General features: G+C 41.9%; 1 protein-coding gene across 1 annotated transcript; it reads left to right on the top strand.

Annotated features, from left to right (window-relative positions):
- The first annotated feature begins 6,225 nt into the window (after positions 1 to 6,225).
- On the top strand, positions 6,226 to 57,277 carry PIK3CB (phosphatidylinositol-4,5-bisphosphate 3-kinase catalytic subunit beta). Its single transcript, XM_058031060.1, has 23 exons — positions 6,226 to 6,316; positions 19,772 to 19,957; positions 20,978 to 21,203; positions 23,910 to 24,133; positions 26,822 to 27,004; positions 27,246 to 27,413; positions 27,885 to 27,962; positions 30,519 to 30,770; positions 31,083 to 31,179; positions 31,673 to 31,803; positions 34,729 to 34,782; positions 35,500 to 35,688; positions 40,272 to 40,393; positions 41,274 to 41,417; positions 42,667 to 42,766; positions 45,009 to 45,187; positions 45,831 to 45,940; positions 46,239 to 46,317; positions 51,741 to 51,908; positions 52,337 to 52,460; positions 53,499 to 53,644; positions 55,091 to 55,223; positions 55,702 to 57,277. The coding sequence occupies exons 2-23, from the start codon at positions 19,805 to 19,807 to the stop codon at positions 55,837 to 55,839; spliced, it is 3,198 nt and encodes a 1,065-aa protein (XP_057887043.1). The 5' UTR covers positions 6,226 to 6,316; positions 19,772 to 19,804; the 3' UTR covers positions 55,840 to 57,277.
- The last annotated feature ends 12,530 nt before the right edge of the window (positions 57,278 to 69,807 follow it).

Here is a 69,807-nt window from a genome sequence, read left to right on the forward strand (position 1 = left end):
TAAGCACTTGTTTGTGAGTCATCTGAAATAACAAACACGCTGCTGTTTTCACAGAACCGTCACAGCAGCCTTGAACTTTGTGCTTTTTGAACCGTGCAGTGGCAGACAGAGCACATCCTCCAGGCCAGAGCCTCTCCTGGGAGCTTTTCTTCCCCTGCACTTGTCATTAGAAGTGATCAGCACTGGCAGCCAGCCCTGAGTGCTGAGGGCATCGCAGGGTCTCCCTCAGCACAGACCTTGCCCATCTCCATCTCAGCACTCTGCCCTCAGGTCAGGGGATGTCTGCCTGTCTGGCGCAGTCTGAGAGGAAAATTTGCTGTCTAGGAGCCTCTTTTTGCTAAGCTTCCCTAACAGTGATGTGTTCTCCTTCTGCTTTGCCCAGAGGCATTTCTTTTGAAGGTGACAGAGCAGGAAAAAGACAAGTGAAACGTTCTGGGAAAATAAAAACCAATTATTTTTGTTTAGGTTTCTGTTTGTTGATCCTTAATAGTGCAGGTGACTGCTTCCTGTCTGGAACTATCTGTTCTTGCTGCTTTAATGGAAAGTCCTTCATTTTTCCAGTGCCAGTAAACACCGAGTCTTTTGTTCTTAAGTTTGACTTTATTGTAAGGAAAAAAGATAATTTCCTCACAACTCCAATGGAATTGAGTTCTAAGATAGAATTAGCAGGAGGGTTACTGAACCTTGAGCACCATCAGGCAGGATACATCACTGGGAGGGAGGGACACACCCTCCCACCCTCCCAGATAAATTCAAATGTCTGTAACAGACACCCTGTTTAAGAATCACTGTGATCAAAAGAAAAGCTATGTTCAAAATAAAGGTGGAAACTTGCAAGATCGTTTGGATGTTGTTTTGCAGATCTGAACTGGAAGGGAGCTCAGCAGCCTGTGTAACCGAGTAAAAACATGATTCATTGTGAGGTGTATCAGTCTGTGCTTGTGTGAGTATCAATGAGTTTTCCCCGGGCCTGTTGGGCTCTGAAGGGGATTTCAGAGGTGAGCCAGGGCTCAGTGAGGCACAGCTCTGGGAAGGGTGAATGAGGCTCCCTCAGACTGTGAGTCACTGTGGGCTCCTGCACCAATCACCCACTGGATAAATGTAATTATGGGATCGACTTCTTGGAGAAGGCATAACTGAATCTAGCCTCAAATCATGTTTTTATCTGTTTAACCTAAAGAATAATACTGGAAAATGCTAAGTGGTCTGTGCTTTGCCCAGAGTGCATGTTGTTGACAATTGGGGCATGTGGCCACAATCGCTTTGGCCCAGCTTCAGGAATAAGAAAGGACATAAACTGACTTGCAATCTGACATAGATATCTCTTTTGAACTCATTTGGTGCTCTGTAATTTCTGTCTCTGCCTTTTTTTTTTTTCTTTTTCTGTGGCTGTTCTTGTGCAATGAGAACTTGTTGCTCTATGCCTGTTCAGTTTTGGTTAAAAGATTTTGTACAAGATACGTGGGTTTCACATTTCAGAGAAGTCTGAGGCTTTTCAAAGGATATCACTGGTTTCTGACCAAGCACCAACACCTGGGAAAGTAGAGCACAAAGAAGAATGCTGTCCTGTGTGTAACAGTGTGCTGTCCATGGGCAGTTTTGTCTCTTGATGCCACTGCAGAAATAGGTGGCACCTTTTAGAGGTCAGAGCTGGTCTGTGCTGCTGAAGGGACTCTGGGCCCTGCATTGCTGGGGCAGTGCTTGTGTCCAGCTCTGCTCTGGGTCAGCTGGCACACACCACTGTGTAACAGACATGAAATACTCCATTCAATGCTGACTGAACCTGCATTTTCAGCCTGTGCAGTGTGCAGAAGATGGAAGTTGCTGTCATTTAGGCAGATGTGCACTGCTGTGAGCTTCTCTTCTGCTCACTGTTTTAGTTCCTGCGCTTGAGTTGTGATGGCTTAGTTATTGGCAGTGAATGCTCTTGAAGTGTCTGTTATTGTTGGAACTTCAGACTGAGTTGCTTTATATGTTTCAGTATTTTTTAAAGTTGAAGATACTTGGTGTATTTACTGATCCTTCATACTTTTTTGTGTTTGACTTGGTGAAATGGTGAGTGTGACCATGTTCACAGGATGAGGGAAGAGATGTGGATTTGACTCCATGTTTCAGAAGGCTTGATTTATTATTTTATGGTATATATTACATTAAAACTATACTAAAAGAATAGAAGAAAAGGTTTCATCAGAAGGCTAGCTAAGAATAGAAAGGAATGAATGATAACAAAACTTCAATCTCGGACAGAGAGTCTGAGCCAGCTGACTGTGATTGGCCATTAATTAGAAACAACCACATGAGACCAATCCCAGATGCACCTGTTGCACTCCACAGCAGCAGATAACCATTGTTTACATTTTGTTCCTGAGGCCTCCCAGCTTCTCAGGAGGAAAAATCCTAAGGAAAGGATTTTCCATAAAAGATATCTGTGACAGGTGAGTTTCTCCATTGTTACAGCTGCTAATTCACTTTGATACTCACCTGTCCAGTCTTCAGCACTACTGAGAGCATGAAATGCTCAAGGCAGCTTTGAGGTAACCAAAGTTGTGAACCAAAAGCTCTAAAATGCCCCAGCTGTGTATCACTGTCCTAAACTTCTGCCAGTCTCTCCTGATGTCTGCTTCAGTGCTTTCTTCCAGAGTAAGAGATTTAATTACAGAGAAGATACCCAAGAAACTGCTGCGTTATGTCATTCAGCCCACTCAGAGTTCCTTACCCTGAAGTAAACCTGCAGCATCCTCTCTGATAAATGGATTTTTTGTGTACTCTGGAAGAATTGACAGAGCAGCAGCCTGTCTGATGGGCCTAGAAATTGTTATAGAGCAGAAGACAACAGGGCCACAATTAGCCCAGTGATTTCTATGTGACACCTTACATTGCTTACGAATTATTTTTTTCTCTCTTCTCTTTTTCCTTTTCTCTGTCTTTGTGAGTGGCCTATTCCCTTGACTTATAATTGTTTGTCTTGAACATTATGCCACACAGGAGTTTTAGGCAAAAGTTTCTTGTAGCTCTTCCCCCTTTCTTTCCTTGTGATATATTTTTTTTTGGTAATATACAATATACATATATATGTATATTATGTATGGTAATATATAATATACATATATATGTATCTTATATATATATACATATATATAAATATAAAATACATTCAGAAGTGTTTCTTTGGACATAGAGAGTGTAGGTGAAGAGCTCTGAAAAGTTGTACTGTATTGTCACAGGCATTTTTATTGCCACCACTCAGTGATATGATTGCTGAATTGCCTCATAGGATTGTTAATATTTTAGAAAAAACAAATTATGATTTACATAAAATCAGTATCTGTGTAATGAGGGTGTGATTAAAGGATTCACGAAAATTATTATTTTGCCAAATGCAATTTCTCATGCAGAAGTTGCAAGCTGGAATGGAAAAGGATTTCTGTTGGGTCCCTGGTGGGTGCTGTCAGAAGAAGTTTAATGGGTGTGGGCCCATGGTGGTTTGGTGGTGTGTTCTGGCTGAGGTCACACCCAGCAGACCCACAAGAGAGGCTGTCTGTAGTGTCCAGCTGCCAGTTCTGTTTTTCCCATGTTCCCCAGAGAGGTGCAGTGAGGAAAAGAGATGTCCTCAGAGAGTGCAGTTTGTGAGGCAGTGCCTCCAAGTCCTCCTGTCCTTATGCAGTTCCCCAAGATGGTGCTGGCAGGTTTGTGACGTGCTTGGAGTCCTCAGCAGCTGTTCACAGGCAGTAAAAGGCCAGCAGGGTTTGTACCCTGTCTGCTGGATGTAACCAGCAAATTCTCCCCTGGTGGTGTGAAGGTGGGAGGTGTCCTGGCTGCCCATGTGTGATCTGCAGCCCTTGGGTGCCACCTCTCTTACCCCTGCTCTGCAGAATGGGGAGGGTTGGATGGTGAGAAAAACAAGGCTGCACCCTCTCATCCTCTAGTGAAGGGTTTGTTTCTCATGCTTGGCTGTAGCAATGGCTGCTTTGTTTGTGTACTGTAGGTCTCAAGGGCTGGCTGATCCCCCACAGTTGGTTGTAGAGGACCAGCCTGTTGTCAGTGTGATGTCTGAGCTGCAGAGATCCAAAATGCTGGGAGAAAAGAGGTGAAACAGGACAGGGAGCTGTGACAGGAGCTGTTCACAATGCAGTGGTTTGTTTAAGCTGTACCATTTATAGACCCTGGGTAATTTTTGGGCACCCACCATCCGATTGGTCATCATGTGTCTAGTTAGCCACTGACCTCTAGAAGTTTGGAATATCCAGCTTTTAGTCAGTGTCCTGCTCCTGCCATGGGGTATGGTTCAGTCACACACTGTGCCCCTTGTGTGAGGGGCCACAGGTCCTGCAGGATTTCTTCCCTGGGTGGAAGTTCTCTTGTCATGCCTGTGAGCTCTGGCAGGATGCATTTCACAGCCCCTCCTAAGATCCTGCCTGCTGGCCAGTAGCCTTTGATTAGGATTTTTCTGATTCCACAAGCACAAATATTGACATGGCTGTAAAACATGAATTCCAGGCTGGTAGTTCAGCCTTGCTTCTGTGAGATTCACACTGATGCTTTGTCCTTGCAATTTCCAAATCACATAATACTCATTTTTCTCTAGTCTTTTTTTTCTCTTGTGTGTGTTCGGATTAACTCATGCCTCTGTAAATAAATCAACTCAGTGTGTATGGAGTGGCTTGTTGGACACCAGGTTGTGACCGTGTTCACAGGGGTTTTCAGGATGAGGGAAGAGACGTACATCTGACTCCATATTTCAGAAGGCTTGATTTATTATTTTATGATATATATTACATTATAACTATACTAAAAGAGTAGAAGGGAAAGTTTCATCTCAGAAGGCTAAGTTAAGAATAGAAAGGAATGAATAATAAAGGTTTGTGTCTCGAACAGAGAATCCAAGCTAAATGAGCTGTGGTTGGCCATTAATTATAAACATCCAAGATGGGCCAATCACAGGTGCACCTGTTGCATTCCACAGCAGCAGATAATCATTGTTTACATTTTGATGCTGAAGCTTCTCAGCTTCTTAGCAGGAAAAATCCTAATGAAAAGATTTTCATGACAAGAAGTCTGCGACACCAGGTGAAAACCCGTTTTGTGACAACACCTTTATGCACCAAAAGGTTGTGCACGGAGCAGTAACTGAACTTTTTTTAGACCTGGTTGTGCATGGAGCAGTAAGTTAACTTTTTTTAGACCTAAGTATGAGGCAGTAAGGATTTATCCCTCAAAGCCACTGAAGAGTTGGAGTTGCTTCAGAGGGCTCCAGGTACCAATTCCCAGAGGAATTCTGCTCTGTGTGGGACAAGGCAGTGACAGCCCTCCCTCCCTCCCTCCTGGTCACTGTGCTGAGTTCTCACAAGCACAGGGGATGTGCCTGGTGTGGTTTCGAAAAAGAATTGTTTGTGGGAAGTGCAGGGTAGTTACATGTCTTGTGTTTTGTGGCTTGGCCTACAAACCTGGAGATAGCACTGCTTGCTGCTCGGGGGGATTGAATGGTTTTTGTTCACTTCTCTTTCCTGAGAGCTTCATTTGCAGCGTACAGCTGAGGAGGATGAGCCTTGCCTCTGTGGAGATGTTCTGCTCTGTGCATCTGCAGGGTGTTGGTTGGTCAGAGACCTTCTGAGCCTGTCACAGGTTGAGCTGTGAATAGGAATAGGGAATCACTTGTGTCATCGGCTCAGCTTCTCCATAGCAGAACTACAGATGATATTACACTCTTAAAAAAACTCAAAATCCCCCCAAACAAACAAAAAACCTCCACCAAAATCTCCTTATAGCCCATAGGAAAAAGAGAAAATGTGCTTAAGATAAGAAGGCAACTCTGTCTCCTTTTTTTTGGCTTTAAGTGTAATGGAGATCTGCTAGTCTGGTTCAAATTGAGTGTACAAAAATTTGAAAATATTTATAGCAGCTAAAAATGCTTTTGACTAATTCATGATCATAAGACTTATTAGAATAAATTGCATATTCAAATTATTACTTCCTTTTTTCCTTTCTCCTAGCAGGGTGTTTGTGGATTTGACATTAATTTAATTGTTAGATTAATCACATTGTGCAGTGGGAATGTGGTGCTGTAGTATTTGAAGGCAGTAAAAAATACTGTGTTTATTAGGTATTTCTGCACAGAAAGGTGGTGCAGCTTTTACACCAAATACAAATTGCTGATTTTCTCATTTGGTCAATTACATTATATTGTGTTTTACTTTTTTTAGATCACATTGAGGTCATCTCGTGGAATCTTCTGAAAAAACAAGAGTAATAGGAAGAAAATGTTTAATAAAAGTATCTTCTCTACACAGTCAGACTGAAGCAGGGAAGGTTCATTGGAGTAAGTATTACAGGGCTGGGGTTTTCTGGGGTTTTCTATTGTCTTTTGCTGTAAATTCAGCATGATTATTAGGCTTTTATTGTATTTAACTTTGTTGTAGTTACGTTAAAAATATAAATGGGTGACTCTACTCATTTCAGTTGATTAGCTGGTAATGGACTCATGGATTCTCACTGAACTATCTTCCCTCTTGGAATTAGTTGTATCTTGTGAAATTGGGATGGGTTTCAGGTTTTTCTCTTGGCTGCTGTGTATGCTGCCTGTGGTTTTGAGCAGGGGGTTGTCTGGTATAGATGTGATTACATATCCTGTTTGCTGGAAAAAGTTAAGGCACTGCTTGTATTTTCCAGGGAATTTGAAAATACGCTTGGTTTTTTTTGGTCTGTAACTCTCCAGTCATGGCCCTTATGACTGACTTTATTTTTGTTGTGTGTATTATCTGTCCTGTATTGCAGTTCCATCATTCATCAAACTTGCTTAGGTTTTCAGTTTATGAATATCAGAGACATCATTCCTTCACTGTTTGTAGCTCACTTCCAGCTTTTGTGAATTCTGGGCTGACACATGTGTCTCTCATTTCTGATAAAAGGAGCTTCTCTACCTAATGCAGGGACTGTGGATGTTGGCTACCAGATAAATAAACATTTCTATCCTGATATAGTGTAATTCCTAATTTCTGTATCTTTCATGTACTTGAGATGGGAAATGTTATCATTTATCTGCCACTTTGCATCGGATTGTCAGATGTTTAAACATATTCTCCTTAGAAACTGGGAAAAAGCTGCATCTGTCTGATGCATTTTAAATGCATCTGTCTGATGTAAAATATAATATGTAAAATGCATATATGTCTGATGCATTTTACTCCTGCTATGTGGTTGTGTGAATGTAACTCTGCAGGAGTAAATAACTCACTGGAAATAGTCCTGAATGCCTGGTTGAGAGTGAAAAAGATCTGGCCATTAGAGCTGAGAAGTCATTTTACTTTACAAGAAGTATATTTCAGCATATTAGTCTATTACCAAGAGGAAATGACTCCTCTTAGCTTCTTCTTTGAACACAGATGTGTAGAGGGTGTCATAATTTGGGTAGAACAATGTCTGTGGAACCTAATCAGACAAGAAAAGCTTTTCATACTTGGTGTTTTTAACCAAGTGTATTTAACTGACAGAATAACATGTTTGGATTGATCTATTTCCTGCCTTAAAGAAAAAAATTCTATAAAACTTTCAATTCAGCGTGGATTTAAATAAGTTGATGTGCTTTAGTTCCCTTTCTCTAGGTACTTGAAAGAAATGCTACAATTTTTAGTCAGCACATTTAAATTTTCATCAGTTCCCGATCTAGGCCAAATGTCAAGTGACTGGTAAATACTCATGTGCCACATTCTTGTGGCACCTGATTGTGAATTCTGACCCCTGAAGTGTTCAGGGTCTGTGTTATGTGGAGTTATTTGTCTTTTACTGCCTTATTAGATTACACAATGGAAATACAGCACCTGCTCACAAGGTCCCAGCACAACCAACCCAACCAACCTATTTGCTGCCTGCACACTTAGTTTGACAAGTTAATTCTTGACTCTGGTAATCAAGTTACTAAAACAGATAAACAAAGTTGCAGCTGAGCTCCCCAAACAAATAAAGTGAAGAATGTCCACTGGAGACAGCTTTAGTCATTTTAAATCATTGTTCTTAGGCTTATGCCAGACACAAAACCTGCTCAGGTGTTCAGTAGTCAGTAAAGTTGTGTTTCTTCCCTCCCTCCCCCCACTTTTTTCCTTTTAAAAATTTTTTTAAGAGACTCAGAGAATTCCATTGTTACAACTTAAAATTAATTCATATTTTCCTTTTTGGAGAAACGTTTTGCAACCTGTTTGTTTGTTTGTTTTTAGTTGGAGTTTGTGTGCTTGTGTGTGTTTGGATCATCACAAGGTATTTTGCAATTGGAATTTTTAAATTGCAATTAGCATTAAAAGAAAGTCCTCTCAGCATCTCTATTCACAGTTAAAAGGCCAGATGGATTTCTTGTGAAGTCTTAGAAGCAGATGCTGACTCTCACAGCAGGGGAAAAGTAACCCCAGGAGCAGCCAGGCCCTGCTGAAGGGATGCTGGAGGCTCCAGGGGCTGCTGCATTTCTGGGACACTGAGCCTCCATCCATGGAGACTTGCAAAATTATGTGTGCAGACTCCTAAGCAAGGTGCTGGAGCTGAGTTTGGAACCAGCTGACTCCCAGGGATACCTTTCAGGCTAAATAGTCTGTAATTCCTACTTAATCTGAAATATTTTTGGTCCTTGTGATGAATGGCCAGGGCTACTTTTGGCTTTATTACCTTTATCTTCATGACAAAACGGGTTTCTAGGATTGTTTTTTTCTACCAAATGGAATTGTATTTTAACTTGTCTTTATAAATATGTTTGATGAAAAATAGATATAAAATATATCTAAATATTTGCATTAGAGTTGAGTTGTTGGATTTCCTTCAGTGTTTGCTCAGTCCTTGACCAGTCCTGTCCATGTAACAAATGGCTGTGAGCAGCCACCTCTGAATCTGTGATGGGGGTGTTGAAACTGGTGTTGGAAGAAAAATAACTGCAAAAATCCAGATTGTATAAGAAACAGACCCCATCAGGAAGGATGCCTGGCCAGATGAAGCATGTAAAATCTATATTTTTTTCCATTGAAGGTCATCTTTCTACTTTGTAGAATGCATGGTATCTCTGTATGAGATACAGAGCACAAGCTGCTTGTGTGTTTAGGGCTGTGTGCCCTCCTTATATGTGAAAATTTCACTCCTTGATCCTCAACTGCTTTTTATTTCACTGGTTCACCTCCCTCTGTAGATACATGCTGTCTGTCTGCTGGAGAATAATCCCCTTTCCTAGAGGTTTTGATCAAAATACCAGAAATAACTAAAAGGTGAATCTTTTAGTCCCTGTGTGAAGAGATATCCATCCACTTAGAGGAAAACCTCAGTTTCTGTTTTTAACTTTTTTTACAGTAGAATGTTGTCTAGATGTAACATCTGAATTGCCAGCTCCTGGTGAGATTTGCTGGTCTAGGTTCATTTGTACAATTCCAAAGGAGAGGAAATATAAACTATTTATATATTTAAATGTCTTATAAGTGGAATGTTTCCTTTGTGTTTACAGTGGAATAAAAAATTATTTTGAGTGGTGGAACAGGCAAGGAAATCCCAGAGAGCAGACCTAATCCTGGCTGATTATTTCCTAGTTTTGTTGTGGGTCTGTTAAGAAGTCAGGTACAATTCTTGTTGAGCAATGGGAGGACAGGGCCTCTACAGTTAACTTAACAATAAAATTTTATTTACAGTTTACTTAGTACAATAAGGTAATAAAACTCAGATTATTAATGCATCTTTTCAGATTCATGACAGGCACTGCATAGTAGTTTAATAATAGCTCGGGCTGTTGGAAAGCCAGGCCCTTAGGCTGTGGTTTTGCCTACAATTTGCAATGATCTTAAGAGCTGTCAAGTAGCCAGGCAGCCCTGAGGCTGCGAGGAGCTGTCGCTGTGCCACTCCTCCTGCTCCCCTGGCTTCAAATCACATCTTTATTCTGCTTCAGCTCCTCCTTCTCCTCCTTTTCCATTCAGTCTGACTGTCCAGTCCTCCTCCTGCTCTTGTGCCCCCTCCATTCACCTGTTTTGTTAAGCCTGGGTTTGTTTGTTTGTTTAAAATATCCGAGTGAGTGTGTCATCATTTCAATGTTGAGTCTACTCTTGGAACTCAACATATCCTAACATTTCATGCTGGCCTTCTGATGCTGTTTGGTTTTTGCCTTTTTTTTTTAACATTATTTTTTAAGATGTTCTCTCCATAACTGCCCCTGAAGGCCTTCCACTAAAGATCTACTCTTATGTTATCTCCTTACTAAAATTATTTCAAGTTTCATTTCCAGGCTGGGAAAAAGGCAACACTCCCTCTAGTTCATGAAGGATCTACAGTGCAGGGTCAAAAGGGCTGAGAACTCACCAACTGTGATCTGTTCCCAAATCTTCAGTCTCACCTTTGTGCACAGGAACAGATCTACAGATGCATTGTCCACTCTGCCTGCTGCTGTTGAAGTTTGCCAAAACATCTAAGAGAGCTGGTTAGAAATGCCTCTAAAGGTGATTCTACCAGATGTTTTCTCCCAGCCTAGTTGATATAGAATCCTGAATAACTGGCCTGGGCTTTTTCCTTTGAGCTTTCTCCTTTTTCTCTCCCTGACTCTGTTGGTGAAGGTGTCAAATGAACTGTTACTCATATGACAGCGCTTTTCTGAGCTGCTGCTTTCTCCCATTCCTTTTTACTCTTTCCTTCTCAACCATGCAAAACTGCATTCCAGCCAGCTGAAAGGGAATGTTTTCCCATAGTGTCCTCAGCTTGTGTGTGATCCAGTGATTGGATGCTTCTAAAGACAATTTCAATATGGAAATAAGACACAGCAATATGGAAATGTGAAAGGAGTTTTTCTTCTTCCTGTAACTCGGTTTACTTGCACAACTCAAAAGGATGGCCTGAACCTGTTTCTGTATTAATGTGACTATGCAGTGGTTTCAGGGTAGAGCAGAGGATGGCTGTGAGAAGCTGCTGTGTTCCTGTTTGCTGTTCCAGAATTATCTGCTGCCTGGCCATTGGCAGAAATCTAGCCAAAGCCTGGGATTTAACTGTTATTCACTTGTTCAGTTCCTCATAGATATTCTTCAGAGGGAGCAGCAGATGTGCGTGCTTGCCTGAGTAAAGTATATATATATATAGTGTGTATATATATGTAAAAATACATAAATTTATATATATAAAGTAACAGGAAGTAAGATTTTCCTTCTTGTGCAAGCCAAGTCCATAAGTTCCTCTGAGGCTGGAATACCATTTTAGTAGTGTTGTTCTCTCTATGTAGACTTGTTTTCCAGGAAAAAAAAATTCTGAAGACCGTTTTTTTCACAGTTAGTTTTTAAGCTATACTGTCATTGAATTGTAGAATAACTTTTGTAAAAAGGGATGACTAGAGGTAATCTAATCTAACCATCTGTTCAAATGAAGTTACTTAAATTAAATATTAATTTGTAACCAGTTAACATGTTTGCATATTTTTCATATCTCTGAGTCCTGTGTAAGTAATTTGCAAATTTAGGTGGTCAGCATTTCTTGAAAACTGGGCCACTTTTATTTAGAGGCATTAATATTTGAGTAGAAACTGCATTCATTGTGGGTTTAAAATCCTGAGTTCAGTTTTTAAAACTTGGTGCATAGTGTTATGGGTACACCAGAGGAATAAGGCTACAGGCGATGAGCAGGCAAAATAATCAGGGAGCTGGGATAAAAAAAAACTCAAATGAAATTATCTTTGTTTGTGGAAAATTAGCTGTATTCGTGAGGAAAATGAGACAATCTAGACTTGATGGCTGAGAGACGACTCTTGGTACCAGTGTGAGCACTGTGAGGGAAGGAGGCCTTTGAAAAAGGTCTTTTATGTTTTCTGTACATAGATATTTTTAGAAAACTAAATGGTGATATTTTTATTCTGATTTTGGGAGAAACCGTGACTAAATGGACATTTAATTTTCCATTCCATAAGGCCAGCTCATGTGGCAGTTTAACTAAACTGCTGGGAAATATTTATAGTACCACATGATCTTTAAAAATAACTTTCCAGTCTACTTTGTAGATGTCTTGAATTCTTAAAATCTTTGCTATTGTAGGTAGATACCCTTGACATTTGTGGAGTGGAAATACCTCTGCTTTGCTGATTTAGGCATTTGTATTTATCATCAAGTTGATTGTATTTTATTTTTAGATTTGGAAGCAGTTTGGCTGAAAATTCACCTGTGCAGCTGTAGAAGGGCAGAACCTTGAGTGGGTTCACTCTAGGGCTAAATGGGAATTCCCACAGAGGGTCTGCAGGGTTTCCATGCTCTGCAGTGGCACACGTGACTGTTCACAGAGGTCCGAGGATGACTCCGTGTTTCAGAAGGCTGATTTATTATTTTACGATAATGTTATATTAAAACTATACTAAAAGAATAGAAGAAAGGATTTCATCAGAAGACTAGCTCAGAATAGAAAAAGAAGGAATGAATAACAAAGACTTGTGTCTCAGACAGAGTCCAAGCCAGCTGACTGTGATTGGCCATTAATTAGAAACAACCACGTGAGACCAATCCCAGATGCACCTGTTTCATTCCACAGCAGCAGATAATCAATGTTTACATTTTGTTCCTGAGGCCTCCCAGCTTCTCAGGAGGAAAATTCCTAAGGAAAGGATTTTTCAGAAAATATCATGGCTACACTCACTCATGGTCGAATAGGCAGTGCTGCACCTGTCACATTAAACCTTTAAACTCAGCTGCAGCTCCTGAAAGGAGGCTGTCCCCAGATGGGCTCAGGTTCTTTCTCCAGGTGACAAATGACATAGCCAGAGTTCACAGCCTCAAGCTGTGCCAAGGGAAATACAGGTTGGATATTAGGGAAAAGTTTTTTACAGAAAGGGTGATAGAGTCCTGGAATGGTGTGCCCAGGGAGGTGGCAGAGTCACCATCCCTGGATGTGTTTAACAAAGCCTGGATATGGCACTGGGTGCCAGGGGTGTTGGGGCTGCGTTGGATTTGATGATTGAAGTTGAGGTGTTGGGGCTGGGTTGGATGTGATGATCTGAAGGTCTCTTCCAGCCTGTTTATTCTGTGATTCCCATTACCACTGGTGTCACCCTGTGTCTGTTCCGTGGGTGAGGGCCGTGCTGTCACCGCGCCCCGCTGCAGGCACAGGCCGAGGCCACTCGGGCCGTGCCAAATGGGGGTGCCTGTGCCCGGTGTTTGCCATTGTGTGCCCGGTGTTAACATTGTGTGCCCGTGGCGGGTGGGAGGAGATGGCAGGAACGAGGAACAGTGCTGCAGGCTGCCCTCAGGGAGAGCTGCCCTCAAGGTGGGGGAATGCAATGGGAGCCGTGAGGGGAGTGAATGGGAGCCATGAGGGGAGCAAATGGGACTGAAGCGATGAGGGGATGGAACAGGAGCCATGAGGGGATGGGACGGGAGCCATGAGCAGAGCGAACGGAACTGGAGCGTTGAGGGAAGGGAACGGGACTGGAGCAATGAGGGGATGGAATGGGGAGCCATGAGGGGAGCAAACAGGACTGGAGCGATGAGGGGATGGAACAGAACTGATGAGATGAAATGGGAACGATGGGGGAGAGGGAACGGGAGCCATGAGGGAATGGAACTCTTGAGGGGATGGGACAGGGGTGATGAGGAGAGGGAATGGGAGTGACGAGGGGAGTGAAACAGGAGCATGGAACGAGGACATGAAACAGGAGTCATGGGGGCAGGGGATAGGAGCAATGAGATGGAACAGGACTGATGAGGGGATAGAGCAGGAGTGGTGAGGCCATGGAGCAGGAGTGGTGAGGCCATGGAGCAGGAGTGGTGAGGCCATGGAGCAGGAGTGGTGAGGCCATGGAGCAGGAGTGGTGAGGCCATGGAGCAGGAGTGGTGAGGCCATGGAGCAGGAGTGGTGAGGCCATGGAGCAGGAGTGGTGAGGCCATGGAGCAGGAGTGATGAGGCCATGGAGCAGGGGTGATGAGGGGGTAAAACAGGAGTGATGAGGCCATGGAGCAGGGGTGATGAGGGGGTAGAACAGGAGTGATGAGGCCATGGAGCAGGAGTGGTGAGGCCATGGAGCAGGAGTGATGAGGCCATGGAGCAGGAGTGATGAGGCCATGGAGCAGGAGTGGTGAGGCCATGGAGCAGGAGTGATGAGGCCATGGAGCAGGAGTGGTGAGGCCATGGAGCAGGAGTGGTGAGGCCATGGAGCAGGAGTGCTGAGGCCATGGAGCAGGAGTGGTGAGGCCATGGAGCAGGAGTGATGAGCGGAGAGGGTCGAGCTGGTGCCCAAAGTGCCCCTGTCACAGCCTGTGGCGGTCGCGGGCAGCTCTCAGGCACTGCCCTGGGCTGCAGAACAGCTCCCAGGAATTTGGTGCTGATTGAGGAACAGAAGAGAACGTAGTTATACAGAGCTGTGAACTGCCCCTCATCTAATGCATATATTTGTCTTTAGTGTCCTCAGAAGAAATCAGACTTTTAAAATCTTTTTTAAAACCTTTTTTCTAAAGGCCTTCTAAGTTTCATAGGACATAAGTCTTCCTGCATAGTCAGACTCCTTTTCCATCGTTCTAATAGGTTCTTTTCCCTTGTTTCTTCTCAAATATTTCAGTTATAGCTTGCTCATCCTTTTATAGTACTAGATGTTTACATGGTTAGAAAAACGATTACAATGGTTGTGTTGTGTAAGTGCTTAGTGTTTCTCCTACTTAGACTACGTGATGTGCTGCTGTTTCCTAGAAAAAGACTGTGGTCAGATTGTCATCTCGTCTGTTCTGGACAGTGAGATACTGTTCAAACACTGTTCTTGTGTGTCTGCGTGGGGTGGCCCTTTTCACTACTGCAAGACTTCTGGTTTTTTTTAGCCCCTTGACTGCCACATGACAGAGCAAGCAGTAGATAAAGAGCTACATTGATCACAGTGATGATTGTCTTGGATGTGGTGCTCAACAGTTGTAACAACTTATTACATAAAGCAAAAATCTGGATAAGCAGAGTGCCCTTAGTTTTTGCATATACAAAACAAGTTTGCTTCTGATACTCGTCCTTTATATCAATATTCATAGGTTTAGTGAAAAAGAAGAATAAATCCAGGTTTATATTTAACTTAAAGAGCTGTAGGTATTTATGTGCCCTTAAAATGCACCTGAGTTTCAAAGAGGTGGTGTAAAAGAAACTTACAGAAAGTTACTTTTCAATATATAAATGATTCTCCCCTCCAACTTTTTGCCATCTGTTTGGGATGATAGCATACTGATTTCATCCTGAGAGAACTGACCACATTTCAGGGACTGGGTGACATCATTTCAGATGGAAGATAGGTCTTCTAAAGACTTTTCCTTGGTGCTCAGGAGAATAAATACTAGGAGAGATAACAGGGCATCAAAATTTTCCTCTGGCAATGCATTATATGTGTGTTTATAATTACCACCTTCTTTGCAGCTACTTTTACTTGTGTTTGATTAGTATTCTTCTGGATTCTAGTTCAAGATAAAACATTGAACATTGCGTTGGATTTTATGTTGGTGTTCTTTTAACAACAGAAAAACAGATCTCAGAGGATGAGTGATAGGGGATTTGTGGTGAGTTTGGAAGTAAAGGATTTAATGACACAGTGTGAGTTTTCATTATTGCTGCATTCTTCAAAAAGTTGGTTTTAGAAGAACTTATCTGACTCAGATAAATGTTGAGTGTTGATGACAATTAAAGTGGATTTGGTACTTTTTAATGTCTGAGTCTTTTGCTGATATGATAAATTATTTTCAAAGGAGAGTTCATTGCATTGTTATTCCATGTCTCATTTTTTGCAGTGCTCCAGAGAGGCTCTCTGTGAGCCTGTTCTTGGCACCTCTTAATTTCAGGGTAACCTTACAAACTCCCTCCCATGCTTGTCCTTTGTATCTCCTTGGTCAGCACTGTGATATTTGCACCTTCTGGATTTAATTCCTGTATGTAAGCAAGTTAACTACCCAGTACTGGTAAAATTTATTTAATTCCTGTACCTGTGCAAGTTAACTACCCAGCACAGGTAAAATTGATTTAATTCCTGTACCTGTGCAAGTTAACTACCCAGCACAGGTAAAATTGATTTCTCCAGCTCTGCAGTGGTGGGAAGCCCTTGGAGCTGGGTGGTCCTGGGCTCTCAGCAATGTCCTGAAGGAGTCACAATGGATTTGAGTTTGGCACAAGACAGTCTGGCCTGCCTTCAGGAAAATGGGTGGGTGGTGTAGAAAGAGAGCACAGCCCCAGTGTGTAACCACAGCCTCTGAAATCCTACTGAGCCTTTGGTCTGAAGAATTAGTCTGAAACTCCTGAGGATATTCTGAATGCCTGGGTTTTGTTAACTGGTACTGTGCGATGTTCCAGAGGTTCTACTTTTTTTTTTCCAAACCAGTTTTGTACCTGCTCTGGATAACCTGGACATATGATTTTAGTTCTGGTTTGCTTAGGGAGAAAACATGAGGGGGCTGCAATTCACATAAAAATATCTGCAGCTTACTTTTGACTGTGTCTGTCCTTAAAGTATTTTAGAAATCAACGAAGAAGCAGCCTGCTTCTGGTAGCTCTTTCTTTTCTTTGTTTGGTTTTTTTTTCCTTTTTCCTTTCCAAGTAGTCTTGTTGATTAAATGAGGAGATGTACTTTTGCTGGGAGGTGAGGGAAAAGCTGTAAGGTCTCCTGGCTTCTGGAATGAACAAATTCTTTTGTCTGCCTAGAGATGGAAAGTCCTTTAAAAACCACAACAGCAACACCCAATTGAGCAATCCTGTTTTAGGGCTTCTTCTTTGTGTACATTAAATAAATGAGTGATAAATTTCCTTCTTCTGCAGATGTTCTACTCATCTGTGTTCCATTTCTTTCCATTAGTATAAGCAGCTCTGGCAGAGCTGCTGGTTTATGAAAATACAAATTGCTTAGGAGGGAGACACATTTGTGGGCACACACAAATATATGAATCTGAAATTTGCAGGTTAAAGCTTAGAGAAAATTTGCACTTACATGGGAAGGTTTGAATGCTGTCTGTCAGTACCACCTGTACCTTAGCAAGGCATTTTGTATTGGGCTTTGTGACATTCCAAGTCATTGATTAGACACTTGAGGAGCCAAGGTTAAGTGCTGCTTTAATTACTTCCTTCTTTTGTAAGTGAGGTTGTTGTTACTGTACAGTGGGCAGGAATAGCTATGAGGTTAACAGCCTGAAATAGCTTTTTATTATTATTTGAATTGTTGGTTTTTTCCTTTAGCTGGAAGTTGTTTAAAATGTCTCTGGTGCTGTTACTCCCAATCCAGATGGCTTTTTGCCTTTGTTTCAGTTCCTAGATGTGATATTGAGATTTAGTCACCACACGTGTCCCAGCTGGGGCCGTGACTCATCCCCAGAGCTGCTGTGGGTTGGCAATCTTGAGTTTCTCAGGATAAAACCTGCTTCTCTCACCCTGTGATGTCAGCTCTTGGGGCAGAAGGGGTGCTGCCTGCAAAGCACACTGACCCGCTTCCTTGAGGAAGGAAATGTTAAGTAAGTGCCTGCAGGCAAGAATAGCTCCTCAGCATGCTCACATTGGTCAGATGGCTTCCCTTCCCTTTTTTACAATTCCATTTGCATTTTCAGTTAAAGATTCTGGTGTCTGTGCTGGAAATCTGTAATTAGAAACAAGTATCTTACAAGAACTTTGTAACTCTCTGTTGTGGTGTTTGTGCTCCAGGACATGGAGCAGCATTTTAAAGTCTTGTTTCTTTGAAGATTTTAAACTCTTGTTGATGCACTAAAGTGGCTTCAACAACTGCAACTGTGGGAAACATGTGAAAGAGGATGGAAATAGAAAAGATACACTGAATTAAAGCAGGGATGGACTATATACAAAAAAACTACATAAAATAGATTTTCTTGCTGCTGTACCTGTCCAAGTAACGCTTTGTAATGGAAATACCTCTTTATTTTACCCTCATGAGCGCAGAAAATAACTGCAAATGTGAGTATCCAAATATGAAAAATGTACAGTATTAGTATTTTTTGCTGACTGCTAATTTCAGTTCCAACAGAATTGCAGCCTGCATATTATGAGTACCAGTAACTGGATGGAGGAAAACAAATAGTATCCCATTAAATAGCAGCTTGTGGAAAATATACTGATTGCTAATGAGGAATTAGACATTTTATCTGAGTTTGTTTTTTGGGTAGATGCTGTGTTATTCCAATAACATAGTTTGTGCTGGGTGTAATGGTGGGGTAACATTTTATTTCTTTCCTTTAGACAGCTTAGGGCTCACACACCATGCTAAACTTTGCATGTCCAGTGATGAATGGATGGATTTGTAAACGGTGGTGATTAAAATAAAATATCTTCATATCTGAGTTGTTATTTTTACCATACTACCACCTCTAATTACTTATGTTCAGTGTAGTGGATTTTTTTTTTTATGAAAATGTGGACATAATGGTGGTAAAACTATTTTTGATAGAGATGATGGTAGAAGCTCCCTAATTATTGCTTCTATTGAGAAAAAAGATTTTTTTCCTTATGAACTTATGCTTTCTGAAATTTAAAGGTGTTTTTATTTGGCATTAATGAAATCTCTGCTATATTTTATCTAGTACAAGTGGAATGTGAAGTGATCCATGCATTGATGTGGTTCCAAGATGTGTTGGCAGCTTGTGCTGGTCCTCACAGCTTTGCTAAGGCCAGGTGGAAAGGTGTTGGAATGATCTGGCTTTTGTTTTTCAGTGCATTTATGTGACAGCTCGAGGGGGATGGAGTGTGTTGGCAAATACCTGAGGCAGCTTTGATTTTTGTGGCAAGTTGATTTTTGTGCTGCTGGCATCATCTGTTATCCATTGTGGGGAAGGGAAGGACTAATTGAGATATTGGGGAGCTGCACAGTGGAGTTGAACATTCTGACCTTTTCTGTTACAAAGGGTGATTTCCCGCATTTTGTGCTGTCCAACAAGAACTCAAAAGATGCAGGAGTAACTTGTGTGTTAAAGTGCTTTATTGTAGTGTTTTCCAATGCTCCCCATCCTTCTGGCAGCTGAGGAGCATTGTCTGGATGAGGAGGAAGGTAAGTGATTCAGTGAGCCATGGCTGAAGGGAAAAGTCAGCTTTAGAGAGTGGTAATCACAAAAGAAGACTTGGAATGTCAGAAAAACCAGTGGCAGCATTCAGAGTAAATAGGAGTGTGCTGAAATACAGAGCACAGGCAGCAGGAAGGCAGAGGAGTGAGCCAGAGGAGATCATGGGCAGGGTTTCCTCCTACCCTGCAGGGAGGCAGTTCCCACCGTGGGTGGAGTTCAGTGATCCTTCTCTAAGGGTGAGAACAAATTGAGATAAGTGTCTTCAGAGGAAAATGGCACTTTCTAGTAGTGCAGTGCGTAGCAGAGTCAAAGAAACTTTTCCTGCTGTTAATACAAACTTTCAAATTGCATGTCACCGGCCACGTTAATGGACAACTAAGAGGAAACTTGCAGAAAATAAAATAATGAAACTGATCAAATATTGCCACTCTTCATCCATGAAGCTTATTTTGGTTGTGTTTTACACAGGTAAAGTTTTAGAGAGAACTTGAAATGAATTTCTTAGTTTGTTTCAGCTAACCTCTAATTAGTTTTTTCTCTTATTACTTAGTTTTAATGATATAAACACCTCAACAATAGTGCTTTGCTAGGCAAATACTTTTAGTATATTAAATAACATTAATGAGTAAAAATATGCTTATGTGTTTGCAATACTGGCATTTGAGACCTCAGAGTTGTAAGCTGAGCTGTACAAAGCAGGCTTATGTCAACCTTCCAAAGACTTTAAAATGTGTGTCTAATTATGGAAGGTTAAGTATACTGAATTTTAGGTTTTTTTCTTTTTCCCTAAGGCCATGTGGTTATGATATTATTGAGATTCCATAATGCCTCCTGCCGTGACAGACAGCCTTGACATCTGGGCCGTGGATTCACAGATTGGTGCTGATGGCTCAATATCTGTGGACTTCCTGTTGCCCACTGGAATCTACATCAACCTGGATGTCCCTCGAGATGCCACCATATCTCAGATTAAACAGGTAACACCAAATGGGCAGTTAGCTGAGGTTTGGAATGAGGGCTGGTTCTCATTTTGGCCTGCCCTCTGGCAAATCAAGTCATGAATTTTAGCAGGCACAGAAATGAGGTACTGGAGGCAAGTGCCCAGCAGATTGACTGATAAAGGAATGTGTCTGGGGGGGTCAGCACTGGGTTTGGGCAGGGGGCAAGGCTTGGAAAGTGGCTTCTTGCTGATAGTTACACTTCAGCAGAGGTTATTCTAATAGCTCCAATTAATACTGTACTGCTACTCTGAGCCTTTTTCTAACACATTGACAGACCATTGTTTGCTGAGCTAACATTGCCCTGATTAGATTTTTAAAGTCACAGATTGGGCTCCTGCTTCTGTTGACTGGCACCAAAGATAATTGCTTTAAAAACTGCATCTGCCTCTTCTTAAAGGTTTTGGAGCAGCACTTAAAACACGATGGAATGTCCAAACAAAGGGAAGGGCAGAATGTAAGGAAGTGACCACAGACACTAAAAAGCAATCTAATGACCTTTGATCAGATAATGGCCATGTGAGGACGTTTCCTAATTCCTCAGTAACTTCTCCCAGTGAATGAATTACAGCACAGACTAACCTACTCCTAATACATCAAGTGATTTCAAGTGATAAAGATTTTGAAAATAAATGTGTAAGTGACAGCAATAAGGGATTGGAGCTAAACTGCCTGGTTGCCTTGCTGCTTGTGGCACAGGGAAACTTGACATGCCATGAATATATACTGTTGATATTTAGCTGTTCCCCAAAGAAAAGGAATGCTGATGCTAACTCCAGAGGTCTGTCCTGGAAATCACTCAGGATAGACACTAGAAGTGAGACAAAGTAAACATGCAGTGATTTATAATGGTAAAATTTAAACAAGGTAGCAAACATGTTTCTTTTCTATTTTTGGGGGATCATAAATGGAAATGAATGGTACCTTCAGTACTTTAAGATACGTCCCTATTTTCTGTTTTTGGGTTTTTTTTCATTTATTTCTTTGTTTTCATTGCAGCTGTTATGGAAGCAGGCACATTCCTACCCACTCTTTCATCTCCTCATGGAGATTGACTCTTACATGTTCTCATGTGTGAATCAGACTGCTGTACATGAAGAATTAGAGGATGAAACACGGAGACTTTGTGATGTTAGACCCTTTCTTCCTGTCCTTAAACTAGTGACAAGGAACTGTGATCCAGGAGAAAAGTTGGATTCCAAAATAGGTGTCCTAATAGGCAAAGGTAATTCCATTTATTTTTTTGAGAAATGAGGTTAAACTTTGTTGTGGATGAGGGTCTTAATTGGGCAGGGAGGAGTGGATTTAAAGAAAAAACTGTTAAAAATTCAGTATTTCCCTTTGTCAAACAAGTACTGATGTAATTGGAAAGAATTTAAATACTCAACATGAAACACATGCAAGTTATTTAAAGCTACTTTCTGTATTGCATTTCAGCAATGTATTGCTACATCAATCAGGAACAAATTTTATTTTGTAGATGAGGAGAAAATATATATTATTATTAAATGAAGAACAGCATAATCCTTGAGCAGTGTTATCATAAATAACCTCCCAGAAAACTGAATACTCAGAAGGAGCTAGAAATTATTATGATTTTATTATACGTGGTGTCTGAGTTGGTTAACAATGATTCTTGCTTTTGCTGTCAATTGTGACACTAATTTTCATCAAACAATGAAATGCTATTTTTAAAGGTTTCACAGTAACTTATTCGTGATGTTATTTCAGAATTTTCAGCTTTTCAATTTAGTCTGCATGGTTATACAATCAAGATTGACAGGGTCATATGAGGTCATACCTCTTGTTTTAAAACAATGAGCCATTGTTAGGTCTCTTATAAAGACTGCAGGTTTTGTTTAGATTTCAGCAGTACACTGTCTGCCTATTTGTTAGAGCTGACAATGGGAACAGTTGGTCAGTTTAACCATTCAGACAGATCCTGACAGATTCGGAGAGATTCACATTCTGTGATTGAATATTTGGTTTATCAGAGCTGTGTGAGATCCTGCCTTAAGCAGCCCCTATTCTGTACCTTAGCATGGAAAAAAAGTGTTCCTGTCTGAGTTTCTAAACTTAGTGCTTTGTTCTCAGAAGGTGCTGGGTGCTTTGTGTGATTTGGACAATGTCCTTCAAAGTTCACCAGTGAAGATAAAGACGTTTGCAGGCCCTACATGCCCTGAAGTACCAAAAAGTCACAGCTTTCCATTGTATCATAGGAACATGGGATGGTTTGGGTTGAAAGGGACCTTTTAAAGGTCATCTCATTCCACCACCCTGCTGTGGGCCGGGACACATTCAACTGGACCAGGTTGCTCAGAGCCTGTCCAGTCTGACCTTGACAGTGTCCAGGATGGGGCATCCACCACCTCTGTGGGCAACTGCTGCCAGTGTCTCACTACCCTCCTTGTAAAACATTTCTTCTTTACATATAATCTAAATCTGCTCTCTTTTAATTTAAGAACTCCCCAGAGCTTGCTTTTCTCCAGGCTCTCTCAGCCCATCTCCACTGCAGAGGTGCTCCAGCCCTCTGAGCCTCTTTGTGGCCTCCTCTGGAGTCTCTCCAGCAGGTCCCTGTCCCCCTGTGCTGGGGGCTCAGAAGAGAGGGGCAGAATCTCCTCCCCAGCCCACCTGCCTTCAGTGCTTGTGATACAGCCCAGGACACGTTTGTCTTTCTGGGCTCTGAGTGCTCATGGCCATGTCACGTCCAGCTCATCCACCAGCACCCCCAAATCCTTCTGGGTAGGGCTGCTCCCCATCTGCTCATCCACCAGCACCCCCAAATCCTTCTGGGTAGGGCTGCTCCCCATCTGCTCATCCCCCAGAACCCCCAAATCCTTCTGGGTAGGGCTGCTCCCCATCTGCTCATCCACCAGCACCCCCAAATCCTTCTGGGTAGGGCTGCTCCCCATCCTCCAGCCTGTGTTGATCCTGGGGGTTGCTGTGACCCAGGGGCAGGACCTTGCATTGGTCTTGTTGAACCTCTGTGAGATTCCCATGTTGAGCTTGTTTGGGTTGCTGTAGCTGGCATCCCCTCCTTTGGCTGTGTCACCACACCCCCCAGCTTGGTGTCATCTGCAGCTCTTCAGGGCCTCTGTCCATGTCATTAATGAAGCTAGTCAATAACTTTGGTGACCCTGAGGGACACTGCTTGTCACTCCTGTCCATTGGGACTCTGAGCTGGTGACTGTGACCCTCTGGATGTGCCCATCTGACCAATTTCACACCCACTGAGCAGTCCCCCATCCAATACATCTCTTTCCAGTTTAGAGACAAGGACATTATGGGGCCCATGTCCAAGGCCTTTCAGAAGCCACATCCACAGCCATCCCCTTGTCCTCTGATGTCACTCAATCACAGAAGGCCACCAAGTGGCCAGGCAGGAGTTGCCCTGTGTGTTTGTTCTTTACATGTTTTGGAAAAGGAACTTAACTGGTCTTGGTAGAAATTTTAGTCATGTCATTTTGACGTGAGTAGAGGATTTTCTTCTTTGACTTTTAAAGAAAATTTAAAAGGATGATATCATCTTTCTGGGTAATTAAAAAACCTCTATAGCTTGAAAGCACTTCTGCTCTGTGATCTTTACAATGCATTTACTGTGGTTTTTAAAATTTGCTCTTGTGAGGAGAGACTTTAAACTTTCAAACTACCTTGAATTCAGGGTAAGGTTGGATTTTTTTTACTTCATAGTAGCTAGGAGATACATTGGTTCTTGTTTAAAATAAACACTCATGCCAATTGTACAAGTAACTTTGAAAAACACTGATGTACAGGACAATGTAGAACCCAGCTCAGCTTTGAGCATCCATTTTGGATGGGATGTCTGAAGGAAACCACCTGTGCCACTTTAACTTCAAGACAGTAACAGTTTAAATGGGATGGGCAGTATTTTTACAGCTGTGTATCCTTTTGCTTCCTTGAATTCTTTCAGGTCTCCATGAGTTTGATGCCTTACAAGATCCTGAAGTGAATGACTTCCGAGCTAAAATGAGGAGAATCAGTGAGGAGAAGATTCAGTCCCTTGTGGGTCTCTCCTGGATGGACTGGTTGAAGCACACTTATCCACCAGAGCAGGAGCCTGTGATCCCAGAGAGCTTCCAAGATAAGCTCTACAATGGAAACCTTGTGGTGGCTGTTCATTTTGATAACTGCCAGGTAGGAATGGTTGTTCATGTTTCATGAGCTGTTCTTGGTCCAGGTCTGAATTGGCATGGATTGCTCAAGGATATATAAATGAAATAGAGCACTTACATTGTGGTGTTTGCAAAGTCTTTCAGCAGGATCCTTGACTCTTGAAAGAAAGTGAGGATGTGAGCCCACAGCTGAGAATTGAACTTCTAAAGTCTGATTACAGTTCAGCTTCTAGAGGCAAAATGTACAATTGTATCTTCTGTATTACTTCACATTTGTTTAAATGTAAAATATAGTTCAAAGTTGTCAGGATTTGTTTTACCAGCTGTTCCTGTGTTGCTTCACTTACATTCAGTTTTGAGCTCAGTTCATCAGAGATTGCTGGTGATTGGTAGCACCATATTGAACACACTTGTCTCTGTGTGTGACTCACTGAACATCTTGGAGGTTGATCTGATAATTACATTGACACATAACTTTAAAAAAATTAAAAAAGAAGAATCAGTATTTCCTTTACTAGAAATGCATGTAGAAAACCAAGCACTGAGACTTAGCTTTTCATTAAGGCTAGCAAAACTATAGTTTATTTTAAAAATAAAACCCCCTTTAGTGTCTACTAGGAAAACATTAAATGTTTTAGCATGAGTTTTTATGATGTTGCAGTTGCTCTGACTGTGCTTGAATCCAGTATTCCCATTGCCCTTTTTTGCACTCTGTTCTTTTGGATAACCATGAATAATCAGCACTGGAAACCTTAAAAATCTTACAAGTGTGTAAATGCATCAGGCTAGATTTGGTGTCCATTTTGACCCAAGTGCCAGAGGCTGATTTTCTAATGATTCAGATTATTTTAGTTACAAAGCTGAATTATTTCTGGCACTAACCTTTTAAACTTTAAAGGTTTAAAGTGGTACACACATCTGCCTCTGGGGACACTGAATGTAGAGACAAAAGCTAAATTTGGTCACCAGTAGCCCCAGCTGATGTTGGATGCATAGGTGTTTTATGACAAAACATTTTCCAGTCCTCTTCAGCTTAAGAGAGAATTTGTGTTGTCCAGGAGTGAGATTATCTTCATCCCTTGATTAAATACTGCATCTATATGCCTATGCTGACAGGACAAAAGCAGTGCAAAAGTTCTTGCTGCTGCAGAATGTATTTGCCTGCCACTATAATAGCTTAGGCTGCTGACATTTCAAATGTTTCAAATGCTTCTGCTGCCAGCTCTGACCTTCAGAGCTATTAACAGTTCAAATCTGAACTGCTTTTTAGAGCAGTAAACTTCCAGACTTTGCTGCTTGCACTGAGCACTGGAGTCATCCCAGGAGAGTAAGAGAGGAAGGTGTGGGCACTGTTCTGTCAATTCTTGCAGCTGCAAGATTGAGAGAAGGAAATATTGAAGCAGTTTTTGTCTGGAAGGTGTGGGTGAGCTGTAAGGGCTTCATGGTTGTTTGTCTCTGGAGCAGGAGAGACTGCTCCCCATCTCTGTGACATGTCTGTTCAGATCATCTGGGGAGCAAGGCAGCTGTCAGACAGCACCAGCTTCCTGTGAAGAAAAAGTGTTATTCCCTGTCTGCCACTAGCAGTTATGGCAGGAGGAGAAAGCCTTCACATTGGGGCAGCTTTCTGAAAGGAGGAAGCTGTTGTGGACCAGGCAGCAACTGAGAAAACACAGAATTAATTTGCTGTATCTCTGCAGAGTTTGCTTGTTCCATTGGGCAGCTTGGCTCCTTACCAGAGTGTATAAATAAAGCACAAGTCAAAAGAATCAAAGCAGACAACACTGACAACATATTTGTCAATAACTGGGTTTAGGGTGCTCACATCTTCAGAATTGGAATGTAAATAAAAAAAAAAAAATAAAAAAACTTGAAAAAAATGAAACAACAAAACCCCCAGTACTCCCTGAATCAACCTTTGCAAACAAACCTGTATAAAGCATAATGTGGTAGATGAAGGGAGATAGATTTCACAGAAGATTTTGTAATTTAGGAACTTGAAATTAATTTATACCTCCTTTTTAATTTACAAAAAGGAGTACCTTCTTACCTTTATCTTTTTAGAACACATTAAAATTAGAGATACTTTGGAAATAGGTTGATAGCTTCTAAGGGTTTTAATTAAAAACTTTCTTAAAAAAATGCAGTCTTTCCATACTGTGTTCAGAATGCTACAGGTATTGGCCACTACTCCTCTTTTCTGCTCTCCTCCCAATGTGGTGGTGGTTTTCTACATTAATTACATTCACAGTTTCTTCTGCTTTCTTACTTGAAGCTTTTTCTTCTGAGTTCAGTGGTACTTAAAAAGAGGATAACTTGCTTGTGGCCAGAAAGATGAAAAGTTAACACCTCTAGTACTGCTAAATACTTTGAAATGCATCATGACTAATTGTCTCCCTCATTCAACATTCCAAAATAGAACCTTCTAGATCAATACATTGTTCTAGCAGTCTTTAATTCACTGCTAAATCAAATAAAGGCCTATGTTTTTAAAAGTACTTCTGATAATATGAAACTTAGAGAATTAACACCTTACAGCTTTTAGGTTGTGTGTGATTTTGATTGCCCTGAACATACAGAGTCTAACTGTTAAAATAGTCTGGATTTAACAGTTATTATTTCTACCTGTTTTTTTATGTGTGCTACAATTTTAGCCTTGTTTGTCTGCCTAAGACAAGTTTGACCTTCATTATCCCTGCTTGTGTTTTGTTAGGATGTATTTAGTTTCCAGGTGTCTCCTAACATGAATCCCATCAAGCTGAACGAGCTGGCAATCCGAAAACGTTTGACTATCCATGGAAAAGAGGATGAGGAAGTTGATCCTGCTGATTATGTGCTGCAAGTTAGTGGAAGGCTGGAATATGTCTTTGGTGATCACCCATTAATTCAGTTCCAGGTACACAGAGTTTTTTGGAACTTGATGTAACAATTCCCTGCTGCCTTGTCCAAAGTTGCTTCCTCCCATCCCTCCTATCCCATTACGGAACATCAACATCCCCCTCCTCATGTCTGCAGTGGTAAAACACATGAGCACCATTCCCTTCGTAGCTCTGGAATGAATTCTTTGTTCCTGTGGTTTGGAAGTTGCTGTAGGAATATTCTGCTGGCTCTAACAGCTGCTTTCCCTGGGCTTTCAGTATATCCTCAACTGTGTGATGAGCAGGACCCTTCCCCAGCTGACCCTGGTGGAGTGCTGCACCATCAAGAAGATGTGTGAGCAGGAGATGATTGCCATAGAAGCTGCCATCAACCGAAAATCCTCCAGCCTTCCTCTTCCTCTGCCACCAAAAAAAAGAGCAACAACTGTGAGTTGGTGGGGAGAATGTCTGGTAGCCAAAGGGAGCAGCGACTCGTGGCACATAAATCACAGAGCCTGGGGTTTGTGCTGTGGCTGCTGTGCTCCAGTGGAGGTCACCTGGGTCAACTCAAAGCCTTCTCTTGCTTGGCAGATTTACCTCAGAAACAGAAATGTGGACAGGTCTTTGCTCTATTACACACTCTGCAGTTATTCAGAATGAACAATAAATTTTGAATTGTCAGGATGTAGTACATGATGTATGTTCTCACCCTAGAAAACTCTCTTCTAGCTGAGTTTTTACTTCATCTCCTTTTGTAGCTATGATGACCAATTTATCTTTCTAGATTTCAAATTTATATTTTTAACCGCACTTTTTTCCTTTGTATTTGATATTTTTGCTTAAAATGCTTGGCTTACAAAATAGGTCTCAATGTTACAGTGGTGAAGAGTGAACTTGTATCTTTGTTTCTCTCCTCAGAGTGTGTGGGATATTTCCAACCCTTTCAAGATTATCTTATTAAAGGGCAATAAACTAAACACAGAAGAAAATGCCAAAGTAAGTAACTGTGTCTGGTGTCAGAAGACATTCTGTTTGTGGTTTATTGATTTTAATGCTAAGTGAGCTCAAAATCATACAGATTTCAGCATTTTTAATTATTCCCAATTGCATTGGTAGCATTGGTCAAAATCTGGCTTTATTGCTAAAGCATTCCTTTATTGTCTGAAGCTGGATATGTGCATCGGAACATTGCAATCATTGTGGCAGTATGACATAAGTGTTCATTGGTATTTGATTTTTTTTAAAAAAAGGTTTCCCTAAAGTGCTAATAGTGGTGTGAAATGAGCTCATTTTAAATAGATTGTCATAAACACCTTGCACAAGTCAATTAAATTTTAAATGTTTTAAAGTGCAACATGGTATTTTAGTAGTCTTGAATATATTCTGTATGTCTAAACTTGGGCTGTATGCTTCTATACAATCTGTCTTTTATTTTCTACACATGAGGAGCACAAAGAAAGAAAGCTAGAGTATCATTTCCTGTAAAAATATACATGACTGGGCTACTGACTGCTATACAGACCACAAGTTGTTAACACATGGGGATTTATTGCTCAGCTACTTTAATGCCTTACCAAACACTTGTCTGTGAGGTAGAACAACATTAAATTCCTTTATTTTGTTCAGAAATCGGTGAGTTGTGTAGCCAGTCCTGTAGACAAGGAAGATACCTAGTTAACCATTGATATTTTCTGTTCTCATCTTATATTCAGGGTACTTGGTGCATTTTTTTCTTTCAAAACTGTTGTTACAACCTCCTTGTAAATTAACAATCCTACATTTTGGTCAACACCAAAAAGAAGTTCTACATTACAGATAAATGAGCCATACTTACATTTGAGTACCTGAGACGCTGTGGATTGTGGAAACCAGATGTTTTCCTCTTTTTTGTCTAAACCATTATTTAGCTAGTCCCAATATCTTCTTAACCCTCCTCTGTAGACCCTTAAGTTTTTAAAAGGGAAGATAAAAGAGCTGGAGGATTCTGGAAGGAACATAGCTGTCAGGAGTTTCTAGGTTGGGTTTTTTCATGCTTAGAAAAGTGACTTTTGGTTCATTTCACTATGCTTTTAGGGGAAAAACAAAGTATTTTCTAAGCTTGAGAAAAACAGGAGGAACGGGCAGTTCCTTCATACTGGCACCTGTGGGCACCATCTAAATGTTATTTAGTATTTTCAATGCTTTTCAGTCTTGAAAAATTAAATTCCTGTGGATAACCTAGGACAGGAATAAATGCAGTGACCCTGCAAACCTGTGCATGCTTCCCTGCCTTGTTTGTCTGCAGTGTTACACTCTCAATAGTGACAATTTTGTATTTGTTTTCCAGTCCTGATTCTAAGGCTGTTTAATTCACTGCCATTGTTCCTTTAGCCCCACTGTGCTGTGGATAAGCCAATATTCATCCATTTCTGCTGAACCCACCACCAAGGTTCACAAATGCAGTGTTTGTAGTGGGGAACAAAACATTTGTCAGCTGGGTAGCACTGCCCCAGTGTGAGCTGGGTTGGGGACATCCACCTAGGGCACAAGTGACCTCACCCAGCAATCCAACACCCCATTTTCCAAATACATGACATTGAAAATTGCCTTTCTTTTCTCTTGGTCTTTGGCCACCCCATCAGTACACACCATTTCATTCAAAAAAAGGGGCATGGTGGAATGAAGAGAAAAGAATTGGGGTTCAAACCCTTACATGAACAGGATCAGAAGTCATAGAATTAAAGAGGTGAATTATTTTTTTTACCCAAAGCCACTATCAAATTTGATATCTCTCTCTTTGCCTTGCAGTGCTCAGCAATAATATGATGGCTTAAAGTGTATATGAGGAAGGTTGATTCAGAAATAGAGGGAACCTGAAACATCAGATCACTTTGACATATTTAACACTGAGGATTTCTTTTTGGTGTTGAGCCAAAAGATTACATTTGTGGGGTTTTCTCTCTCTGTCTCTCTCTGTCTCACTGATATTTTGGAAGGCCGCCTGAAAGAAGTTGGCACATTTCACTCTGCAGTTTTCTGTGTATATATGTCATGGAACAGAAATGTAGAAATGAAACAGAAAAATGAAGAAAGAACAGAAAAACATCTTAGCATTGACATGTAATGAGTTTAATTTCAGTGCCAGTAACTTTGTCTAGTTGTCCTTCTCCTTTCCTGATCCTTATTTTAATTGTTCATGCTACCTGGTTTTGTTGGTTCCTGGGTACTAAAGACAAAACAAACCCTGGAAATCTTGTGCATTGTTATTATTACTGCAGGTGACTCCTGATGTTAGGGTCAGCAGTGTTCCCTCTATACATTTTTAGAAATAGTTTCAATAAAAAGTGAGCTTTTCCTTAAGCTGAAAAAAACCCCTAACATTTTTCATTTAGAAGCACAAGTTGGTTCTACCTCAAGATTTTAATTTGTGTTCAGAAAATCAGTCTTAACTTCTTCACTGTGCTTAGTTGTTTGTTTGATGGAATTAATATGTATGTATGTTCTATATATTATTCTATGCAGAATTCTGTAGGTTCTGTGATAATCTTAAAACCTCTCATTTCTTTGTGGCAGGTTCATGTTAGGGCTGGTCTTTTCCATGGCACAGAGCTCCTTTGTAAAACAATTGTGAGCACAGAAATATCTGGGAGAAGTGACCACGTTTGGAATGAAGTGCTGGAATTTGAAATCAATGTCTGTGATCTGCCAAGGATGGCAAGGCTCTGCTTTGCTGTTTATGCTGTCATGGATAAGATGAAAACTAAAAAGTCCACCAAGGCAATGAATCCTTCCAAATACCAAACCATTAGGAAAGCAGGAAAAGTGGTAATTATCTCATTTGTTTTTCTTGAGTGATCTCCTCATTATATCAAAATGAGCATCCAGAAATCTTTCCTTGTCCTCACTTGTGCTCAAGAATGCAAAATGCAAAGATATTAAAAGCAGTGTATGTATTAAGAATTGCACATCTTGGTATGAAAACTTTTGATATTTCTCAGTGATTAATTTCTTTTTTGAAAGGTATTACCATTTGGAAAAAACTCCAAGCCATCCTCTCAATTTTGTGTATTTGCAGTGTTTTCTCTATAATATTTGCTGGCATCTTCATTTCCATATAACAATTCTTTCCTTTGGCAGCATTATCCTGTAGCCTGGGTGAATACCATGGTGTTTGATTATAAAGGACACTTGAGGAATGGAGAACTGGTACTGCACAGCTGGTCATCATTTCCTGGTAAACCTCAGCTTTTCAGATTTGGACTTTGGCTGTGGGAAAGAGTGGGTGCAAGAACAGTATATTTACTGTATGCATGTTCAGATCTCTTGTAATAATCTCTTTATACTTGTAATTTTTATGTGGATATATATACAGCATTTTAATCTCTTTCCTGAAAGTATTGTTTAGCAGGAAAGAGGAAGAGCAAGAAGTAGTGTTCTAAAAGTTTCATCCATATGATCCAGAGGGTTTGTCCTGCTTTGCAGAAGCTGCAGATCTCACTGGGATTTGTTTCAGTGTGGAGATAGCTCAGCTTCCCTGGACTATTATGTTTCCTTAGGGAAATCAATTTCTCATGGGGTGATAATCCAACATTTGGGAATGCAGGAGGTGGTTTATGTTGGAAATACAGAGCATTGCACTGAAAGTGCTGTGTAGCAGAACGTGCTCTGTGCATTTTATAAGGAAGTGATTTCTTACTGCATGCTGGCCTGTTCTCTCTGTGTTTCAGATGAACTTGAAGAAATGTTGAATCCCATGGGAACCGTCCAGACCAACCCTTACACTGAAAATGCAACAGCTTTGCACATTAGATTTCAGGAATATTCAAAACAGCCCATTAATTACCCTCCCTTTGATAAGGTAAGGGATGACCTAAAGAGCAGTCATGAATGCCTATGTGGAAATAACTGTTTTTTCTTTCCTTTCAACACTGCCTTTTCCAGTGAATTCCCCTTTTCCTGCCTTTTAGTCACTATACTGCAGTTTGTTAAACTTGCACTGCATGAGTGGCAGTGCTTGACTTCAGGGTCTATTTTGAAGTTGTACACTTTTTTAAAAGTGGTCTCTACATGGTCTTTTGAAGGTCAAAAGCAAATCAGTTTCCTGTATGAGTGGTTCTACAAAAAGCTAAATTTATCAGCTATTCTGGAAACCTTCAAACTGTTCTTGCCTGTGATCTATAAAGATCTGTTCTCTCTTGGTACAAATGTGTGTTAGGCACTCTTTGGGACACTGCCCTGTGAGCTCAAGTCCTTTAAAAGATAAATGGACTCTTAACACTATGTGCAAAGGGATTTCTGAAGGTCTGCTCTTGGAATAAATCCACTGAAGTGGCCCTGCAGTTTTCTACAGATGAAGATAAGAATCTGTCTAGAAAGGAAGTGTATATTTGGAATACACATGGTTATTTCTGTAGTGTGAAGGATAGATGGAAAATCATTTAGAAACTAGCAAAAAAGGCTAAGTCCTGGAAACAAGTAATGAAATAAGTCTTAAAACAGACTGCTAATTTTACATTATAAAAGTCAGGCTTAACTCATGTACACATTAGTCTGAATTCTGGTTTGGGGAAAGTCAGTAACAACCTACAGAAATTGGTTCTTTTTCTTTTTGGAGGATTTTGCACCTTCAGGAGGTGTGAACAAGACTGAAATTACCAAGTTTTATCATCTTGCTCAAAGGCAGATTTGGCATTTAAGGTTCATAAAAATGAAATCAAATAACAAGATAGCATTTCTTTTGTTTCAGTTGGGGTTAATAGTGTTTCCCCTTCCTTGTCATCACAGTACTTTTTCTTTTATTCAAACAGCATTGGAAATGCAGTAAGAGCTAAACCAGTACTGACCAATTGCTGTTTATTTATGGCTAACCAGTTAATGCTTCATAGTGGACATATTTTATCCAGTTTTGGTATTACTTTAAGTTTTTTACTCATTACACTTATGAGTATTCAATTTTTAAAGAGAAAAATGAATGTACATATTAGACAGACTAAGTCAAAGCGTGTCTCTTTAGTAATCTCATATTTCTTCTGGCTCTGGTTTTTCTTTTCTTTGTCCCTGCAATACCAAGTTCTCGGGAAGTTAAAACCCTGGGCTGAATGCAGCCAATATTTTACTGGGTGAGGCAGAGTGTAGTGACATTAAGGTGGGGTCTAATGGTCTTCATCCCTTGTGACTTTCAGCTTCATTCAACTCAATCTCCCAAAGATCCTCTTGGTGAAGGTTCTGTTGAATGAGGAGGGATGTTGCAGCTGCTGGAATTACATCAGCTGAGGATCTGTCTCTTACAATGCTCCAGCTGAGACTTGCTTGTTCTATGGCTGCTTCTCATTTTCCCAGTGTTGTTGCTGGTTTCTGCCAAGAAAACAAAGAACGAGATGCCAGATTTGTGTTTTGAGAAACATAATGTGCAAAAATAGATGGATCTTTTCAATCATCCCATCAACCTGCTTGCACAGCGAGCTGTGCAATGCTGCTTGCACAGTGAGGAGCTTTTTGAGGGCTGAGGGAGCAAAAGAGCCTGGAGCAGGGATAAGAAACTTGTCTGAGACAAGAGCCACGTGTGGGGCTGGTCCATGGCCAGTGCTGCAGGCACATCATGGGGCTCAGGTTCACAGAACAAAGCTGGGCTTGCAAAGACTTTGAAAATTTATTTGCACACAGAGAAACTCTGCAAAGCAGGGGGAGGAGAGAATCAAACGTAGAATTAGGACACTGTGGTTTTGTTTATGCATGTTTTCACACACAGTATGTAAATAAGCTTTGTAGCCAAGTAGCAGATGTAATACATGATATTAATGAGAGTTTCATACAGAGAAAAGAAATAAAACAAGTTAGGATGCCTTTCTAGGGATTTTAGCTGCTGGGTATTTATGCTCTGATTATTGCAGTCTTTTGTTGTTTCTTGTGTTGTCTGAGGAAAGACAGCACAAGTCTTGATGGGCCTGTGACTCCCAGACCAGCTGGGGTGCTGTTGTATTCCTGGGTGACAGGAGAGGCAGAGCTCTCAGGGAAATGAGATGCTGGAGTTCCTTAGACTTTTTTCTTTATTGAGATTTTAATTCATGATGTCATTGTTCCTTGAAGCAGCAGCATCAGACATACCTGGCCAGCTCAGCATTGTAACACCTGGCTTGGTTGCAGTAATGTGCAGATTGCACTTTGAAGAACTGCATTTACTTCTAGACTTAATTCTCTGTTATGGGTTATTGCCTGAACTTCAAAAACCAAGACAAATGTTCAAAAGAAAAAAAAAAGGACAGGAGATCCAAGATCTAGAGAAATACGTGGACACACTGACTGAGATCATATGGGCAGTCTGAGAGCATGGTGAAAGGACTGGGCTTGTGGGTTCTTACTGGGATTGAGGGCTAGAAGCATGGATCCATGGGCATGGAAACTGTGCCCTTGGAAACTGCACAAGTAGAGGGGAGAAAGCAAAGGGTAAGTTAGAGTTGAGGAATTGATTTTCTGTGATGAAAAATGAGGAGGAAATGCAGAAACAGAAAGCAAGATGTCATCAGGAAGGCTGTTTAATTTAGCCCAGGAGTGATGAAAGAGGAAATAATGGAGGTCATCCTAAGCACTGCTGTTCCTGATCTCCCTGGTCCTGCAGGTGGGAAAGGGGACACTACACATAAGTCCATGTTATACCACTGGATATACAAAACTACTTAAAAGATAGCAACATTTCCTTATCTGCTTTTGTTTATGTAATGCTTATTCTAGCAATGTGGTCACATTTGGGGTTAAATCTAATGTATTTAAAACCAACTTCTTGCAGATACTTGAAAAGGCAGCTGAGATTGCAAGAAACAGTGACAATGCTGCAATGGCGGTGAGCATCATCTAAAGACTATTTTAAAATTAATTTTCTGGGTTTATTTATTTCTTATCTTCTGCATCAGTCTAGAAATAAATAAGTCAACTGCTTAAATAGTAATTCTACTGGCTCTGTTATCTTACGTAATTCACTTTGATAAACTGCTTTAAAATTCAGATATATATCTGCTTTTCCCAGTATATTTTGGACTTGTCTATATTTTGTCAAAAAGCTTTACATACTCTGAATTTGGAAGACAGCTAAGATTTACATTAGAGCTGAAAAACAGTTTAGGACTAGAAGGTCAAAATAAATGTATGTCTACTTGGCAAATGTGTTTTCTTTTGATTGTTGCAAAAGTATTTTTTCATTGCAAATGAGAAGAAATTATTATTTATGTATCTAAATTTGCTCATTTGAAAAATAGAAGAAGAAAGTATATGCCTCCTAAATGAGAGTGCTCCATGTTGGAGTTGAAATACAGAAATATTGCCATCTAGCGTCCTTAACTCTAAAGTTGAGTTATTTTTTTCAGAAAGTTCTGCACACTGCATTTGGAATCTGTTACTGACAGTGTCTACAGTAAGGAATCTGAGAGAAAGGCACAGTGGTGATTTCCCTGTGTTTCATGAGTTTTTATCTGATGTTCTTCTGCTGTAGGCTTGCTGATATTTGAGATACCATACCAGACTCTTCCTGAATTGATCACATTATACGTGTCTCGTTTCCTAGGGTCGAGGTGGTAAGAAGTTTTATGTTGTGCTAAAAGATATAATGGAAAGAGATCCTTTATCTCAGCTTTGTGAAAATGAAATGGATCTCATTTGGACTTTGCGATATGACTGTCGTGAAAATTTCCCACAATCGTTGCCAAAACTGCTGCTCTCTTTAAAGTGGAACAAACTTGAAGATGTTGCTCAGGTAAGGGAAAAGACAATGTTGGTGGGGAAAAAAGCTTCAATTAAATCATCAGGAAATAGGATTTCTTTCCCAAGTGTAGCCAGTTTGAAATGGTGCTGTTGTGCAAGCTGGAGCTCCTTGTCTAACTTCTGCAGCCTGGACACGTAAAGAACTTATTCTCTCAAAAAAAGCTCCATAAGCCAAAACCAAAATGCATTTCAGAGGTCCTCTGAATGACAAGAAAAACAAATTTACACAGGCTGATGCTCAAATTTGGTGCTAAAAGGAAGAATTTCCCAGATTCATCCAATGCAGCCCTGTGCTCCAGCATGGTCAGCCTGTGAGTTGGGAGTATCTCCACCACTGGAGATTCCACAGGCTCTGGGCAAAAAAGTCCAGTGCTTGACCACCCTCACAGCAAGAATGTTTTTTATAAGGCTATTCTAAAAAAAAAACCTTTGTAAATCAAGATCTGAAATAAAGCTTCTTGTGAAAATTGTTAAGCTGCTTAAATACTATAAAATCCAGATCTCAGACTGGGTAATTAAAACTCACCAAGGGACAGATATGAGACCCACCAGTGCTACAAAACACATGATTCCCATCCTGTCTCTTTGACCAAATAGTCTCTTTAAAATAACTTTTAAGGACATGAGGCTGGTGCTGTGATAGAAGGTGCATTTTCAGTAAAATTAGTTCACTTGTTTGCTGCACAGATGTGCAAGGTTGTTTCACTACACTGTAAAGAAGTTGGTGTTGCTGCCTTTTGCTGTATTCACTCAAGTAGAATCCAACTCTTGGGGCACTTTTGGAGAATAGGTTGAACTTTAATACAGGAAAAATTATATGAGCTCATAGTAGGACCATCCCTGCTTGATAGAATGGTTTTAAAAACAATAAAGTAACAGGTTTCTGGATTGGAATTGAAAGGTTTTAGTCAGATTGTGTACAGTGAAGTTTGAGCCAGACTATGAAGTCTGGCCCAAGTTACCAAGCACTGATGTTGTTCTGGTCTTCCTGACAGAATTCAGATGTAAATGATGCTCACCTTCTTGTAGACCGCTACACTGAGATAATGTTCATGTCTTTCCCCAAGTCTCATTTTAAAAATTTTCAACTACCTTTTTTGATTTTTATAAACTCAGAGCTAAAGAGCATTTGCTGTGAAGGGTTATGACTGATTGTAGAAAACTATTGCCCCTTAGTTTTCTGACCTTCACCTGTTACAGGCTATGTGTTCTTGGAAGAAAAGGCAGCCACTCCATGAAAATCCATCTTCTGTCTATCCATTTTATGATTTTTGTGATTATCCAGTCACGCTCCTAGTGTGCTCCAGCAGAGAGTTCATTTTCTGCTGCATCGTTCCTCCCAGCTAGATGTGTAAGTTTAGTGAACTTGTGAAAATAAATGGAATTTCATCCCAGCTCCTTGTCTGTGCCATGAACACTAACAAAATGGAGCACCCACACATTCCTTGCTCACTTGTGTTCTTTCTTGTGCAAGAATCCCCTTCCTTAGTAGTTCCATTACTTCTGAATTTATTGTTCATTATTCAAAGTTGTCTGGAAATCAAAACTGTAGAAATACAAGCAGGCACTTGTTTACACCTTAAAATATGTGAAGGAAAAGGCATTCTGAGTTCTGGGGCTTTAAAATATGGCCCTTGGGGCAAGTTTGAAAACTTACTTGGAGTATGGATATTAGCTGACAGCCCAAAGTCCTTTACACTTGGAAACATTAAATATTATATTTGCATAAAACTTTTTATTTAAACAGATGGCTGAAAATATGTTGTTGTCTTGTTACTGTGTACTTTCTGGAAGGAATATAGTATTTATGTTTGCTTATCTATAGACAATAGTGCAGTTTATATCATAATATTGGTTTTGGCAGTGTGGAGAGTCTCTGAAAAATGAGATCTTACCTTAAACATGCTGAATATTTCTGTAGTACATTAACATGTCAGTGCTCCTAATGACTTACCTTTTCAGGTAAGGCAAGACAGCCTCATTCATTTTAGGAATTCCAAAATGATCAGGATTTATAATTTACTTTCCCTTAAAATGAAATCCTTGCTGTACTAGCTGTAGTTGTCTGCTACAATGTGCATGCTGTTGTACCAAAAGTTGTTTTAATGCCCATATTTATATGTACTTCAGTAAGTCTTGACACTTCAGGAAAGAAGTTCAAGAAACCCCTAACACAATACAACAAAGCAACAAAACTCAAAGAAGCAATCAAACATCAGCTGTTTATAAGAAAAAGCAATCAAACATCAGGTGTTTGTAAGCAAATGGACTTAATAACTATATTCCTGGTTTTATTTAATGCAGCTTAAAAATAGTAAGGCTCTTTTAGAAGTGGACTCTCTCATATTTGATTGTAATTATCTCTCATCTGTCAGTTCAGTGGTCCCTGAGGTTATGTTCAGTGGACTCAAGCAGCTTTCCTGAATTATTTACTATTATGTACCAAGCCCTTGTTGGATTTGCAGGATTTTAGTAGAGTGGTTGCATTGCAGGAATTGCTCTTACTGCTGCCATAACCTCCCTGCTCAGCAGAGTAGCAGAGTGGTAAAACTTGTTAAGAGAATTCTCAGGCAGTATTTATTCTCAAAGCAGAATTAAAACAAAAACATTAAAATAATTTTTTTTAAATCCACTTGCTTTCAGTGAAGTGACACCATCATTAATGAGAAGTAGAGAAAGGACAACTGAAATACTGAAAATAATTGGAATAAAAATACTGGCCTGTGCTTAATTGTATTGTCTCATACAGTCTTCTTAGGGAAGAAATTGTGGTTATTTCTTTACAGAAGAAAATATTGATACACCAAGGCCAAATTCATGTTTTCTCTGAAACATGCATTGTTCATTCTCATTGTAACCACCTGTGCAATGATTTCAGCAAAGGGAGGAGCTCTGTATTTTCAGATCTTCTTCCCAGTAAATATACATGCTGTGGACCATGACTTTCACTGCCTGATGTATGAGGCATGTGGGGCCATGTGAGCTCATCTTTTCAGACTATTTCAGTTTCTCCATTTCAACCATTCAGTATTAACAAAATAGCTGTATATTTTTGCTGGTTCTGCACCTGATTTACAATAGATTGTATAGAAATTCTGATAGTCTTGTTTTGGAGTCTGTGACTGACAAGAAGAGCTGACAAAAGCAGAGCTGCTGTTTGCATTTTCAGTGTCTGCCTTGTGTATTAAATATGTGCTCAGGGTTAGTATTGCCTGCAGAGTCTCACTGCTAGCTCTTGCTATGGAAATGTTGGTGGCTGCAGTCAAGACTGGCATCACTGATCCTTGCTGGGTCAGTAGATTTTTGAGTGTATTTTTGAGTGTATTTTTTCTGTGGGAATGTGACATCTGTGTTTAAAACAGCTTTAGTTTTTCTTTACATCATTTGCCCATGGCTTAGCTGGTCCTTTCCTCCACTTGTGGAGTTTCAGCACAGCCCTGGGTTTGTGATGTGATTCATGCCCATTTCTTGCCTTCTGAATGTCACAAAAATGATGACTCAGTTCAGAATCTGCCCCCAAGGTGTATAAATGGTGTGATGAACATGCCTGTTAAATGTGGGCTGAGAATGTGAACTCCTGTTTGTCCTACTGGAACTGGAAGCAGGAGTTGATGGGTGACAGAGTAGAAAAAAATGTTTTTCACTGCTCTAAGTCATTATGAAATCAGGAGAAAAACAAGATCTTCTTAATTATTCAGCTTTTATAAGTTGCTATTGAAATATAAAATAACCTGTATTATCTAATTTGTAGGGAATTGTGTTATTATCATGACTTGTTCCTACAGAAAGAAACATCTTGTGCTGTTGATACACTGAATTTATACTAATATGCATTTATATTAATGTGCATTAAAGTGTTTATTTGTATCTATAGTGCACTGTTTCAGTGACACAACTCAATACATATTGCTCTCAGCAGGTAGCTGTGAGCTTCATAACAATGCAATAAAATCAGATTACTTTGTGAGTCATCTAAATGTTGTTCTCTTTGGTAGTCCAAAGTTATGCATCACTGTATTCTGTAATTTTTTTCCCAGCACATTATTGCATCAGTCTAGAGATTCTTTATTTGTTTTAATACCTAGCCTATTTTTTTTCAATTTAAGCTCATTAATATTCACAGTGAATGTTCAAAAAGGCTCCATCAGTTGAGGTCGTCAAATGTTTTTGCTAAAGAAAGCTCTCTCTCAACAAAACCCTTTTTTTAAAATCCTTAGTAAAAAACTTTCACTGTTAGCAAAATGGTTTTATATTTATGAGAGCACTTTCAATAAAAATAAGAGGTTTTGTGTGTCTGTTGTTAAACCACACATACCAGGTGTTGCCTAATTTTTGTTTATGGTGCATTGTGTCTACATGTGAAGAAATGGGTTTTTCAGACTAAAAATAATCTGCATCATTTGAAAGAGTAAGAAAGAAACATAATCAAAAGTGAGCTCAGTTACCCCTAATGATTTCTCTCCTTTTTACACCCCCCATCCCATGGCAGCTGGTCACCATCTTCCGTTCATGTGAGTGCCTTTATGAGCAGTGTGTCCACCTGTGTCCTTACCTCTCGCCTTTTTTTTGGAACAGCTCCAGGCCCTCCTGCAGATCTGGCCCAAGCTGCTGCCCAGGGAGGCTTTGGAGCTGCTGGATTTCAACTACCCTGACCAGTATGTCAGGGAATATGCCGTGGGCTGTTTGAGGCAGATGAGGTAGGTGGGGCTTTCTGGGGTACCAAACTTCATTCTTTTTGCTCACAGGACAAAAGAAGCCAAGAGGAAAGAGCTGAACACACTGCCTGCCATGAATAGGTGGCCAAATAAAGCAGTCTGATTTCTGGCTAGGCTCACTGATGGCTGAATAAAACCACCTTATTCTGACACCTCATAGGAAATTGTGATTATTTTCCATGTTGCAAGAGAACACCAGTGCACCTTTGTCCCAGAGAGGACTGGGTGTTCATCCCTTTCTTGGGCAAGGGGAACGAGAAACTCTGAGAGTTTTAATAACAAAGGGAGAAATATTCCTGAGTCAAGTACTGTAACACCTGGCACACAGCCACCTCTACTCTGCTGTGCCATTTAATAGGAATGGGAGCTGCAGCATGCAATAAATAATCAGAGAATTACTGATTTGGTTTTGATTCACAGAGTTTTCATTCTCTGCACTTCTTCCCTTATTGCATTTCATTTGCTTTCCTCTGTAACCTAGGGCAGGACTTGTGTAACATTATCATTACTGCACATTTCCTGTCCTTGAATTCTGAATTCTCTGTGGTGAATAGTTTAGTGAGTAATTTCTAATGGTCAAGGATAGACATTAGGGGTAAAAAAAATAAATTATTTTGACTTCTTTCAAATCCAAACAAGGGATTTGGCTGCTTAGAATTCTATCCTAAGAATGCATCTGGAATTACTTCCATCTGGAAGTTGCACTAAGTTGTGTGTTGTCCTTCTCTGTGTGATGGAAAAACTGGGAGACTCTTGGTATTGAAACAAATCCTGTAATTATTTTGTCATATGCACCTGAATTTATGAAATATCACTAATCTAGCTACTCTCTTACTAACTGCTTTTACGTACCTCATTCTAGTGATGAAGAGCTCTCTCAGTATCTTCTCCAACTTGTGCAAGTCCTCAAGTATGAGCCTTTTCTGGATTGTGCACTCTCCAGGTTTCTCCTGGAAAGAGCACTGGGCAATCGGAGAATAGGACAGATGTTGTTCTGGCACCTGAGGTAGGAGATTTTCCTTTCATCTCTCTGAAACTATTGAGCTGATTGGGCTTTCAAATAGGATTTCTTGAGGATTTTTCTAAATGAGCCATTATCATCATGCCCACAACTCCATTTTTTTTATTTTTGACATCTATGGATCACACCTCTCATTAAAAATAAATTAGGAGTGGTCTGTAATCTACCCTTGGATGAAGCAAATCCAAACTGCATTCAGCTCTGACTACCTGATGAGTTAGGTTTGTAAATACCCCTAGTGTTTGTTTTGGCTGTGGGTGCAGTAAAAGCACAATATTTATACTTCACAGTTGGGAAAAATTATTACTGTTGCAAGTCTAACAGAAAGTAAAAGCTGTTCTGTGTATTCTTGCTACTTTTGATGAGCAGTTTCATGAATGGCAAAAGCCTTTTAGAATGGACTGGAATAGGCTGGATAGGTTGATTAATTAGTTTTAATATTTTTAGGTAAAAAGAGCAAGTGTTACATGAAATTGTTTTGGAGGATAATTGGCTTTGATACAAAGTTCAGTGGTTTGTTTCAAAGTGTTCTCCTTCAGGCAAATTGGGCTTTTCCTTTACAAAGGTTGGAGAATGTGTGGTTTAAAGTCAGCCCTTCAGTGACTTCTCAGAGCTGCTCTGAGTAAAAGGGGGTGCTGAAGCAGGTATTCAATCAGCACCTCTTGGCATGAGCCCTGCTGCCCCCAGAGCAGTCCTGGGCTGGAAACAAGGATCCTGCATCCAAACTGGCCTGTCCTCCTTGTCTCCAGCACAGAGGCCTTCTAGCATCTCCTAGGAAATACAGGGAGATAGAATACAAGTAAATAAAGGTAGTATAGAAAGTAATCTTACCCCCTAAAGAGTTGCAGCTGGGTTAATTATTAAAGATTAGGAGCAGGCCAGACTATAACAGGCCACAGCTGTAGTTGATAATAAGAAGAGTGTTATAAAAGAGTTGAGGGAACTGGAGTTAGTTGGCTGCTGTGAGAAGAAGAAAGAGTCAGTGCTTAGAGGAGTTGCCTACGAGAAACATCAAAGAGACATGAAATTCTAGCAATGTGGAACCTTTGCAATATAATGACAATAGAACTCTTGCAGTATAATGACAACAAGGAAACCTGGCTAGTTTCAGCTACATGACCATGAGGTGTTTCAATGTTTGATGTGCCCGTGAGGTGTTTTACTGTTTGTCCTGGTGTTTGAGTGGCTGGGAGGATGCAGTTGTGTGGGTGCTGAGCAGTTTTTCCCCCGGCAGGTCGGAGGTTCACATCCCCGCCGTGTCGGTGCAGTTCGGGCTCATCCTGGAGGCTTACTGCAGGGGCAGCGTGGCTCACATGAAGGTGCTGGCTAAACAGGTGGGGACTGCCCTTCCTTTTCCTTTCCTGCCATCCTGACTCAGCCAAGCCTGGAACTGCCATCCTGACTCCATTGATCCTGGGGTGTATTGGCTGCCTTTGCAAAGTTGGGCAGTGTGGAGGAGAAGGAGGCGTGAGTGAGACAGGGAATTAAAAGGGCTGAGTGATGGAGCAGCCTCCATGGCACAGAAGGCAGCCAGGGCTGTGGGGCCTCAGGGAGCTGGTTTTACAGTGCTCTGAGACCTGTGAGACACCTTCAGCACTATCTGTGTATTCTGGACACAAGAGACTCTGGATTAACTGAAAAAGAGCTTCTGTGCATTTCAAGTTTTTCTCCCTGTAAGGGTAGCTTGTTCTACATTTTACCTAGATACTTCAGGACTACTTCCTGCAGCTTTTGCTTTTGTTAGAAAGTGTTGCAAATTACCAAATACTCATTTTAGTGTTAATATAGATCTTTCATTTACACACACACACACAAAGAGAGAACAAAAGAGACCTATGTTTGCTTTTAAATACCCTAATAAGTACTAGAGGTTTGCTTTTGAAAGCACTAATAATTATATCACCAGATCATTAAGGAACACTCACAAATCATGTTTGAAGTCTCTAATGTGGTTTTAGTGAGTTCATTTAGATCGTGATCTTAAAAATATTTGAAAATTCATCTCCCTTTGGAGTTAAAGTATCTACAGTATCAGGTCTCAAAGATCCACACAGTGGATGGGTAACTGATGGTGATGTTTGTCTGCATTGAAACTGCTTTGGGAGCATTTGGAACAGGGATGTTCTGTTGTGCTGTTTATTACTGCAGCTCACAGGACGTGGAAAAGACCATCTCTTCCATGTGTGCTCGTTAGCATTGTCAAAATCATAAAAAGAGTAGGTGGTGAAATGCTTTAAGCAATAGATGTAAGGTCAGTAAAGTTTTTGTGCACTTTACAGGAAGCAAATGTCAGTACAATCAAAGAAGGGGCAAAAAAATTCCCAACTGTGCAAACACGGAAGAAATTCAAAGTAGAAATACTTCAAAAAGTTCCTGTTTGTACAACACAGGTTCCATTTTGTTCCCTTGTCACTGATGTTTGTACAGCTCCTAGAATAGTGGAAAAGCAGAGCCCTTTTGGTTTTGACAGATGGCTGACCTGGCAGCTCTCCACTGCCCAGTTTTATAATCAAACTCCATACAATTTCCACAGCATCCTGCCTGGCAGGGTTCAGGCTGTGGGAGGGGTGAGTTTTGACTCAGCACCTTGTAAGGCAGCCTGAAGCTTCCTTGTATAGAAAAGAGCTTTCATAATTGTTACATTGCTGCTGTTTGCTACAGAATCTGTGTATTGCTCAGCATCTTACTGGTGCAAGCACAGCTGGTTGTTAGAAGAGCTGTTTGGGCAAAAAGTTGCTTAGATGTATTTGTATGTTGTTTTAAGTTGTATTTGCTGTATGTGCTATCTAGGTTTGTCAGAGGGCTCTGCTCTGTCAGTGTTACACATTTACATCACCAATTTCCTCAGAGATTTTGGAACACTAAAAAACTTTGCAAAACAGAAGGGAAAGAAGGAGTTTAGCCCAGCTATATTATTGCAAATAGTTGCCTTGACTTTTTACACACTTCTAAGGTAAAAACTCAGCTTAGTTGAGATGCTATGATTTTAAACACCTTAGCCAATTAAAGCTTTTGTGTTCTGCCTGACTTCAGCAGGATTTTAATGACACACATTTAAGACTTTGTTCTGTGAAAATTGTCTGCATGTGGTCACATGGCCATTCCTTGCTGGATGCAACTTAATGTGAACAATGAAGTATCTGCATCCACAGCTCATCTCCAGCAATGTCTGAGTTTGTTAGAATATGAAATAATCAGTATTTCTGTTACTTCTGTATGTCTAAGGGGCACCTATGTTATGTGCTTTGTTGAAATAGGGAACTAAAAATTGTACTTTGAAAAAGAAATTTGTGTTAATGTGTCATACATTAAAATGCCTCATTCATTTTTTTTGGAAATGTTAAGTCATGCTTTTAAAAGTAACTCAAAGCTTAGGAGCTTTCATCTCATCAGTGTCTCTCTTAATTATGAAAATGGTATTTCTGAAACATGGGCAACTTAATTTCCATCCATTATTTCCATTTTTAAAAAGTTGTAGAATGATTTAATACTTGGTTTTGTTGTGAAATGGGATTTCACATTATCTTACATCTCACATCAAAGCAGTAACTCTTGATAATAAAATATCTCTTTCAGGTGGAAGCCCTCAATAAAATGAAGACTTTAAATAGTCTAATTAAGCTGAATGCCATGAAGCAAAGCAAAGCAAAAGGCAAAGATGCAATGCATACGTGTTTGAAACAAAATGCTTACAGAGAAGCACTTTCTGACCTCCAGTCTCCTCTGAACCCTTCTGTTATACTCTCAGAGCTGCAGTAAGTAGAGAATGAGCACAATTTCACCATAGCTTTGCCTGGAAACAGTAAAGCAGGAGCACATTTCTGTCTGAACTTCTCTGGTTGCATCATTCAGCTGTGCTGCCACAGGGAACTTGTCCTGTAGTGACAGAAGCTCTGCTGGGCATCTTCTGAGGTTAAGGCATCAGTTAAATTAGAAGACTTTTGTGATCCATGAAAAGTAATACTGTCTTATGAAACATAATACTGTCTTAGTCAACATATTTAAATGTAAGCCTAAAAGTGAATTTGACTGCATTCTTGACTTCTGTTTTTAACAGTAAGCACAAAGGCCACTAAAACTTTCCACAACACCTAAATATAAAGTCTAAAAATACATGGGAAAGGATATAAAGAAAACTATTTTCTCTGAAAATGAGGGGTGCTTGATTTAAGAAGTAGAGATACATTCACCAGTCAGTATCAAATACATTCCACATGTAACAAATGTGTTCATGGCTTGGTGAGTGCTCATGACATAGCAGCAGAATGAAAGCAGACAGAGCATTTAAGTACTTCCAGACTGGAAGTCTACCTGTTCTCTTATGTTCTGAACCATGTTTAGATCTTTTCAGGTGAATTATTCCTATTTGACTAAGACTTCTGTCATGTTTTCTTCCAGTGTTGAGAAGTGTAGATATATGGATTCTAAAATGAAGCCTCTCTGGATAGTGTACAACAACAAAATGTTTGGAGGAGATCATGTAGGGATCATCTTTAAAAATGGTGACGGTAAGCAATGCTAGAAACTTTCAGTTTTTCCTTTTCTTTTTTCACTGGCATGTTTGCACTTGAGTTTTTTGGTATTATTTTGTATTGCCATCATGTAAACATGGATTACTCTGACATCAGTAAACTAATTAAGCATCTTCTTCAAGTTTCAAAGCATGGACACTGCCAGTCAGGATGTGACTATGATTAATACCACTTTAACCCTTAGGCTGAGTATTTTTAGATGCCTTTTTCTGAAGGCCTTGGGGGCTGCAGGAAGTGTGAGGAGCTGAGGCAGTGGTGTCACCTCTCGTTGCAGATCTCCGGCAGGACATGCTGACGCTGCAGATCCTGCGCCTGATGGACATTCTGTGGAAAGAGGCTGGCCTGAACCTCCGGTAAGGAGCTCCTCAGGGCTGCTTGCTTTGAGAAATAAAGCTTTCCTGCTTTTAGCACCTTCCCAACTGTCCTTTTTCTTCTACACGTCTGTCAGGCTTCCCAGAGCTCCCAGCTGTCATGGCCAAGGTGAGCAGGCTGTGGGAAGTATTGCCTCTGCTCCTTCCTGCTGGGAGCAGAGCTGTCATTGCTGCTCACACCAGCACTTACAGCCCCTGGGAACATCTGCAACTCTGAAGTCACTTTCTCTTGTTGCGTTTTTCCAGCCAGAAATATCTTTGTATCTTCCAAAGTCTCTTGCAAAGTAGCTTTCTTGCTTTTGGATGCTTGGTAGGGTAAACGTGATTTCTTTGAATACTGGAGTATTCCTAAGAGCAGCAGTATCAGTCATTGCTCAGTGTTATCACTTAACCCTCTAGTACATGGGAAGCCTTTCCACCCAAATTTATGAACCAGTTTTAGGTAACATAATTCACAAATTCTAATTGCACTTTAGGAAAGCAGTCCTAAGGAAGGTACTGGGTATCATATTATTAGAAAACATTTTTAGCCATAAATTAAATTTTGTATGCCTGCTTCAAGAGCTGTAGTCCTCTCTAAGTTTTGTTTACAAGTCTTGAAGTACTTACATTTAAATATTGCCTGAAGTACTTCATTTAGAGTCTTGGAGCTCTTTTAAAATTTTTGTGGTTCAGGTATAGTAATGGGAGCTACATAAGGCATGTAACATCAACACGGGTAAGTAAAATTATCAACTTGTTGCTTGGAACGCTTCAGGAAAGGTGGAAATGTGAATTACAAATTGTTTCTGAAAAGATGTACTTGCGATGAGATGGTTGAGTGTGTGTGAAGTTGAACACTGACTTGAAGAAACCTTAGGTCATTTATGTCATTATAAATTGACTTTGAGGAGGCTGATCCAGCATTTGGGGGCAAGGACAGCCTCTGGCAGCTGTGGAATCCCAGATGAGGCATTCCTCAGTAGCTGCCTTCCCAGAAGCTGTTTGTGGTTCCAGCCTGGGCCACACACCGTGCCTAGCAAACAGGAATAGTGATGAGAGTCATCAAATATGCTTTTCCTGACTAAGCCTTTTTTTTTTTAAACACAACAAAGGAAAACAAAAAAGTAGCTCTGATGTCCAAGATATTTCTTAAAACTCTGCGAAGAAAAAAAAGCAGAAAAGGGGAAGTTCCTAGTGAGAATTGAAGTTCTATATTTGGCCTCTTCAATTTGTTTGCTTAACTGGGAGCATCTTCCTTCCATTCATCCTGTCATAGTTACCATTATGAAATAAAGTCCTGGGATTGAGGCAGGGTTACAGTTCAGTGTCTGTCAAAGAGATTATTCAGGCACTTGCCAAGAGAAGGCTCTGAAATTACCTTCCTTGAGAACAGAATTGGCCTAAACAGCACTCAGAACACCCAGAGCATGAGGGCACAGCCAGCAGGGTGAGGCTTTGGCATCTCTATGTTTATAGCCTGCATCTCTCTCAAGAAGAGACAGCTCCAGAATCCACGAGCCAGCAGTGGTGGAGTGAGTTCTTTGCCATGTTTGTGAGTCAGGAGTCAGTGGTTACTTTTTGCTTGGGTGAGAAGCATGGTCTCAGCTGAAAAACTAGTGTCAAAGAGCTGCTTTCCTGAAAAATACAGTGCCACATGCCCATTCCAAAGAGTGCAGTCCTTACTTGTTGCCCTGTATCATCCTTAGTTTCCCTGAAGTCGTTTCCATTTGTGGATGCACAATGGATTTTGCACTTTTCAACTTTTTTCCACTGTGAAGAATCTGGTAACTCCATCCAAGTAAAAGCAGGACATCAGCCATGGCAGCAGAGTCAGAGAAGCTCTTGCTGCTACCACTCCCCATCAGTGATGTTTTGCCACAAGCAGATTGTCCAGTTTCCATGAGGCATGGATCAAATGGCAGCCAGTGCACCCCTGAGCTGGGGACAGCATCAGTTCCCTTCTAATTGCACTGCAGTCCACACTCACTTCTCTAGCAGTGATTGAAAATGAAAGCTAAGCTCAGTCTGTGTCTAAAGCAAGCATGATATTCCCAGTGGGATTTCTCAGCTCTAGAGAGAAATGCCAAATACATACTGATTTTGAGAGCTGAAGGAGGAGAAATGTTTGCTTGTTTGTTTAACTGCCAACTAATTTGTCTTGTGGGTGGCAAACAGGGCAGGGGGTGTATCAGAGGAGACACTTGTGAGCAGGAGGATGGCGCCATGTGCTCCTCATGTCCTTCATCCTGTGGGCACAGTGAGGAGAGCCTGGGGTGTAGGGTGGATCTGCTTCCCAGAACAGGACCAGCACTGAGACAAACACTGACACTTGGAGCACTCTGCCTTTGCCAGTCTACCTCAAACATCATCCAAGTAGCAGAGAGAAATGAACAAAGCAAAAAGTGTATTTTTAGTTAATCTCCACGCCTTAATTTATAAGACAAACTTGTACCTGAACACTGACCTATTACAAATACATGTCACAGCAGAGGGGAGCACAACATCTGTCTTCCCAAGGATGCTGTGGGATCTGTGGTGCTCCACCTCTCAGGAAAATCCTTGTGTCAGAAGGTGTTTGGGCTGCTTTAGCTCTGTTATAGCACCAAAGTTGGGTTAGTGGAGAAACAAGTAAAGCAACAGCAACGGAAAATCATGAATTTGAGGAGTTTGATCTATGCCAAGTCGCCTTTGCTGTGGTAAATTGTCATAAAAATATTTAATACTTGGTTACTTTTTGACCAGATGCAGGACATTCTCCAAAACACTTTTTTGTTTCAGTGCCTGTCTATAGTGGGCTCTCATTTTTTGTCTCCCTTACTTGTGTGAGATCTGAGGTTACATGGCCGTGTATGAGTGAAATCAGAGTTCACACACATACTGGAAAATGTATTTGTTACAACTCTTTAACATGTCATCATTTTTAAACTATTGGACCTGAAGTTACAGAGATCGTGTTGATAAATCACCAGTATTTTTTGTGTATTTGGAAGGGCATTGGTTTGCTGAATTAAACACTTGAAATAAAGAACAGTTTTAAATGAGTGAAGAGAATTTTCTGTCCTAGCCAGGATTTCAGTATTGATCTGTCCATGGCTTTTGCTGGCTTTAAAAAGCAGGGAGCATATCCTGCTGACAGATGCTGAAGTCAGAAAGACCAGGATGAGATGGAAAGGGCCCAGAGGATTTGTCCCTAACTTGACTCCTGTCAAACTGTCTCTCTGACAAGGATGTTTTTTCCTGCAGTTGTAAGCACACAGCCCTCCAGGGGCTGCAGCTTTCATCATTGCCTGCTTTTGAAGGGGAAGTTGTTGGCCGTGTGCCCGGCTCAGCCCGAGCGCGCTGCCTTGGGTGCCGTGGGAGGAGGCCAGGCTGCACTTTAACCTGGCCAGCTTGGGCTGCCATTTGTGCTGTGCTGATAAGGATGGGCAGAGCTTCCCCGTGCCCAGGGGCAGTCCCAGCCAGCCTCCTGCTCCTGGAGAGCCCTGCTCTGGGGACAGGGCTGGGGCTGGGCAGGGCACAGAACACAAATGGGAAGAACGTTCTGAGCCTGCACTTCTGCTGTTGTTTTGAAGTTGAGTCCTCTTGAAATACCCTGTTGAATCTGGTTTTCAGTGCACTTTGTTGCCAGTAGGGAAGAATCCCAATCTATATCATTATTGTTTCTGATGCCTTAGGATTTTAGCTTTCATATTTTTCAGATCCTGTACTGCATCAGTGCACAACTCTGAACTCCATACAGAGTGTGAGTTACTGTCCTCACATTTTGGTCACACCAAACAATCCCACTGGGCCTGAAGCTCAAGGAAACTTTACTGTCTCAGGCCCTGAAAGTACAAACAAAAGTGAATTGGGGGCAGCAAACTGGGGGTAAATTACTTCATTAGCTGAAGCTGTAATTGGACAATTAACCCCTGATATGTAAATGGACCAAACTTATAATTATCTGAAAGACTGATAACCATTGTCCATCTTGGGTGTAGCCTCTGTGAGGCTTCTGACTGCCAAAGGTGTGGCTGTTGAATTTAATAAATCCCCACTCTATTCTCTAAATCTTGTCTAGCCTCTGTTCTAGGCAGCCCCTCCAAGGCATCACTACTTGCACCACTCCAGTTGTGTTATCCCTTTGGTGCAGAACTGCTCAGTCCCCTGATAGCTATGAGGCAAAAACGTTGTGTTTAATTTTGTAAGGAATTTTATTCATTTTTCTTCCATGGCTTGGGATAATGGGCTGTGTCAGTTCAGAGATGTGGTTATGCTTTGTAGCTATTAAATTTGGTATCTTATATTAAACTTTATATATATATATATCTATATAAATACATACAGTTTTATATGGAAATACTAATGACAGCTTCACAAGCAGTGAAGCTTTATATATATATATATATATTTATGTGTATGTATGTACGTACCTTTAGACATCAATTTTCATGATCAATTTTCATTTGAAAATTGATCAAATTTTCACATCAATTTTCATGTCCTGCAGTTGTTTTATACAGCTCTCTAAGTCAGTGAGTGCTGGTCTATACCTTGTGTGCTGCAATGTAGATTTTTGTTGGTATTCATTCTGTTACCCATGGACCATGATCACAATTGAGATCGTATCCTTGGCCTGAGCTGCCTGGCACAAGAGCAGACAGCTCAATTTGTGATGCATTGCCTTTGAAAAGTTTGCTGTAAGTTTACCTTGCAAATGCTGAGCTCCCATCTCATGGGATGTTGCCATTCTGTTCAGCTTTTTAAGCACCTGAAGGGAGGAAATGGATTGGGAAAAGATACACTTAGCTATTTATACACACCTCTCCTTGATTTTCATCCTGAACTGTGTCTCACTGTAAAGCAGTGACATGGTAAGAGGTATTTTCACTGGTCACTGTGTGTGAATGCACAGGTGTGTTTTGAGATACCAAGCCAGTTAAGAGATGTATTCCTGTTTTCCATTGGGTTTCTATGCTTCAGTTTAGTATGAACTGGAAAACATTCTCTATGTTAAGATTCAGAAGGATTTCTAGCATTTTCCTTTGAAGTAGGAAGATGATGGAAAAGGGTAAGATCCTCTTTTGCATTTCCAGCAAGAATTTATGGGTAATGAACTGGAGCAGGTCAGGGTCTGTCGGGGCTGGAATTCACAAATGCAAGCACAGGGCTCCCTCTGTGGCTCATCCTGGGAAGTTACAAGAAACTGGGTTCCAGAAAAAAGGAAAAATTAGGCTTTTCAAAGTGTCTCTCTTCTTTGCATCTATATACAAAATAGATGTTTTAAATGTATTGCTGGTCTTTAAACTTTGCAAACAATTCCTATATATTGCCCCTTAAGAGTTTACTATTCACATGAGCATTCAGCCATCTCCAAACACTGAATACCCTAAAGAAGCATTTAGCTGGCTGAGGTTCTGACATGACTCTGTGTTTCCTTGCAGGATGTTGCCCTATGGCTGCTTGGCAACTGGAGATCACTCTGGCCTCATTGAGGCTGTTTCTAGCTCAGAAACCATTGCTGACATTCAGTTAAACAGCAGCAACGTGGCTGCAGCTGCTGCCTTCAACAAGGACGCGCTTTTGAACTGGCTGAAGGAATACAATTTAGGGTAATTTCTACACTTATTCTCTCAGCTATAGTATAAGCTACAAAATTCCTCAGAATTTTCTCTTTCAGTCTGGAGGAATGTGTGGTTTCTGGCTAATTGTTTTTCTAGCATGTCAAATTCTGCCTGAGACTCATGGTACCCTTGGGCCTGGCATTTGCAGCATTTTGGCTGTGTGCTGTTGAGTAGGTTATATTAAATTTGGCAGCACAAAAAAACCCATGGAAACTACATGGGTCTCAAGCCTTGATGTTGCCTTTCATAATGTTTGTTCTCCACAGCTACCTTTACAGTATTTTTTTTCTCAAGTAATTCTGGTTTTGTAGCATCCTAATGGACTTCTAGTTTAAACAAGTAAAATCTTTTTTGAGGCTAAAGCATGGCATGAATTCCATCAGTGTGCACTAATACAACTTTCTCTGTGGTTGCAGAGAGGACTTGGATCGAGCCATTGAAGAATTTACTCTGTCTTGTGCTGGCTACTGTGTAGCTACATATGTGCTGGGAATTGGTGACAGACACAGTGACAATATCATGGTCAGGAAAAATGGGCAGGTAAAAAAACCTTCTGGTGACCTTGGTGTGCAAGAGTTCTCTCCAGAATTTGTAATTTCTTTGGTGCCATGAGGAAAGGAAAGGCACACAAACTGATGTCTGTGGTACACTGAGGGGTTGGAGAGAGCTTCAAGGAAAGGAAATGTAATGCTGGGGGAAGGACAGAGCACAGCCTGGTCCGTCAGCAATTCTGTATGGAGAGAGGCTGTTCTGCAGAGCTTTTACAGAACATGCAAGAGGCCTTATAATGATTTAGATTCATTGAATAATAATGGTCTTAGGGTATCTTGCAAAAGACCACCCTTAAAAATCCATGAGGTGCATTTTGGAGCAGTGTGGTTTCCCTGAAGTGAGTCTGTGCAGCTCAGCCCTGCAGGAATGCTCAGTGTGGAACCCAGCAGCAGCACAGTGCTGTGCACTCAGAACCTGGGGGAGCTCCCAGACACCTGCTTTCTTAACTGTTACCCTGCAATGTAACTTGTCTGATTTAAATGAAATTATTCTTCTAGAAAATCAGCAAGGGTTATAAAATTGACAGCTTTACAGACATTTGCAGTATTCTTTTTTAAGTTTGTACTTCCTGGAAGAAAGCTGAAATGTCCTTAACCTCAATTCTAACATGGGGAGCTGCCACAGGGTCCTTCAGATTAACTCAGCTCTGCTCCCTTTGCCTCTGTCCTTGTGTGGGAAGGCCTTGGATGTGATGATGTTGATCCTTGTGGGCTCATCCTTGGGCTCATTTTTGTCTGATGCTGCCACCAAGCTGTCTCTCTGTGGCAGCAGCAGCTTAAACCTGAGAGAATCTTTTGCTGCAGTGGTCACTCAAAGGTGTATGGATGTTATTACTGACTTTAAATCTTGAAGTGATTTAGAGCCAAATTCTCCCAAAGGGTTGAAACCACAGGTTTTGGAGAGTCATGTCAGGAGTTAACTATTCTTGGTACCTGCATCCTGTAGAGATATTAGAAAAGTGACACATTTCACTGGAAAGATTATTTTTCACTTGTTTTTTGTTTTGTTTTGGTTTGGTTTTTTTAGCTCTTTCACATAGATTTTGGGCATATTCTTGGAAACTTCAAGTCCAAGTTTGGAATTAAAAGGGAACGGGTACCTTTCATACTCACCTATGATTTCATTCATGTTATTCAACAAGGAAAAACAGGGAACACTGAAAAATTTGGTCGGTGAGTGTTACTTTGATCTATTTGTAATTGAGATAACTTCCAGCATAACAGAACTTACCTGGGGTTGGTTTGCTCATTTGCACTTGTGTGGAAGTGTTGCCAACATGCATTTACAGGGCTATCTACTGCTCTCCCTGGGCTGGAATGCCCACAGATGTCTTAGAACCAGGAGCTGCAGCTCTGCAGCTGATCTCCCACAGCAGGAATGGCAGGTTCTGCTGGGCTCAGCTCTGCCTGCAGCAGCTCTGGGCTCCAGGCAGGGCTGCCAGACTGTTGTTCAAGCACTGCCTTAGGAAGAGGCTCCCTCCCACCCTTCCTGTCCATCAGGGCTTGTTCAAAGTGCTGCCCCATGCTGGCCCTGCTTGGCCATGAGGAGCCACGTGTTCCTGATCCACCAGCCCTGGAAGCTGGCTCAGTTTTGATCATGGAAGGAATCAGAAATGGCAGAGATTAGAGGGATTGCAATAGAGCTTTGGCTTTTCCAGTGTAACCCACCCTATAGGATCATCAGGGCATTTCACCTAACGAATTCTCAGGGAGGTTGGACCATGACCTCTGGCACTTTTGTTCTTTCTGAAGAGCAGCTGGTGGTGTTTTGTACTGAGAGCTCACTGGGAAGACATGGGATGTGTCTGTGTGTCCTGGTTCAGAGCAAATTTTGGAGAGATCCCCAAAGGGGCTCCTCTAGAAAAGCAGATTCAATCAGCCCCTGCCGCCAACCAGTCCAGGAGAAAAATACCTGCTTGGAGAAAAGTGGATAAACCCTGTTTATTAAACAGTAAAATCTAAACAATATTAAACAATAGAACCCCTTGCTGCTCCAAAAGAGATGACAAAGTGAGGCAGTCCCTCCCTGGGTTGCAGCTCAGCTCACTCAGGCTCTGGTCAGTCCCTCAGTGCTGGAAGTGTCCAGGCCAGGCCCGGCCCGGTGGCCTCAGGTGCAGCTGCCGGTGCTGCCCTGGGTGTTCATCCAGAGCAGGTTAAACAGGGCCAAAGAAAAGGGAAAAAACCCCACAGTCAGGGAACTTCTCTGCCTCAGCTAGCTAAACTAACTAAAAGCAAAGGAGAGCTCTGTCCCGCTGTCTGTCCATCCGCAGACAGCACAGTGCAGGAGCAGGAATGTGGAGGAGTGAGTGCAGTGTCTGAAAACAAACTGAGCTTCTTCTCTGCCCCCTTCACTCTCTACAACAAGTCCTAAAGGTGCAAAACTTACTATTCAGCATAAACAGAATGAGACTATTAGGGTTAAAAGCATCATTTAGTCAGCCCAGGACACTGTGGGAATGCACAAACAAGTTCTGCAGGCATCTCTGTCTCTTGTGCTGTGTTCCAGAGTGTGTGTTTGTCAGATCCCAGATTGCAGATAAGAGTTAACAGATGAGCAGCCAGCAGTTGCAGGCCTTTGCAGTGTGTGACTGGCCTGTTGTGCTCCCTCCCTGTGCCCAGGTTCCGGCAGTGCTGTGAGCAAGCCTACCTGATCCTGCGCAAGCACGGCAACCTACTTATTACCCTCTTTGCACTGATGCTGACTGCAGGGCTGCCAGAGCTCACCTCTGTCAAGGACATCCAGTATCTCAAGGTACAGTAAGAGCTACAGCTCAGCAGGACTCAGCATTTTTCCAGGATGTGATTTTTTTGATTCTAAGATAAATACATTTTCATTGTTTTTCATTTCTGTGAAGATTTCCACACAGTCCTTGAAGTTTTCTTTTTCAGCTCTATAGGACAAGGCCTGTAGTCAGGCCTAGGGCTCAGAGAATGAGTTCAGGATCTGTGCATCTTAAATGCAGTCATCTCAGGGGTATTTTACATCTTGGCTCATGCACAAGCATAGAACTGGAAAGGTGAAAATAATTTGCTTCATTCTTTTTCAGTTTTATCTTTAAACCCAGGAAAATTTATTATTTAAACCCATTGATGTATTGCTCAATGAGTAGTAAGCAGAAAAAGTGTCAAAGGAGAACAAAACACACTGTGGCTTGTGTTGAAAGGTGAAGGAGCACCTTTCACTGTGCATTTTAAAATTCCTAACAGTCTTTGTTTCCCTGTTGCCTTAGGACTCCCTGGCCTTAGGGAAGAGTGAGGAAGAAGCACTAAAACAGTTCAAGCAAAAGTTTGATGAAGCTCTGCGGGAAAGTTGGACTACTAAAGTGAACTGGATGGCTCACACTGTCAGAAAGGATTACAGGTCCTAGGACATGCTAGCATTTGCACTAAGCTGAAGGTTACCTTGATAAGTGTTTGTAAAGGGTTTCTGTGGTATGGACCAACCAAACTTCAGGAAGCACTGGGACAATGCTCTCAGGCACAGGGTGGTTCTTGGGGAGCCCCACACAGGGCCAGCAGTTGGACTCTGATCCTGATGGGTCCCTTCCAGCTCAGCACATTCTGTGATTCTATGAAATGATCCAAACCAAGAAAGGAAACGACAGTGAGAACAAATGGACTGAAATAATTCCTGAGTCTTTTGCACTCTGCTTCTGAATGCTTGATTCCAAGACTGTGTCTACAGTTAGTGAACATCCTGGATAATCAGTTCCTGCTGACTTTGCACGCTGAGAGCTACTAGGCATTTTTAAAAATTCTTTGGTACTTCATGGAGGTGTAAATATTTGTTTTTATACGTTAGGGTAATGTGCTCTAACATATCCTCAGGAGGTTTGAAGACCTCTGGCAGAACTGTTCTTCATTTAAAGTTAGGACTTGAAGAGTAAATTTTTTTTTTATATCCTAATCTGGCTAAAAAATGAGTGTATTGTGTATATTTTTCATATGACCTCTGCCCTACTGGCACAGATGCATTAATTCTACTGTAAATAGCAACCATGGTATCACTGTACTGCAGGGAGCTGCTTCGTGTCTGTGCTGCTGCTGAAGGAAGGGTGGGGGAGCCCTGACAGATGTGATGCAGCATCCAGATGTTCAGGGGTTGCACAGCTCTGTTCCTCTGACTTAACACACAAAAGAAGCCCTTCAGAAGGAGGAAGGTGAGGCCAATTCCAAATGTGCCTGAGAATCCCTCGTTGGTTACAGTCTCCCACTCAGCCTCTGGGACTTTGCCTTCAGCTCCCAGAGAGGCACAGTTTGGTTTGGTTCCAGCAGGAAGCTCCTTCCAGCCTTACACTGAAATTCCCATCTCAGATCAGTCCTACATTCCCTGTGAAATGTACTGACCTATGTAAGGGATTTTCTCATGAAATAAACAACACAAAGTGATTTTTAAAGCATGCATACCAAAAACCCCAACTGGTTGGAGAAGCAAGAGTTGATGGGGAAAGATCATTCCACAGAACACCAATGCAGTCACTGATCTTCTCTCTCTATTTATTAAAAGCTTGCAGGAATGTTGCTTTACTGAGATATATATGTTGAAGATGGTTGCTGAAGAAACTGGATTTGTTTTAATTTATTTAGTGAGGTACCAGGCTTTTAGGTGCTTACATGGAGAGCAAATTTGTTATGTGCAATAGGGAACTGCTGGTTAAAAGATGTAACAAACTGTTCCTGGACATCAGCAAGAGAGGTTTAACTACTGCCTGTTCTCCAAGGAACACTGGTAGCTCTTGATTCTTGTGGACATTTGAAAGAGATTAAACATATATATTTACTTTTTGACTAAACAATTGTTCTGCATAGAAATGTTGGATGATGTATGAATTTAATTAAAGTAGGTTTTACTTTGTTGAGAGTGTTTTGCTTTTGTTGTTTTGGGGTTTCTGTGTTTATTTTAAAGGTTAAGAATTTACCTGGAGTCAGTTCTGTGTAGGGCATTGATTCTCTTCTCCTCACCCTATGGGTTATCTCTCAGAAAAGACTTCTACTTCTAGAATATTGTAAAAGTAACAAGTGCTACGTGGGTTGGTTTTGTTGGGTTTAGGGCTGTTTTTTTAATATACAGCATAGTAGCATTTCAAGTGTGCCATGTTCTTTTTTAAATTATTATTTCTACAGCAGATAGCAAGAAAGTTAAAAAGAAACTGCATTGCAGGTGACAGCTCTGAAAAAAGTAATGACATCTTCAGGTAATTCACAGCAGGTGACTGTGCATAAGGAGGGGTTCCTGGACACGTGGGAAGAGCACTTGAACATCTCTGGCCTTGCTGAGGGAGACATCAGCTTTTCAGGAGTGTGAGGTGAAGTTGGCAAGTGGCCCTTGGCTGCCTGGGGCTGGTGTGGACGGGCTCTGGCAGGAGGGGGCACGGTGGCATCTCCATTTCCTTTATTTCCTTGGCTCTGAGGGCAGCTGGGTCCCACCTCGGGCTCCCCTCTGTGCCTCAGGCTCCTCTCTGCTCCCCTCTGCTCCCCTCTGTGCCCCTTCCCTGCCTCCAGCACCAGCGGGGCATTGCACTGAGTCCAGAGGGGATTTTGGATGCGACTTCTATGCAGGTTATAAAAGTACCTGAGATGGTGAGACAATCCCATTGAGGAGTGTTTAGAGGTGATTAGGAAATGCTGCTTCTGCTCAGTGTTTGTGTTGGTTAATAGCCCTTCAATGGCTGTGTTGTGTTTGCTTGTCTTTACTTTCTCTGTGTTTACTCTTGGCAATTAATTAACAAGAATGGGAAAGGAAAGTTAGAGCCGAGTTAAACGGTCTTATTTTTGTGTTTGGCAGCAAAGACAATGAAGTGTTTTCCTCCTGTGAATTATCTTCAAATAGCTGAGAAGAGATCCCATCCCACAGCAATGCTTCCCAGGCTGAGTCTCAGGGCTGAACCTGCAGGAAGCAGCATTTACCAGGTCACCAAGGCTGATTTTGTGATAGCTTCATGTTAAGTTGTGAGCAGAGTCCTGGTTTGCTGAATTGTATTAGTAAAAAGATCACCACTCTCCCTGGTTTTCATCATACTTGCTACAGCCTGTGGCATACAGACTTTCATTCAGAAAACAAACAAATAAATAAATGAACTGCTTTGTGAAAAGTCAAAGGAGACTTTGACACTGTTTGTCGTCCAAGACTGGATTTTGGCACATCAGTCCATTGATTGTTTCTGTACTTTCCTCACAATATCCAGCTCTAATACTAAATTGGTACATTAATTGGGGCTGATTTGGAACATATTATTTTAAATCAGTTTCTGAATTCACAAGACATCGAATGGTTAGATTATAATAAGAGAATTTAAAGAGTTTGTGTTGAATCTTCAGTTCATGTGGTCTCGTGTTAATTACCTTTCTTTGTATATGTCCACTGAAAAAATGACTTTTCCTTCTCAAGGCCTTCATTGTATCTGGCAGAGGGCAAAGCTGCCTGGGCTGCTTTAAAAACCACAGCTGAAATTTGGTATATGCAGTGTATAAATGATCTTTATTTGTTCTGGTTTATTACTGATTGCATGATTACTTGATGGGTTTGCTTTCTACCTTGAATCTTTTATTTTGTGACAGACGGTGACAACTGCTGATTTCACACTCCTGCTTGTCCTGTCTTGGATTTCCAGGGAAGGAGCTCCCATGGATTTGCCCCTCAGCTGTGGAGCTGCTTCCTTTCCCTCTCGTGCTTGTATTGGTTGTTTTGGCAGTGGGGTGTTGGTTATCAGTCACTCACACTCCAGCAAATGCCTTGGACAGAGCCCATTCCTGTATTTCACATAAAAGAGTCCAATATTCCTCTTTAATCTCCCAGAGTTATTGAAATCAGATAATTAAATAGTAGAGGCTCCTAATAATTGGTATGTCAGGCTATACTGTAGCTTTATTCTGTAGGATGGTTTCAAGCCTACATCTTTTAAATGTGTAATCAGTATTTCTATTATTATTCTTTCACAATATAGTGTATTAGTGTAATTATGTGTCAGAGCCAGCTTTAAAATCCAAGCCTGAAATCCTCTGCTAAGATGTAATAATTTTAAAAATGACTTGTCTGGCATGACAGTCCAAGAGCTGAGGGAGCAGAGCTGTTCTGGGGCACAAGTGTCAGTAGGTGCTGCCATGTGAGGGCTCAGTGCTCTGCTGCTGTTGGGCCTCACTGTCTGCACGGGGCTTTGGGGATTTTGGAGACAAAAAGGGGCTGCCTGTGGTGTGGCTGGTGAAATTCAGGCTAAAGTCAAGGTGTGGTTCTGTTGGCTGACCTCAGTGGACACACATTAACCTGGGTGTGTGTCGCAGACATCTTTTATGAAAAATCCTTTCCTTAGGATTTTTCCTCCTGAGAAGCTGGGAGGCCTCAGGAACAAAATGTAAACAATGGTTATCTGCTGCTGTGGAATGCAACAGGTGCATCTGGGATTGGTCTTGTGTGGTTGTTTCTAATTAATGGCCAATCACAGTCAGCTGGCTTGGACTCTCTGAGCCACAAACCTTTGTTATTCATTCCATTCTCATCTTAGCTTAGCCAGCCTTCTGAGATGAAACCTTTTCTTCTATTCTTTTAGTATAGTTTTAATGTAATATATATCATAAAATAATAAATCAAGCCTTCTGAAATATGGAGTCAGATCCTTGTCTCTTCCTTCAGCATAAGACCCCTGTGAACACTGTCACAGGTGTGCTAGGAGCAAACACAACACCAGGCAGATCTCTGCAGCAGGTTTGGGTAGCCAGTGCAGGCAAGGAGCAGTAATTCACCAGCTCTGAGAAATCAGGGACAAAACTGTTGGTGCTGCCTCAGTGTATAGCAGAAAGGTTGTAGTTCCTCTCCCCAAGCAGGACTGCGTGCCTGATGGAGGAGAGGGAGGGGCTCCTGCCAGGAGCATTGCTCACCCTGCTGTGGGCAGTGTCCTTCAGCCAGCCCAGCACAGCAGCGTCCATGGGCACAGGACAGAGCTGCTGTGCCCAGTGAGCTCAGTTTGCACACTGCTGCTGCTGCTCAGGTGCCTTTCCAGCCTCATGACCCACATGAGGAGCTGCTGGTGTCCTTCAGCAAGCCACACAGAAAATCCTCCCAGGCAGATGCTGAGAGAGCTTCCCTTGTTCTCTCCCCTCTGGAACAGATGAAGGCTCAGTTCTGACCTATTTGAACTGATTTCACTGCATGGCACTGAAGGATTTAAAATAATGCTGTTGTGATGAGCTAGTCCTTCATCCTTTCAGTCTGTCACCTTGCTCTTCCTCAGGTGATTGTCTGGAGAAGTCTCCTCTGGATTGCTTGATTATGAGGAATGGGGTTGAATTTATATTTCTTAAAGTAATGGTATGGCTTACAAAGTAATGGTATGGCTCACTCTTGGGAGAGCTGTAAGGGGTCCCAGTTTAGGAATAGCAGTCCCAAAGAAATGGGAAAGGTTAATTCTGGTTTGCCAGGCCCTGGTTGGCTTTTGAAAATGACAATCAAGCACCATGGAAATGTGGGTTTGGAGGGATTAAGGCCCTTGTAGCACAAGGGTGTTGGTAAGATCTCATTTCTGGCTTTAGAAGTCTGCATTTGGGCAGGAAGTCTGGGCACTTGCTGGCAATGGGCAGAACCAGTGAAATCTGGGCAGAAAGGAGGAACCTGGCAGTGCTTCATTCCAGTTTGTGAGTCCTGCCTAAGGCTTTCTCCTACATGGAATTCCTAATGGGAGCTTTCAGCAGCTCAGTCTGGTTTCTGAAATGATCTCTGTACTCTTGCATGAGGAGCATTGAGTGTCAGACATTCCACAAGGGAGCTGAGCACTGTTGTTCAAGATACTCTGGAGCATAGAATGTTGTAAATGTGCCTCTGAACTCCTCCTGCTGAAACCCTTTTCCTGAGGGGCTGGAAACAAAACACAAGAATAGATGTCATAGCCCAGCCCAAGTATTCCCTAGGGATAGGAAAAAAATCTGGATTCTAGTCACTTTACCAAACAAAAAATGGAACAGCTTCAAAAGAGGAGTGGGAAGGACAGAAAGTCCTTTTCCCTATGGACTTGTTACTTTGGAATTTAGGAAAAGGAGAGATGAAATGAAGGTCCAAATGTCCCAGCCTCTGTTCTTCTGCTTGGCTAAATAAAAGAACTCTTAATGGCTGTGGGAGACTAAGTCTGTTTAGCCTGTTCCCTACCAAAGAGCAAGGAATTAATCCTGCATATAGATGGGAGGAAAAGGTGCATGCTGCTGGACTTGGGACCATCTGTTCCTGAGGCTCCTTACACCTCTCACCTCTGCTTGGGAATTCCACAGTGGTAAAGTCTTTGTACACCTGGAGTTTAATGCCACCCAGCCCTGCCCCAGAGCCTTGGCCTGGTGTCTGCAGCTGTTCTACGCTGTTTGAAGAACTGCTTAAAAATACGGGTCAGGCTTTAAGAGCTCAAAGAAGGCTTAAATACTTTGTGAGTTGTGATTGTTGTTGCTCCTTCCAAGGCAAGGTGCAGGATCACAAGTGAGATACCAAAAACCTGTGCAAGTTTGGAAATTCTAGGAGGGAATTGGGATGTGAGCTGCAATCCTTGTGGCCAGGACAGCTTTTAGAAGCCCCTTTCCCCCATAAAATTGCTTCTCAGAGGTAGTTAATTTAGAAATAAAAGTTTTAATATTCCAGACCACAAATAACACTGAAGCAAACAAAGGCATTGCAAGTGGCTCTGCATGTATTCGTCACACTCACGTTTGCAGCCCAATGGGATAATCTTTGTTTCCTTGAGAGGAGAGTGAAGGCTCTAGAGAATATTTCTGAAACAATTCCCTATCCTTAACAGCTGAGAAATGTTTAGGTTACAGCTCTGTTTACTGGGTTTGTGCTGGTTAAATGAGTGATGGGTACAGACTGAACTGCGGGGCGGCTGCACGGAGCCGTCATCCCAACGGATCCAGCTCTGAGTTTGGGATGTGCTCAGGGCTCCAGAGCTTCCATGCTGGGATCTGTCAGAACTCAGAGCATCCCTCTGGCTGTCCAGAGTTGCTGGGACCCTGCCAGGGGGCTCAGAGACCCTGGCACACAGCCCAGAACACCTGTGGGTTTGATTGTGACCCGTGGAGCAAATTACCAGCTTTGTATGAGGACCTGAAAGCCACAGAAGTTTAAATAATATAATAATAAAATTATCACAGGATGAAAAGGTAGATTTTGGGATTTTAGAATGGGAGTTTTGGGGACAAGATGGAGGAACTTGGGTGTGTCCAGTCCTTCTTCTTCTCTATCTCCATCTTCTGCAGTGATGTTGGCACTTTGGGATTGGTTTAGAGTAGAAGCTCACTGTCTAACACAGGTGATAGGTATTGGAAAGTAATTGCAAACATGTTACACGTAGTTTGTAGTATAAAGAGATAACACCACCCCAGGGGCAGGCAGAGTGCCTCTGTCTGTCCTGCTGAGCAGACCTCGGCTGGGCAGGAGAAAAATTTTATAGATAAGATATGATAAACAACTTTAAGAACGAAAACTGAAGAACTCCAGCTCGTTCTTGGGACACGCGGGCCGAAACGGAGACTTCACACATCTTGGGGCTGCAATTAACAACAAAACTCCCGAGAGGGATCTGTCATCCCGATGGGTTTGGGATGCTCTCAGGGCCCCAGAGCTTCCATCTCGGGATCAATCATCCCGATGGATCCAGCGCTGGGTTTGGGATGCTCTCATTTCCCGGAGCCTCCATCCTGGGATCAATCATCCTGATGGATCCAGCGCTGGGTTTGGGATGCCCTCAGGGCCCCAGAGCCTCCATGCCCATCATCCCGATGGATCCAGTGCTGGGTTTGGATGCCCTCAGGGCCCCGGAGCCTCCATCCTGGGATCAGTCATCCCGATGGATCCAGCGCTGGGTTTGGGATGCTCTCAGGGCCCTGGGGCCTCCATGCCCATCATCCCGATGGATCCAGCGCTGGGTTTGGATGCCCTCAGGGGCCCGGAGCCTCCATGCCCATCATCCTGATGGATCCAGCGCTGGGTTTGGGATGCTCTCAGGGCCCTGGAGCCTCCGTGCCGCTCAGCAGGGCAGGGCAGCGCTGTCGTAGTGGTCCAGCAGGCTGTGTGCGATGAAGGCGCGCTGCGAGTGCAGGGTGCCGCAGGGCCGGCAGAGCAGGATCTCGCAGCTCGGGCACATCCTCCCCGAGCGCCGCGGGGCCCCGGGCTGCGGCAGCGGGCACGGCTCCTCCTGCGGCCGCCGGCAGCCCCTCCTGTGCCAGCACCGCCGCGGCTCCTCCGCCAGCGGGCTCCGTCCCTGCGGGCTGCAAGGACACACACACAGGTGACACTCAGCCCGTTGCATGGATTCGGGCAGCAGAAGCATTAATGAGTTCAGAAATTGTTAGATTTATCGACCCTTCCAGAGGGTATACCTGTAACACCCTACGAGTGGGTGCCGTGTGTGGCCACCTGGGATGGACAGCAAAAAGGAGAGTCTGGCTCTGGTGCTGTGGCGGCGGTGACAAGCTGCTAGTTTTAGAGCACAGAATTATTGAAGGACTATGAACAAGAATTATGAATGATTATGAACAGAATTATTGAATGATTATGAACAAAACCATAAAAGAGTGGCATCCGCTACGGGTAGGAGCTGATGCCTACCTGTACTCCTAACGGGGTAGGAGCTTCAACGTGCAACTCTTCTGTGCATGACTGTGGCATGAGCCTCGTGTGTTTGCATGAAGACAAACTCCACAGAGCCCTGTGTCTGACCCCACACTGCCCTACAGCATCACAAAGGTTCTTGTCCCACTTGCGTGCACCAGCAATGCACATCTGTCGCAGACATCCTTTCACTAAAAATCCTTTCTTTGTGATTTTCCCTTCTGGGAAGCTGATGCCCCAGAAAAAGAATGTAAGCAATTGTTATCTGCTGCTGTGGAATGCAACAGGTGCATCTGTGATTGGGCCATCTTGGATGTTTACAATTAATTAATGGCCAATCAAGGACTGAGCTCTCTCTGGGACAGAGTCGGAGAGAGCTCCTTCTTTATCTTTCTTTCTTTTCTATTCTTAGCTTAGCCAGCCTTCTGAGGAACTTTTCCTTCTATTTCTTTTTAGAATAGTTATAATGTAGGATATATATCATAAAACAATAAATCAAGCCTTCTGATCATAGAATCAACATTCTGGTCTCTTCCCTCACCTGCAAACCCTTGTGACCACGGTCACACACACACCAATGTGGCCAGTAAAGCCAGCACTGGCCTTGGCCAGAGAGGGAAGAGCTGAAAGGAAAGCTCTCCTGATGAAATTATTCACCCTTCTGTTCTACCTACACAGTCCCTGGCAGAGCCCATGAATCAGGGCTGCCTGCAGAGATGGTCTGGTTTGGCTGCACCGCTGTGAAAGCTCTGTGAACCCCGATGGCTGGAATGCATTTCAAGCCCACTGTCGTGCAGTGTGTCTGCAGGAGCAGACCCAGTAAAGTCTGAAGGCTGACTCTCTCTCACTAACATGGGAGTACCATAGGAGCTTACTAGATTACTCCTCACTTTTAATTTTTTTTTTCTTTTATCTCAAACTGGGGAAAATCCATATTTATCATAAGGATGAATGTTCAGAAAACAAGCTTTTACTGTTTCAATTATATTTGTCCGGCCTCCTGAATGTGTTCTTCAGTGAAATTATGAACAGCAGACAACATTTCACAGCAGTAATTCACTTCTTGGATGTTTGGCTATGTTTCTAGCCCAGTTCCTCAGCAGAAAAATCCAAAACCAAGCCCTTGGTATTCATTGTGCTGCAATTAGATCAGAGGGAAAAATCTGGCTCTCAGGTTCATTTCTTGCTAGTGTATTTTAATCTTCTGTGGAGCCTGCAACCAGCTGCTGTGGCTTTCAAGGCTAATGCAGTTAGCTGAGTAATTGTGGAGACTTGCGTGCACTTCCTGCTAAGACGGTAATTTCAGGATAATTACCAAAGACAGACTCCTTTTAGGAGATCTGTGGGGAAAACAGCTCTTGGATGAGAAAAGACACTTTTTGGAAACCCCTCCTTGATCTTAGCATACACTCAGTATACTTCATGTTAAGGAAGAAAAATACCAGGGAGAAAGAGCCAAGAAAAGAATTTCAAATCCCATTAGAATGATTATGATAACTCAAAACCAATACATTCACAAAGCAGTAAGCTCTAAGTAATTTTTGCTTTGCTTACTTTGGTTAAAAAAATGAATTGTTATTATTTGTTTGTCTTTCTGTTTAATTTCCCTTTTTCTCCTTTTAACTGGAAAGAGTAAGTATAAAGGCACTATTGCAGCAACACAGGCATTAATTATGAATTTTCAGAAATTTAGTATCATTAACTTTGTTGAACAGTGATTTTTGCTGCTGCCCATGCATTGACATATTCCATTGCACCCCGGAGTTACCGCTCTGGTGCAACAACATAATTTTTAATATTTTTTTAAAGTTACTGCTGGAAACAGTGGGGTTGCCCCAGTGCTAGTGCTGGTGTGTCTACCTGGAGAAACAGAGATGCTGCCCCTGCTAATCTCCTGCTTGAGGCATAGGGAAATGGATATTAGACAAACACACTGACACACAAGACTTGGAGAAGTTAATTTCATCTCCAGTGCTGCCAGAGACTTAACAGTTCCTAGCTCAAGTTGTTCAATTAGCCTCTGTTTCCTTGCTTGTGAAATGGTTAATCCAATGGAGGTGACAAGGTGTCTGTGGCTCTTCCAAAGCTGCTCTGGAAATGCTCTCAAAATTTCTTGTTTGAAAATGTATGCAAAATATAATCTTGGATGTACTTACAATTTATTTTTGGGAGACCCAGAGAAGAGGCTCAGTCGAGCAAATCTCTTCTTGAAGAGCCGCTCTCGCTTTTTCCGGCCGTGCTTCCCCTCGCCTGCGCTTTCTTCTGTCAGTTCCTTCTTCCCTTTGTGCCAGCTCGTTTTATCTGTCATGCCAGCAGCACCTGGAAGCAGAAGTCTGAGTGTGAAAGCCTCTGCTTTGCTGGGTTGTACCTGGTGAAGTCTGGATCTGCTGCTCTGCAGACCTGAGAGGGTCCCGGGCACGCAGGAGCTCAGTGGAGATCACTGCTGGTTTCCATCAGATGGAGCAAATACCTGCTCTGAAAAATCCTGCAGGCACCAAGTGACTCTGGATAGCCTTGCTCTGCTCCAGATAATTATGGAAAGTAGGCTTGGACATTAAATAGAATGAATATTTCCCTCTGCATGCTCTCTTTGGTGACTGAGGAGTTCCTTACACTGAGAGCAGAGGCGGGTCGAAGAGCAGGAGCTCTGTGCAGGGACCAGGAGCAGTGAAACAAATGGGAGATGGAACAAACGCTGCCAGGCAAAAAACAGACCCCTGGAAAGATGAAGAACCAACTGGGGACTTTAGTTAAGGCTTGGAAATTGTTTCCTTTTTCTTTTGATAAAGCAGTTGATTAGCCCGCATTTCCGCGTTGCGATGCTTTGTCTCCAAGAATTATCCCTTTGGCCTCTCTGATCGAATTAGTGCCTCTGCTCCACATCTCATATTTGGTAATTGCATTAACTTTTGGTTGCTTGGCTTGGAGGGTCATGCTCCCCCCCTCTCCCTCTGTCTGCTGTCTTGTTCCTGCCTGCTACAAGTATTTCCCACAAATCTTCTAAATCAAACCACACAAAGCTCGTAGGCTTAAAAACAAAATTGGCAACCATATTTAACTTTTCTTCTTTTACTCTTCTTCTCCTTCTTCCTCAGCCCCTCACAGATTTTTAAGCAGAGTTCCCTGTACCCACTTTTTACCATAGGAACACACACAGGCAGGAGGGACTGAGCCTCACTGTGCAAATGCTTGGCAGGATCACAGCTGCAAAGTTTTCAAAATTATCCATTAATGCACATTAACAAGGAATGTAAATCCCTTGAAGGAGCACAGAGCATCACACCTTGCTACTCAGGCTTGGTAATGAGCCAGGGTTTTAACAGAGCCCAGGTAAACTGGACCTGGATCTCTCAGAGAAACGGCAGAAAAGACAATTTATGAGAGAAATTACAGAGGCTTCACTGACGTGTAAAAGGAAATCATAACTACAGCACTGATTTGCTGTGAAGGAATGAATAGAAGTTGTGAGTGAAAGAAAATTACGCACCCCGCGAATTTGTCACAAATTAAAACCTCAACCCCACAGACTTGAGGTTTTAATTTGTGACAAAATGATCTGCAAATGCAAGGCCCATTGTGGGCAAGCAGTGGTGCTGAGGTGAAGCTCTGCAGAACAGAGCACCTGTAATAAAGGCACAGCTGGGCAGGACCATCATTACTGCTGAGAGGTGAGCTGCAAGGGCTGGGTCATTCACTGCCTATTCCACTTTGCCAAAAAGTCAACAGAAGAAAACAAGCCAATTAAAATAAACATGTAGAACTTGGTGACAAATGATTGAGGATACTTAGAACAGATATTTTCTTAATCCTTTCAGGCAATAGTTTCTGAAAAATTGTACTTTGCACATGTATAGTGTTTCATTTTTCTTTTAAAGATGAATTTGTCGGACTGTGCTGAGTTTCCAGTGTCATAGTTTTGATGATTTAGGGGGAATTCCTCCTACATTTTGTTTAAGTGCATTGCCACATCAGAAGATGTGAAAATGCAGCATTTGAATAATTGATTTATTTGCGTTGCTTTTCTTCTCTGCTTAAATCTTGTGAAACTTAATTACCATTGCTTTCTTTAAACCAATTAACTGCTCTCACCTTTCTTATTTGGCACTAATGGTGTTTTGTTTTGTGAGCCAAAGTAACCAGGACCAGTGTTACTGTGGCTGGCCCTGAGATTTACTCTATTTTATGGGTGCTCCATAATCCTATGGACTACATGATGACTCCTCTGAGTGGGGATCCTGCTTGCAGATCTGGGAGCAAATACATTTCCCTCAGGTGAAGATCACGTAACAGCAGCACAGAACGTTTTTGGGAGCCTCAGTGTTCCATCTCCAGGCTGTCCCTGGATAGTTAGCAGCAAGCTCTGGCACCTGCAGGGCTCCAGATGCAGAACTGATTTCCACTGCTGATGGCTGTAGGTGAATTTCACTCTGGAACACCCTCAGCAGTGTGTTGGTGGCTCTGAAACTGCCCTCATAGGCAAAACTATGCTTCTGAACAAAATACAAATTATGGATGGGGTAAAACCCCAACAGTTTGCAAAGCAAACTGGTTTTCCATACCCAGCAGGGGCAGGCTGAAGATGCTGGCAGCTATTTTCCATAAGTGGAGCATTTCCACAGCCATCTCTCCAGCTGCCCCAGCCCTGATCCTGCTGTTACCACGCAGAATAAGGGGAAAACCTTTGTGGCAGTGCAAACAGACAGAGCAAAGGATGCCAGACAGGAAAGGAGCTCTGGAGAGAGGACAGTACCTGAACAGCAACTGGGGGATAATTTCTGATTCAGTTCTGTGACTTCAGTGGAATTCTAGCTGTTTGAACTCATTCTGGTGGTATTGGTTTGCTGCCACAGGGTGTCTCTGCATCTCTTCCAACACCAGAGGCTTTGGTGGCCTTTAATGGCATTCTGCAAGCTCCAGGGAACGTGGGGCTAAAGGAAATGTCCCCCAGGTCAGATGGGGATTTTCCTCAGCATCATGAGCCTTCTTGGATCGGAATGGTGATGCCTTCATTAGCTGGTAGGAAATTCTCTTTTTAGCAGCTGCAGTGCAATGATGTTGTTTAATTTGGTTTAGAGAACTCTGTGGTGCTGCTCTGGAGGAAGCCGTGGCCAGATGATGTGGGGCACTGTGAGCCTCAGCTGAGTCTGCACTGTGCTCACGAGGGCTGGGGTGTTTTCCCTCTAGTGGAACACTTCTGCTAATTTCTGATTTCTCATTTTCCTGATTGCCATTTCACCTTTATGCTTGCGTGCATATTTTCTGTTCCCCTTCAATCAGGAAAAATCTGCCATGGGGCCAGCACAAACACTGTGCCATTTGCTCTGCATAGTTTGTGTAATAAAGCATTTCAATGGGTTGGGTTTGGACTCTTCCAGGGTTTTGGTTTTGGGTTTCTTGGGGTTTTTTTTGGTTTTGTTTTTTTTTTGTTTTGTTTTGGTTTGGTTTGGTTTTTTGTTTGTTTGTTTGTTTGTTTTAGACTTGTGAGCTTTGTTCTGGCACCAGCACTTGTTCCACCCTGCATGTAAAAATGACTGGAAGGGCAGGAAGGTCTCTCTGTCCCAGAAGCTCCTGGCCTCACAGGCCAGCCATGACTTGTCCCTTTCTCAATATCCAGGTGTAGCTTGGGTTTGAAGATGAGGGTGAGGATGTCCCTGGTAGCAGGAGGTGTTTGGTGTCAGCCTGAGTGTGGGCGCTGCTGTGGCACCGCACAAATAATACAAATATATCATATAAACAATCATATATATCATGTATGGTA

Source organism: Melospiza georgiana, chromosome 10, assembly GCF_028018845.1.
Source record: "Melospiza georgiana isolate bMelGeo1 chromosome 10, bMelGeo1.pri, whole genome shotgun sequence".
Classification (NCBI taxonomy): Eukaryota; Metazoa; Chordata; class Aves; order Passeriformes; family Passerellidae; genus Melospiza; species Melospiza georgiana.

Excerpts from the sequence above, each read along its gene's own strand:
- PIK3CB (XM_058031060.1), top strand. The coding sequence starts at position 19,805 with ATGCCTCCTGCCGTGACAGACAGCCTTGACATCTGGGCCGTGGATTCA. Across the intron at positions 45,188-45,830 it reads GTTATACTCTCAGAGCTGCA|TGTTGAGAAGTGTAGATATA; the intron begins GTAAGTAGAGAA and ends GTTTTCTTCCAG. Across the intron at positions 52,461-53,498 it reads TGGTCAGGAAAAATGGGCAG|CTCTTTCACATAGATTTTGG; the intron begins GTAAAAAAACCT and ends TGGTTTTTTTAG.